Here is a 69,751-nt window from a genome sequence, read left to right on the forward strand (position 1 = left end):
TGTTAGTGGCATTTTCGAGCCTGAAACCTGAAAAACAGGCTCAAGGCTTAAGAGGTTAATGGAACCAGTTCAATACGCATTATTCTTATTCTTATCATTCTTTATGAGCGCAGAAATAGTCTTAAAATCAGACCTGTTTTTTAAATGAAATCTGACGGCAGGCAGGCAGCTCTGATCACCTAATGATAAATGCGCCACACCTAATCGCCGGCCATTCAGCCACAGCTCCCTCTATACCAGTGGTTCTCAAACTTTTTTCAATAATGTACCCCCTTTGAAAAAAAAATTCAGCCAAGTACCCCCTGATCAGCGCAAAAACTATTTGTTAGGGAAAAAATGCCTATATAAAGAGGTACAGTACAGCCTGAGCCTTGCACCATCAGTGTCTGATTTATTAAAACAACAACCTTGTAACTGAGAAACACTTAAATGCTACATTTCAAATGTTTACAATCCATCACTAAATTCATGGCAAACCAATTTCAACATCATGCAATAACACTAAGATGACATTAGTTGCATTGAACTGATCTTTTTAATAAGTTGTACTTACAATTTAGTGAGAAACATGGGCTTGTGCTTCACTGAGGATCTTTGTCATTCTGACAGGGAGGCAAACTGCAGTTATTACACTTCGCGTTTTGAAATATGTGTAACTCTGTTAATATAAAACCCACACTGCTCAAACTTCGTAACTTTTCCTAAAATTGGTATATTTATTTATTTTGGCGCGTGGGGAATGAAGAGAAAAAAAAATATGAGCATTTTATGAGCATGGGATTTTGACCCCTCATATAAACAAATGCATAATGCTGCACTATACTTTGCAGCCACATATTGTTTAGGTCCTTTGACACGCAGGCAGTCATATAATTAACTAGAACTAGCTAGATCTGATAGATTTGGACATAAACGCAAGTAAAGTATAACCGGACGCGAGAGAGATCAGAGATCAGATCAGCTGCTGCTGACGGAGAACACGCAGCTCTTCCCGATCACAGCTCCACCCGCTGTGACAGACCGTTTAGCGGAGCAAAATACACTAAGAGTTAGACCTAACACACTTAGCTAGTTTATCTACTCTGGAACTAGCTAAACTAGTTATACATATGTGTATTCTTTACTGTTGGGTCACTTATTACAGGTTCAGCGAGCTGCACGAGACTGACCGGCTGTCAGGAGACGAGAGAGAGGAAAAGAGAGCACCCCGTTTATTTTTCCCATTTTATTATCCAGAATTACAGTAAACTTTTGAATAAAGTAGTTAATCTACTATTAGTAGTTTGTTTAAATGCATTAATTATGTTTTTTTTTATACATTAACATAAAATAAATCTCACGTACCCCCTGCAGTACTCCAACGTACCCCTAGGGGTCCGCGTACCCCCATTTGAGAACCACTGCTCTATACAAATCAAACTGTAGACGGTGTGAAAGCACCTATTGTTTTATAGCACATGCTAAACTAAAATGTTCAATCAATAAAGTAACATCTTATCTTATCTTATCTTAATAATATCTTCATATTAATAATAATAATAAATCATGCAGTATGTGTCCGAAAGGGAGCAGGAGGAAGCAAACACAAAAATATACCAAAAATATACTGCATATTAAAGCAAACGATTGTAAAGGTAAAAGTATGAGCATAACAAATAAAGAAGTGTAATGTAAACATTTACATTATTATTATGATTATTTAATATATAAAGAATATATATTATTGAATTACAAGATTAGATATACTTTATTTGATCTAAAATATTGATGTGTTAAATTGCTCTTCAAGACACAATTGAAAGTCCATGAAAAGTTGTCTTTCTGTATTTGTGAATGAAGCGCCATCTCCTGGTTAAATCCTGAAATTGAAAATCTGGCAACGCCCTCTTGGAAAATAGTGGGAGGGCTTAACATTCCCAGACGCTGGTCTTAGGCAGGTCTTAGGCAGGAAGCTGTAAACTGGAGTCCTATCTGGTGTGCTACATCTGTAGTTTCCTTCATGTTCAAAAGGGGCAAGAAGAAGAAGCTTCTAAACCTTTCTGGTCTTTCCCCTCTAGCATACATTGTTCATGAAAATCAGAGTTCAGTTCATCGTCATCAGCATCCGTGATATTTCATACGTTGTTTAAAATAATAATCATCTCTTTGTACAAATCTAAAAAACAAAACAAATAATCTTTACAGCTCAGCCAAAACTTCAAAGACAAGAATAAGCAGGAAATCACCGCTCCTGATCATAACCATTAGTATATTGTTTTGAAAAGTTGTTTTAGTTTAGATAAAGCTGCTCAGTATCTCAGCTCATCATTACAGCTATTCCACAGATGAACACCTTTCTCTGTTATGCAGTGAAGTTTGGAATTTGTACGTATATGTGTTTTTTTGAATATGCAGTTTCCTCTCAGCATGTTGGTTTTCTCTGTGTGAACAGTCCCTGGATACTATGAGGCCGTTGTTGATTTGTGGCTTTGAACATCATTTGGAGAGTTTTATAGTCAACTAGGTCTTGTAGTTTTAGTATTTTTAGATTGATAAATAATCCATTTGTTGGCTCTCAGTTTTCTGAAGCTCCACGATGCTTTTACTGACTGAATAGTTCAAACTGAAGATGCTGTGATTTGATGACTCCACTATTCCTCAAATAAATATTCTGGATGTTTTTCTTCACATTTCTTCAAAATTCATCCTGAATTATTTGTGATCTTTGTAAACGTTGTGATCTTGAGTTGAATCAGTTCCTGTGGGTTTGATTGGTCTGGCTGCACATCATGAGTTTGTGTAGATGGAGCAGAGTTTCAGATGTGAAGTCACCTCTTTATTATTGAAGGAGAAGCACGTTGTCTTTAATATTAATGAGAGATCTTTTCACTTTTTGTCTCTTACAGTTTTTACCTGTTTGGAGTTTCCACTTTCTAACCTTCTTCAGCTCTGAACAGATTATTAAACCTGGAGTTATTTCAAACAGGAACATTGTTTTCTAATGTTACATCATGTTTTCTTTATTCAGACTGGAGGACTGCAGGTTGTCAAAGATCAGCTGTTCTGCTCTGGCCTCAGCTCTGAAGTCCAACATCCATCTGAGAGATCTGGACCTGAGTTACAACAATCTGCAGGATTCAGGAGTGGAGCTGCTGAGAGATCTTCTGGAGAGTCCAGACTGCAGACTGGAGACTCTCAGGTCAGTTCTCCATCTTTTACTTCTGTGCTGAGATGAAGAGAGTTGTGTTGACTCTGAGCTGCAGACATCAGGCTGATATCACTCTGATCCTCACTGAGTATCTTAAAGCTAACTATCCTACCCTGCATAATTCACTCATCTCAAACACCTGAGACTCATCTTATATTCTGCAGCATGCCTTAAATAAATTATATACAAAATACAACAAGAACATATTTCTATTAAAACTCCTAAACATCTAATATTTTTGTATTAGTCAACTTATTGAACATGTTAAAAGAAACAAAATAAAACAAACATAATTATTTTTAATAATAATAATAAAAAGAAGCAAAATAACAAAATACTTTTCAAGGTATAAAAATAAATACTCAAGTAGTTTCCTTCATGTTCAAAAGGGGCAAGAAGAAGAAGCTTCTAAACCTTTCTGGTCTTTCCCCTCTAGCATACATTGTTCATGAAAATCAGAGTTCAGTTCATCGTCATCAGCATCCGTGATATTTCAAACGTTGTTTTAAAAAAAAAAATAATAATAATCTCTTTGTACAAATCTAAAAAACAAAACAAATAATCTTTAAAGGTCAACCAAAACTTCAAAGACAAGAATAAGCAGGAAATCACCGCTCCTGATCATAACCATTAGTATATTGTTTTGAAAAGTTGTTTTAGTTTAGATAAAGCTGCTCAGTATCTCAGCTCATCATTACAGCTATTCCACAGATGAACACCTTTCTCTGTTATGCAGTGAAGTTTGGAATTTGTACGTATATGTGTTTTTTTGAATATGCAGTTTCCTCTCAGTATGTTGGTTTTCTCTGTGTGAACAGTCCCTGGATACTATGAGGCCGTTGTTGATTGGTGGCTTTGAACATCATTTGGAGAGTTTTATAGTCAACCAGGTCTTGTAGTTTTAGTATTTTTAGATTGATAAATAATCCATTTGTTGGTTCTCTGTTTTCTGAAGCTACACGATGCTTTTACTGACTGAATAGTTCAAACTGAAGATGCTGTGATTTGATGACTCCACTATTCCTCAAATAAATATTCTGGAGGTTTTTCTTCACATTTCTTCAAAACTCATCCTGAAATATTTGTGATCTTTGTAAACGTTGTGATCTTGAGTTGAATCAGTTTCTGTGGGTTTGATTGGTCTGGCTGCACATCATGAGTTTGTGTAGATGGAGCAGAGTTTCAGATGTGAAGTCACCTCTTTATTATTGAAGGAGAAGCACGTTGTCTTTAATATTAATGAGAGATCTTTTCACTTTTTGTCTCTTACAGTTTTTACCTGTTTGGAGTTTCCACTTTCTAACCTTCTTCAGCTCTGATCAGATTATTAAACCTGGAGTTATTTCAAACAGGAACATTGTTTTCTAAAGTTACATCATGTTTTCTTTATTCAGTCTGTGGAACTGCAGCTTGTCAGAGATCAGCTGTTCTGCTCTGGCCGCAGCTCTGAAGTCCAACATCCATCTGAGAGATCTGGACTTGAGTGACAACTATCTGCAGGATTCAGGAGTGAAGCTGCTGAGAGATCTTCTGAAGAGTCCAGACTGCAGACTGAAGACACTCAGGTCAGTTCTCCATCTTTTACTTCTGTGCTGAGATGAAGAGAGTTGTAATAGGATTGACGTGGGAAGGTTGCTTACGTATAGGACAAAGCAAATAAATACGCACAGACATTTTCCGATTCATAAAAGACTGCGTGCCGGCGCAGGACTTGCGTACGGCACATCCTACGCCTGTTTCCCTTTATAAATCACAATCGACTCGAAATGCGGCGCAGCTTTTGCGGGCTTCAGGTAACGCCCATACTGTATTTGCCTATAAATAGTCAAAGAAACGCCCATTCATTCATTCATGTTGACTGACTGCATGAAGAAGATCGCAGGAAATGAGGACAGAACAGCTAAAAAAGACATCTCACACCGTGTCAGATTTAGGTTATTTTGGGGAGGGCGAGATAGATAGATAGATAGATAGATAGATAGATAGATAGATAGATAGATAGATAGATAGATAGATAGATAGATAGATAGATAGATAGATAGATAGAGATAGATAGATAGATAGATAGATAGTACTTTATTGATCCCAAATTGGGAAATTGTTGTTGTTACAGCAGCATAAAAGGCATGTTACAATAAAACAAAACTACAAAATATACAAGAATAGAAAGAAAAATAAAATAAAATATACATGTCGAAATAGAAAATATACATGCAGATATTATATATATATACAAATATATATATATATTCAAAATATATGGAATATGGAGTATAAATATTGAACAGATTATAGAGTAAAATGTACAACGTGGTTTTATTCCAAGAGAAACTATGGAGCAGAGAGTTCTCTTCCAGCCAGAGGTGATTTATTGTACAGTATTATAGCAGTGGGCAGGAATGTTTTCCTGTATCTGTCCTTGTGACAGGGGAGCTGCAGCAGTCTGTTGGAGAAGGAGCTCCGTTGACTGTCCAGCTGCAGGTGGAGAGGATGTGTGGGGTTATCCATGATGGACAACAGCCTGTTCAGTGTCCTCCTCTCCATCACAGCTTCAAAGGGGTCCAGCTTGATGCCGATGACTGACCCAGCTTTCCTGATCAGTTTATTGATCCTGCTGGTGTCACCGGCTCTGATGCTGCCCCCCCAGCAGACCGCAGCAAAGAAGAGTGCACTAGCCACAACAGACTGATAGAAGATCTCCAGCATCTTACTGCATACGTTGAAGGATCTCAGCTTCCTCAGAAAATAGAGTCGGCTCATCCCCTTCTTGTGCACAGCGTCAGTGTTGATCCTCCAGTTCAGGCCATTGTCTAAGTGCACTCCCAGGTACTTGTAGACCTCCACAACTGCCACATCCTCTCCTATAACGCACAGGGGCAGAGGAGGAGATGTCCTCTTCCTCCTGAAATCAATGACCATCTCTCTGGTCTTGGCCACATTCAGAAGCAGATGATTTCTTCCAGTCCACTCAACAAAATCACCCACCAGCGCTCTGTACTCCTCCTCCCGTCCATCCCCTATACACCCTACCACTGCAGAGTCATCCAAAAACTTCTGCAGGTGGCATGACTCTGAGTTGTATTGAAAATCAGAGGTGTATAAGGTGAACAGGATGAATAAATCATATTGTTTGGTTAATGCAGTTTGAACCAGAGTAGCAGCATGGAGGTCGGATCGTCACCAAAATAAATAAATAAGTGGTCCGAAAAAAGTTAATGACAAAAAAAATACACATAACCTTCCTCAGGCAGTGTGTTTGTCCCGGGAACAGGAGACACCCCCTTGATGAGAAACTGTATGACATGATCGGGGAATCCCTCCGGAGTGGAGTCATGACGACTGGATCTGAATTATTTTGTTGTATTTGGTGGTTTGTGTTCCAGCTGTCGATCAGCAACTATATATCCATAATCCACCAGTTAAAGGAAATACAACTAATGTGTTGTGTTATATTAGCTGTACAATTTACCACATATGGTGTTCTTAGTTTCCATACCTCCTGTGTTTTACGAGCGACTTATCAAGTAGGCTATTGGCGAACGGCATAAAATACAATTAAACATGATAGTATATAAAACCATGCTCGTATCTACAACCTATAGAAATGCAAAACGGCGTCAGTTTAGACGTAATTCTGTCCTCCTGCTTACCGCATCATTTATGAGAAAACATTTCTTAACAAGAGAACATCATCGAGGGGTGATCAATAACATTTCCGTATATATTTATTTCTCCAAGTTGTGTTTTTGTGTGCACTGAGAGTCTCAAACAGGCGTTTGTTTAATCATTTTAAGATTGGCTTTAATCAATGTTTGAAAATGAATTCTTCATATTTGATAAATGAGAGGTAACATTTTATTTATGGTATTATTTCCACATATTTCTCTCCATTCTTCTGCCAACGGTGTCGCAGTCGCAGTCGTCTCTCCCGTTTTTGTGCTTAGTGCGTACGCATGGGTTAGAGTTTGCGTGGAGGACCGCACATTTTCCCGACAAGTTTGTTTTTTATAAATCGCAAACATTGCGTAGAAAATGGCGTACGCCATCTTTTGAGCGTACGCACCGTTTATAAATGAGGCTCCTGATCAGATTATTAAACCTGGAGTTTTTTCAAACAGGAACATTGTTTTCTAAAGTTACATCATGTTTTCTTTATTCAGACTGGATAGCTGCAGGTTGTCAAAGATCAGCTGTTCTGCTCTGGCCTCAGCTCTGAAGTCTAACATCCATCTGAGAGATCTGGACCTGGGTCAGAACGATCTGAAGGATTCAGGAGTGGAGCTGCTGAGAGATCTTCTGGAGAGTCCAAACTGCAGACTGGAGACTCTCAGGTCAGTTCTCCATATTTTACTTCTGTGCTTAAAACTCCTAAACATCAAATGTTTTATTATTATTATTATTATTATTTTATTAGTCAATTTATTGAACATGTTTAAAAAAACTAAATAAAACAAACAGAATTGTTTTATTTATTAAAAAGAAGCAAAATAACAAAATACTTTTCAAGGCACACAAATAAATACTTAAGTAGTTTCCTTCATGTTCAAAAGGGGCAAGAAGAAGAAGCTTCTAAACGTTTCTGGTCCTTCCCCTCAAGCATACATTGTTCATGAAAATAAAAGTTCAGTTCTGTACGAGGACTCAATAGCCGCGTTCACACCGAAGTACTTTTCAGCGTACTTGTCGCGTTTAGTTTCGTTAGTACCCTTTATGTCACGTTCACACCAAAAAGAGCACTTAAACATTCCCAGATGCTGGTCTTAGGCAGGTCTTAGGCAGGAAGCTGTAAACTGAAGTCCTATCTGGAGTGCTACTGGAGTGTTATTTTCGGTCCTGTATTTGTTTTTCCAGGTATAACATTTCATTGAAGTTATAATTATAATCCTAACAATAATAATAATTGATGGATTCATTTCATTATGGTATTTGAGCTTGTTTCAGATCAACTTTTGTATTGGATATTGTTATTTAATTTGTCCAACAGAAGAGACACAAATCACTAAAAGATGAGTTAGTTATGCTACCCGTATTTTTAAATATCTTAAATATTTGACGTGCTGTGGGTCTACCACACATGCATCAAAAACCACAAGTAAGAACTGTAAGTTGTTATTTCAAAACATTATTATTGAATTTGTAAGTATATTTCACACACTTTAATGTTTTTATAGAGTATGATCTCCTCATTCGTTTAAGAGATTTATATATTTTATTCATATTGAAGCACTTTAAACATTTAATGCCTCTGATCCTCCTTTAACGGTAAGATCAGCTGCAGTGAGCCGAGGCTGTGCAGCTGGGGGCGGAGCTTTGATGCGCGAGGAGTGAAAACACTTCCGCGTAGTCTACTCTCGTGTATCCTCGCTCTCGTCTCCTCTGGGAGCCTCCTCCCTCCCCCCTCCTCGACTCCTCCGTGTGCATTCAAGAGATTGGGACGTCCTTCAACATGGCCTGTCTTGATCGATTTCTGGGTCAAGTCCCGAGGAGGGGAGGAGAGAGGAGTCGAGGAGGGACATTGAAGGCTTCTCAACTTTCTAATTTCCCTCCTCGACTCCTCGACTCCTCGGTCCTCCGGAAGTGACCCAGAAATGGATTTCAGCCATTTTAGCCGTGATATAATGAGCGTATACCACGGGTAGAATTGTAGTTACTTTTCACAACAAGTCAGTATCCCTCCGCATCTGAGAAAAGCTACAACCATTACAACTGTTACATTACGCCCGTTTTGAAACTAACTAACTAACAAAGCTCAAAGGTCTTCTTTGTTATTTATTGAGCTTTAAAACAAATGAATAACGACTCTATATAATAATAAAATATACGGAGCCTCTCTTTTTCCTCCCTCTCTTCTGACAGTGTCAGTGTCTGTCTCATGCAGCAGCTGATCCAGTAATGAGTGACCCGACAGTAAAAATAAACATATTTATAACTAGTTTAGGTAGTTTGAGAGGTAATTAAAATAGCTAAGGGTGATAATCTGACTTGAAGTGTGTGTTTTGCTCCCGCTGCATCACAGCGGGAGGAGCTGCGTGTCTCCGTCCTGTCAGATTAGACTTCACACGCGTTTATGTCCATATTGAGATAAAGATAAATAATCTGAATTCAGTGTGCAGTGTACTTTGACGCCGAGGTGAGCAGCAGAGGTGGGGGGAGGCGGGGCTATTGCGTCATCATTATCACAAAATTATCGTATAGGTCCTACACACGGAGCCGTTGGACCCCCCAGAGCGCTCCGTTCCCAGATCTATCCACCTTTGGACCCGTTATCGTTTGCAGGGTCCGTTTTTATCATTTAGTTACGGCCTCGTGTGGCAAAAAGGGCTATACGCAAGAGAAATATGCGGATACAACCCGTTTTCGTCCTCGTGGGGCACCAGCCTTAGATGAACCTTAAATACACAGGGGAGGGATGAACGGGGCACAGGTGAGGCTAATTAGGGATGGTAAGCAGGTGGAGTTCAATCAAGGTCAGGGAATGCTGACACTGAAATGAGAGAAGAGAAACAAAATAAAACAGGAATAATAACAAAACATCAACTTGCTGGCTAGGACCTTACAAGTTCATCGTCATCAGCATCCGTGATATTTAATACGTTTTTTCTTCCAAATTCCTCCTGAAATATTTGTGATCTTTGTAAACGTTGTGATCTTGAGTTGAATCAGTTCCTGTGGGTTTGATTGGTCTGGCTGCACATCATGAGTTTGTGTAGATGGAGCAGAGTTTCAGATGTGAAGTCACCTCTTTATTATTGAAGGAGAAGCACGTTGTCTTTAATATTAATGAGAGATCTTTTCACTTTTTGTCTCTTACAGTTTTTACCTGTTTGGAGTTTCCACTTTCTAACCTTCTTCAGCTCTGAACAGATTATTAAACCTGGAGTTATTTCAAACAGGAACATTGTTTTCTAAAGTTACATCATGTTTTCTTTATTCAGTCTGAGGAGCTGCAGTTTGTCAGAGATCAGCTGTTCTGCTCTGGCCTCAGCTCTGAAATCCAACATCCATCTGAGAGATCTGGACCTGAGTGAGAACGATCTGCAGGATTCAAGAGAGAAGCTGCTGAGAGATCTTCTGGAGAAGCCAGACTGCAGACTGGAGACTCTCCGGTCAGTAAGGGGTCTCTGCTGGTTCAGCAGTATTGTATTAAACACAGGGAGGTGTTTCTCTCACTGGGGAATCACAACAGATCAGTGATGTTACCCACTGACTGCAGGCTCTTTCATTCTTCCATCAACTATAGAAGGCCCGCTGAACCTGCAAAGCCAAACTTTAATAATCAACTTTCTAACAGACATATGGGATTTTACAGAAGAGTGGAAAAGGTAGTCAGTTTTTTATGGGATGTTTCTAGTTTCTAATGACTGGTTACTTCCTGTAATGCAGCTGAGAGCTGTGGCAGTCAGTCGTAGTGTTTGCAGAGAAGATATGGTGGGATGTAAAGCATGAGATCAGGACTCTGAAGCTGACTCAAAGAAAAAACACTTATTTTAAACTGGATCTTAAACTATTGGATTTTGTTCATCCCTACAGGATCAGAAATAATGAGACGTTCAGAGCCAAGATCCAGAAGACTTGTGAGTACTGAAACCATATCCTCCATTCGTCAAGATATTGTACATTAAATCTGATCTTAAAAGGTCTTTAAAGTACAACGACAATATATTTTAATTCCATTTTGTTACAGCTCTATTCAATCATTTTGGCTGCTAATATTTTTCTTTGTTCAACTTTAATTATTATTTCTCTGTCTCCTCTTCTCTCCATCAGGTGACTCCGATGTGAAACAGGAAGTGAAGACAGACAGAAAGGTGAGAGAGGAGCAGTTGAACAGAGTGAAGTGTATATATTTCACCACTGAATTAAAATATAATTGTTTGGGCTGTCGAGTTAAACGCTATAATGCTCGCAATTGATCTAAATGATTCAGGTATTCGATTATGAGTTAAGAATATTTCTATTTAATTAGTGTTTGTTTCTTTTTTTTAATGGGAGGTGTGCCTAAGAGGGTTACATATCACCAAGTTGATGCAATAAATGTATATGACGATGCCATTTAAAATATCTGGATCCCCGACAAAATGGGAAATATTCCTACTGGCTGGTAGTTCTGTTCTGTGATTGGCTGGTAATACTGTGCTGTGATTTGCCAGTAATACTGTTCTGTGATTGGCTGGTAATACTGTGCTGTGATTGGCTGGTAATACTGTGCTGTGATTGGCTGGTAATACTGTGCTGTGATTGGCTGGTAATACTGTGCTGTGATTGGCTGGTAATACTGTGCTGTGATTGGCTGGTACTTCTGTTCTGTGATTGCCTGGTAATACTGTTCTGTGATTGGCTGATAATACCGTTCTGTGATTGTCTGATAATACCAATCTGTGATTGGCTGGTAATACTGTACTGTGATTGGCTGGTAATAATGTGCTGTGATTGGCTGGTAATACTGTGCTGTGATTGGCTGGTAATACTGTGCTGTGATTGGCTGGTAATACTGTGCTGTGATTGGCTGGTAATACTGAGCTGTGATGGCTGGTAATACTGTGCTGTGATTGGCTGGTAATACTGTGCTGTGATTTGCCAGTAATACTGTTCTGTGATTGGCTGGTAATACTGTACTGTGATTGGCTGGTACTACTGTGCTGTGATTGGCTAGTAATATTGTGCTGTGATTTGCCAGTAATACTGCTCTGTGATTGGCTGGTAATACTGTTCTCTGATTGGCTGGTAATACTATTCTGGGATTTGCTGGTAATACTGTGCTGTTATTGGCTGGTAATACTGTGTTTCGATTGGCTGGTAATACTGTGTTTTGACCGTTTGAAATTGACAATGAACTCAGATGATCCAAACTAATTTGCATTTTTCAAATAATAAATAAATAACTTTGTTTGTTCCAGGCTGCTGAATCCTTCTCACCTGAACACACAACTGGATCTTCATACAGGTAATGCTATAACATGACCAAACATTATTTAAACACATTCAAAATATATATTTATTTTATTGTGTTTAATTTCATCTCTTTCACCATGACGTATTGCATCCAATCTCTTCCTAACAGACATAAATAAATGTGTATAGGATTGTTTACTTGTATCTAGATTCTCGCTGGATAGATATTTAGTTAATTTAATGAAAGTTTGTGTACACACACATTCTGATGCATGTGGGCACATCTTCAGTGATGTTCCTGTAATCATCAGGTGTTTCAGATCTTTCAACAAACCCTCTTCCAGGTCAGACTCCAGCTGGATGAACACCTGTCAGTCAGAACACAGGCCAGTGAAGGCTTGTTGTAGTAACCTGTCCCCTGTGTGTCTACAGGTTCAGGTGTCCTGGTCCAGGTGTGTTCCAGTGTGCTTCGACTGGCCTGGTGTTCGTCATGGCTCAGGAGGCGGAGCTTCTGTACAGGACGGTCCCTTGGGAGGAGAGCCGCCTCCAATCAGCTGGCAAGCAGCCAGCAGGGCCGCTGTTCGACGTGAAGAGTTCTGATGAAGCTGCAGTCTGCCAGCTCCACCTGCCACACAGTGAGACAGAAGATGGTAAAGACATCTAGTGTTAACAAATATACACTTGTATAATGTTTCTGTGGCAACTTTTAATATCCACTACCGCTCAAAGGTTATGAAGCAGCTTTATTAAACTAGTTTAACAAAGATAAAAACTGTATAATTCAGACACCAAATGTATTCTTTACATTCAAATAGTTCTGTCCCCAAAAGAAGAAAATTAGATTATAAAACGTTAATTTAGTCGATGTGTTGCATGACATTATGGATAATTATTGAAGCAGACGATGCAATGCAGCTTTAAATACTGAGTTGGATTGTCTTTGGGCCCTCTGCAGTCTCCTCACTGTAATATTAAAGAGATTTAAACTGTGATTGGTCAGTCCACAGCATGCTCAGCTGCTAACAGTGCTAACTCAACGCTAACTCTCTGTTACTGTTGTGATGCTAAGCTAGCAGTTTGATTAATTCTTACTTTGTTATCCATCTGTTGCTCTTTCTGCTCTTTACATTGTCAGTCTGGCTGAACCATGAACAAAACAAAACAACAGACAACAACATTTATAAGTTAGACTTTCTACGCCCTGAAAGCTTTAGAAAACTCTTCACACATCTAGAGAATCACTCAGACGTGAGACCGGCCACAGTCAAGCTGTTCTGACAAACAATTCAGCGTTCTTATAAATAAATAAATAATGAATAAAGTTTATGCATAACAGTAAATGCTCCCATCCAGAAAGATCACAGGGGGACAGAACAATAATGAAACATTACAATAAAAGGTGAAGGATATAAACTGGTACATCCCAGTGAGGCTCCAAAGTGAATGACATTAGATGAACATTACCTCTGAACTAAAGTGGTGGGACATTGAATATGATGAAGCTGTTTCAGCAGCAATGCAACAGATGACCAGCTCTTTGCTCCACAGCGCTGCTCCTGGACGGCCTGTTGTCTGTCGTCCACATCACTGATGAAGGCCAGAGCATCCTGGAGCCGCTGGAGGTCACACCCACTCACGTGGTGGTGAAGGTGCCTCACCTCTCTCTCTTTGGCCTGGTCTGGGATATCGTTAAAAGGGTTCTGTGTCTGCTGATAAAGGGCCAAGTTCTGGTGTTCCTTCAACCCCCGTTCGGAGAGGAGCAAATACTGGATGTATTTCTGCTGCCGAACAACGTCCCTGTGGAGGAGGTAAAGTCAGCTGCATACATGCTCACCATCAGACTAAACACTGGTTTCAAAGCTGTTTCCACACACACTGCTCTTCTTCTCAAACCTTCTCGTGCTGGGAGAAGATTAAGATCTATCAGGGGCCTCGTTTATAACGCCTTGCGTAGGATTGACGTGGGAAGGTTGCTTACGTAGTACAAAGCAAACAAATAGGTACAGAGATGTTCCGACATTTTCCGATTTACAAAACATTGCGTACCGGTGAGGGAAGTGCGCACCGGCACTTCCTACGCCTGTTTCCCTTTATAAATCACAATCGACTCGTAACGCCCATATTTGCCTATAAATAGTCAAAGAAACGCCCATTCATTCATTCATGTTGAATGACTGCATGAAGAAGATCGCAGGAAATGACGACAGAACAGCTAAAAAAGACATCTCACACCGTGTCAGATTTAGGTTATTTTGGGAAGGTCGAAATAAATCATATTGTTTGGTGGATGCAGTTTGAACCAGAGTAGCAGCATGGAGGTCGGATCGTCACCAAAATAAATAAATAAGTGGTCCGAAAAAAGTTAATGACAAAAAAAATACACATAACCTTCCTCAGGCAGTGTGTTTGTACCGGGGACAGGAGACACCCCCCCATCTAAGAAATGATCGGGGAATCCCTCCGGAGTGGAGTCATGACGACTGGATCTGAATTTACTTTTTTGTATTTGGTGGTTTGTGTTCCAGCTGTCGATCAGCAACTATATATCCATAATCCACCAGTTAAAGGAAATACAACTAATGGGTTGTGTTATATTAGCTGTACAATTTACCACATATGGTGACTGGCAGCATGACGGCCTGGTACGGCAGCTGCACCGACCTCGATCGTAAGGCTTTACAGAGGGTGGTGAAAACTGCACAGCACATCACCAGGACGGAGCTGCCATCCATGGAGGACCTTTACTCCCAGCGGCTCAGGAAGAAATCACTACGGATTATCAAAGACCCCCATCACCCCAGCCACAAACTGTTCTTTCTGTTGCCGTCTGGCAGATGTTACCGCAGCATCCTGGCAAGGACAAGAAGATTCGGAGACAGTTTCTTCCCGCGGGCAGTGAGACTGTTAAACAATTGAACTGTTGAAACAACATCAAACATTCAACTGCTACTCAGTAGTATGTATCTAATACCTAATATATATATATCATTCCAATAACTTGTATATAGACTCATACTGCACTATTCCACATCATAACTTTATTTCATTTGTATAACTATTATTCTTTTTGTATTGCTCTTGCTCTTATTGTTATTATGTTATTATGTTGCATTGTTGGAGAAGCCTGTGACATAAGATTTTCAACTACATAATTACTCTGTAGTTATGTCAGATTGACAATAAAGAACCTTGCTTGCCTTGCTTAGTTTCCATACCTCCTGTGTTTTACGAGCGATTTATCAAGTCTTGGCAAACGGCATAAAACACGATTAAACGTGATAGTATATAAAACCATGCTCGACCTATAGAAATGCAAAACGGCGTCAGTTTAGACGTAATTCTGTCCTGCTTACCGCATCATTTATGAGAAAACATTTCATAACATTAACACAACATATTCGAAGTGGTTTTAAATAATATATCCGTATTTATTTATTTCTCCAAGTTGTTTTTGTGTGCACTGAGGAGTCTCAAACAGGCGTTTGTTTAATCATTTTAAGATTGGCTTTAATCAATGTTTGAAAATGAATTCTTCATATTTGATAAATGAGAGGTAACATTTTATTTATGGTATTATTTCCACATATTTCTCTCCATTCTTCCTTCTGCCAACGGTGTTGCAGTTTCTCGTCTCTCCCGTTTGTGTGCTTAGTGCGTACGCATGGGTTAGAGTTTGCGTGGAGGACCGCACATTTTCCCGTCAAGTTAGAATTTTATAAATCGCAAACATTGCGTAGAAACTGGCGTACGCAATTTTTTGAGCGTATATCCCTTTATAAATGAGGCCCCTGAACAGTAAATCTTCAGATCGATCTTTGTGGTTTTGTATGATTCTCTCTCAGCATGTCTTTCTGTCTGCGGAAACTGATGGCATGATTGGTAAACACATCACACAGAACCGAAAGACCTGCTGAGATGAATCACTGCCAAGACCATGTGATCTCATCCCTACCAGCCACATTTTACAGCTTGGGCAGCAGCCTTTTGTGTTGTATAACAACACAGTCTCACGGCATTTCGTGTTATAGTCAAGAAATTAATCTATTGATTCGTGTTCACCAACACGATTTCGCCATTTTTTTCGTGTCACACAGAACGATTTTAAAAGCAATGTAAATAATAACAAATTAGAAGGAAAAAGCAATGTATTTATATTGGTAGTATGTTTCGTGCCTGCACCAAATAATAACAAATTAGAAGGAAAAAAAAATGACATAAAATACAGATTTCAGTATTCTGAGGCTCTGAGCCCCATTTCTTTTCCTCACTGACGGCAAAAAAACTCAGACATTATACAATTTAAAATAAAAGGGATAATGTTAGGCTTAGGGTAAGATATTGAGTAAGAACATGTTTTTATGAACCACACAGCTTCTGGTCTTCCAAGACCCGACCGGACAAAAAGACGTGTTGCAGGCACGAAACATACTACCAATAGAAATACATTGCATTTAAAATCGTTCTGTGTGACACGAAAAAAAGGTGAAAATCGTGTTGGTGAACACGAATCAATAGATTAAATTAATTTCGTGACTAATAACACGAAATGGCGTGAGACTGGGTTGTGTATAACTGACACATACAGTTTGTGATTGGTTAACGTTGTGACACGATACTCAGAGACACTCTGTCCTGTTACAGCTCAGGATCAGGTTTAGGTAACAAAACTACTTGTGCAGGCATACAAAAAAAGATCATGGTTTGGATTAATGTGACATTGTGAATACAAATAACTCAGCTTTTCTTTAAAGGGGACCTATCATGCAAAATGCACTTTTGTACGTCTTTTATACATGAATATGTGTCCCCGATGTTCCAGGGAACTCACCAAGTGTCAGAAAACACAACCCTCTCTATTTTCCTCCATACCCAAATCTCTAAAAAAGGGGCTGCAACGGATCTGATAAAAACTGATCCAGATTTGAACACTGTCCTGACGTCAGGACAGTGGCGCTACGGCTATTGGGCCAACTCCACCAATCAGGAGGAGACAGCCACGGCCATTGCCGTTCGAAAGCGCTGGAGACGCTGTAGTACATATACCAGGCCTGTAGGTGGTGCTGTTCTCACAGAATCAGCCATTGCAAAAACAGAGCTAAAACATTTCAAAATGAGCGAAATGAGGCATGGCTAAAATGCATGATCTGTTTGGTATTTTGAAGGAAAAAAAAGTATAAATATGCCTTATATAGGTATGGTCCTACACTATATTATTCAAATATAGCATGATAGGTCCACTTTAAATAAAGTAGCCTTGACTATCTGAGAATAACTAAAGTTAACCTGTTACTGAAGGTTGCTGATAAACACAGCTGTGCTGTGAACATCACAAACTCCTCCGACTGTGAGCTGGACATTCATCACAGTTACAGTGTGCACTGTGAACCCGAGGGCTTCTACATTCAGCCTGAGGTGAGTCACTGATACTCCTCTGATGAAACACAATGATCATTAACACACATTTATCTGCATGTGGATTCACAATCAGGAAAGAAACAGATAAACGTTTAACTTCTGCTTCTGGTTTTCAGAGTAAAACATTTGATTCCAGGTTTGGACCAAACTACCATCCGACATTTCAAGTTACCCTGATGACGAGCACAAAGAGAGTGGTTTTGAGGGTCAAGGACCAAGGTGGAAATGAAGTCTGGTATTGTCGCGTGTCACTGGAAGGTAAAGACTCCATCTGATGTCATGTTACATATTATAACTTTAATCTTTTTGTGAACGAATATCCACCCCTGGAAATGTCGAGTTACTTTAATTTTTAATGTGATTGTTGGTTATTCAACAAAAGTATTTTCCCTGTTTATCTACCAGGTCCAAGGCATGCATTGTCCCAGGGAAATGTCCCAGCAGAGAGCAGCGTCCCAGCAGAGAGCAGAGTCCCAGCAGAGAGCAGCGTCCCAGCAGAGAGCAGCGTCCCAGCAGAGAGCAGAGTCCCAGCAAAGAGAAGAGTCCCAGCAGAGAGCAGAGTCCCAGCTGAGAGCAGATACCCAGCAGAGAGCAGCGTCCCAGCAGAGAGCAGCGTCCCAGCAGAGAGCAGAGTCCCAGCAGAGAGCAGAGTCCCAGCAGAGAGCAGAGTCCCAGCAGAGAGCAGCGTCCCAGCAGACCAGTGGCTGTTCTCAGTTCGGACAGAGTTCATCAAAAGAGTGTCTCAAACTGTGCTGAACGTCCTTCTGGATAAACTCTTTGCGTCTGGAGTGATCAGTGAATCTGAAATGAAGTCAGCCAGAAACAAACCCCAAGATGACGGAGCACGAGAGGTGGTGGACGTGGTGCGAAATAAAGGAGCTGCAGCCAGCAGGGTTCTGATCAATTCTCTCCGAGAGGAAGACCTGTTTCTTTACAGAGAGCTCAACTTAAGCTGAGGCAAAACCTTGTGGACTGCGTGTGACAGTTGAAGTCTATTCCTGTGTTTTGTTGCCTGTAACTATTTCCCCTTGTCCTTGAAGGTAACACAGATTCTGAGTGAAGGCTACTTTCTTTCTCTCGTTTCTCCTGGACTCCCTCCTGAGAGCAGCTAACCGGGCTTGTTCTTGTTTTACCAATTGGTTCTGACTTCTGGGTTAGATTTGGGATTTTGGGACCTTTGGTACCTCGGCGTGTGATTGGGAGTTCTGTTTGTTTTGTGTGATCAAACTGCAAAGACCTGTACCTGTTGGGGACTGGACGTATAATATTCTTAGATGGTGAATTAAACCTACGTGGTAATAGTGAACAACCTTTTTTCCCAAAGTATAACGAAAACAAGTCCATGCTTTGGATGTCTTTTAACCTGACTGTTCTTTCACCTACACTATTTCTATTCAAATCTATCGTGCTCTGTTTCATTGCACTATTTTTATTGTTGTGTTATTTCTGTATTTGTTGTCTTATGTCCTTTATATAATATGTTGCATTGTTGGAGGAGCTCGGGACCTAAGATTTTTATTGCCATAACTACACTGTAGATGCTGTGCACATGATAATATATAACAAGGGGTGCACATAACTGGTACGCAGGTACGCATGCGCGGCAACAATCTGAAATGCGTACCGTAACTTGTGTCACAAAGCGCATTTGCGTACCGACGTACTTGTGAAGCTTTTCCAGAAGGCGGTTAGATCACCGGACGACAGAGTCAGTCTCCGTGTGCACAGACAGGGCTGCTGTTAATGTCGGTCTGTACAGCAGACTGCGCTAAAACAGCTGATCACAACGTTCACACGCTCCGCGGTCACGAAGCGCTGATATTTTAGTGCTAACAGTGACAGGTGCAGGAATGTCGTATTTCTGTGTTGGTCCCTGAAGGCAGCATCTCCCTGCTCCAACGTTGACATAAACATCTTTCTCAGCTCATGAATCCATGAATTGGTAAAATACATCTTTGTCTTATAAACGTCCCAGGTCCCCTACAATCTGCACTGCTTCTTCCAATGTAATAATAAATCTAAAAACTTCATGTAATTGTATTATTTTATTTTTATTTTATTTAAACAGAACAAGATGTATATTTAAATCCTCTAAGCTCTTCATGATTACCATTAAAACCTAAAACTCATCAAACATCTTAAAGAACTGAAACTAATAACTGAAGCAGGAAAAGCATTTAGAGTTTAGAGTGAAGTATAGAGACAGCAGCTGCTCACACACACAGCCTGGATAAACACTGGGGCTGCAGTCCAATAGTCCAAAAATCAGCTCCTATCGTCTATTCCTATCGTCTATTCCTTGACCTCTGAGTGAAACGTCACAGTGTTAAGGAATAGTGGATAGGAGAATTCAAAAGGATTTAGGAGAAGAGACTGCGGTGCTTTGAGAATCCTGGGGTGCTTCTCAATGTCAAGGAAGGATCCTTCAGAGCCTCTATTTCAAGGATGCTACGTCATCGAATCCCGCCGAAGGACTGTTCCAATGTCCAGGATCCTTGGAATTCTACCGAGGACTGGGTCCTTCATTGCAGGAATTTTCGAGGCTGCTCATGTGTATCCTCGGCGGTCTTAAATTACCCACAATTCTTTGCACACAGACCAATTTCCAAAATCTTTGGTGGAAAATGGCTGAATCCAGACAGTACACATTTAAATGTAAGTATGTTCAGTGGCGTAGTAAATGTGCACATGGCTTGTGTTTAAAGTTTATAGTCCGTTTGAGTTTTGCCCGTGTGAACGCAAACCGAACCTTCTGAAAAATGAAACGATGGAACAAACTGTCGTCTGGTGCGCACAAGAGAAGTGACTATTAGGATTGAATGAGACCTTAGAGCGGTTTGCACATAAATAAAATGAACCTTGTTTTGACTTTGCCTCTTCTGTTGATATTTGTGGTTTATGCTACAATGTGCAACAATATGTGTAAAAAAGGTTTGCAGACATCAAGTATGATATATGAATAGAAATGTTATTATTGATTGGTGATGGTGATTTTATGATTTTCTTATGGCTGCTTTTCCTCCAGGACTTTTTCAAGGCTGCAAACAGAAGGAGAAAGTGTTATGTTAGTTTAGTGGTTCTGTCCTGGAGAGATGATCATTTCACAAAATACAGTTACTCAAGTACATCTTCGATCTCCGCAAATCAGTTATGAGTCTTCAAACAAATCACGCTCAATAAGGCAGGGCCTCTCATATGACGCACACCTGCACACCTGCTAGCCTGTTCCATTCTTCGTTCTCCGATGCTTGGAAGGATTCTTGCCTAGCCTCTGAAGGACCTGACTCTGAAGACATGTCCTACCAAGCGTCCTCGACTTTGAGAAACGGCTCGACTTTGAGAAACGGCTCGACTGCACTTTCACTATCGACGTATTTATGATGTGCAAGCGGACGTCATGAATGTGCGTCTGCTGTGGGGAAACGACAGTTTTCTATACAGCGGACAACATGGATGTTTAATAAGAACGACGGACTACTGTAAACTCATCTAGAGACTCTGCACCGTGCTCTGATGCTGTTGTTTTATGCTTTATGAACGTGGACAACAGAGAAAAATGTATTCTTCATGAACGAGGTTGTAATTGAAATAAAAAAGGAAAGTGAAACCCATGCTCGTCACCCTCTCCCTCCGGTCCACATTAATACAAATGATCCCAATACGTGATGATTGTATGAACTATGAAAATATCTTAAAATAAATACAAATGTATTTATTATAAACGTGTTAGTCCTTAACATCTATCACTGTGTATATCACCATTCAAACATATTTTAAACGTTTAACAAACCCCACACAGCTCAGTAAAGACTGTGAAATTATTACTTTATTTGATCATTTCAGTAAAAACTAACGTTCATATTTCTCTTTTTGATTATTATAGTGTTGAACGTTCAAACGAACGTTCAGACGTCGTGTAGTGTGTAGTAGTGTCTCTACTTTAAAGAGTCCTCTCCTGCTGATGTTCAGGTGTATATCAGTATGTAGTGTCTCTACTTTAAAGAGTCCTCTCCTGCTGATGTGCAGGTGTATATCAGTATGTAGTGTCTCTACTTTAAAGAGTCCTCTCCTGCTGATGTTCAGGTGTATATCAGTATGTAGTGTCTCTACTTTAAAGAGTCCTCTCCTGCTGATGTTCAGGTGTATATCAGTATGTAGTGTCTCTACTTTAAAGAGTCCTCTCCTGCTGATGTTCAGGTGTATATCAGTATGTAGTGTCTCTACTTTAAAGAGTCCTCTCCTGCTGATGTTCAGGTGTATATCAGTATGTAGTGTCTCTACTTTAAAGAGTCCTCTCCTGCTGATGTTCAGGTGTATATCAGTATGTAGTGTCTCTACTTTAAAGAGTCCTCTCCTGCTGATGTTCAGGTGTATATCAGTATTTAATGTCTCTACTTTAAAGAGTCCTCTCCAGCTGATGTTCAGGTATATATCAGTATGTAGTGTCTCTACTTTAAAGAGTCCTCTCCTGCTGATGTTCAGGTGTATATCAGTATGTAGTGTCTCTACTTTAAAGAGTCCTCTCCTGCTGATGTTCAGGTGTATATCAGTATGTAGTGTCTCTACTTTAAAGAGTCCTCTCCTGCTGATGTTCAGGTGTATATCAGTATGTCTCTACTTTAAAGAGTCCTCTGCTGCTGATGTTCAGGTGTATATCGGTATGTAGTGTCTATACTTTAAATAGTCCTCTCCTGCTGATTTTCAGGTGTATATCAGTATTTAGTGTCTCTACTTTAAAGAGTCCTCTTCAGCTGATGTTCAGGTATATATCAGTATTTAGTGTCTCTACTTTAAAGAGTCCTCTCCTGCTGATGTTCAGGTGTATATCAGTATGTAGTGTCTCTACTTTAAAGAGTCCTCTCCTGCTGATGTTCAGGTGTATATCAGTATGTAGTGTATCTACTTTAAAGAGTGCTCTCCTGCTGATGTTCAGGTGTATATCAGTATGTAGTGTCTCCACTTTAAAGAGTCCTCTCCTGCTGATGTTCAGGTGTATATCAGTATGTAATGTTCGAACCTTCACAGTCACTAGAGCTCAGTGGCGAGCCGTGAGCTTTATACCTAGGCCCTCTGACCCCCACCCCTTCCCTCGAAAAAAAGAAAAAAAAAGAGTTATTACGTCACAGCGTATACTTCAGCGGAATATCAAAACAACGGCCCAGGGTGCAAAACGCATCAATGACAGCGACCCTCTACCACACAAAACAACACCTGTGAACCCAATTTGTGTTCTTTGACATTGAAAATGATATTGCATTGTGTTTGTTACTTTCGTTGCAGTTGTATGTCTTAAGTGTAATTTGGCATGCTTTTATTTTGAAGACGAGTTCACGCTGTTGACAGGAAGTTGTTGTTGCTATGGAAACAAGACAAGTTTCACAGCGGGCGGAACTTGTCATCTAGTCCGCGATAATAAAACCCACCCATTTAGAGGGAAGATATGATTGGTCATATGAATTCTGGAGAGCATTTCCTCAGATCTCCAGAATAAACATGACCAAATAATGAATTAATCAAGACTTTACAAACACAATAAAAAGCTGTAGTGAGTTATATTTCTACAGGGGGAAGGAGGGGGGGTTAATGAAAACAGTAAATACATTTTGAGTTTTCCTAATAAAAGTTAAATGTGTAATTGCTGCAGCAAGAGAGATCAGGGAAGCTGGAAACATTACTTTAGTTTAGTTTAACGTTATAGAATCATAGAAGTATTGAGATTATTCTGTTGAGCTATTAGTTGTTATTCGGCTCACTGTATCCGCCTTGTCAGGAAGATATGTGCAAAACATGCGATTGGTTTATAAAGGATGAAAAGTTTGTAGAAATGCCAGAAAAATATGTGGAAAAATATTCAAAAAACGATGTTAAAAATGTCAGAAAATATTAGGGAAATGATCCCTAAAATCAGGATAAGAATATGAGAAAAATATCCTAAACATATGTGAAAAAGTACTGGGGACTATTTTCAGTGGTGGATGAATCCCACCTTTTTAGAGAGTGACCCCTCAGTAACAGGTGTTGATAAATCGTGATCTTCTCGCTCCCAGGAAAGAAACTTAAAATAATGAGACTAATGGAGTCTCTGAAAAGGTTCAAATGGGTACTTTAATTAAGTAACGTGGTTAAAGAACAAGCATAGGTAAGGAAGAGACAAAGCCGGTGTTGTCTCTCGGGAGGCTGCAGCGAAGAAAAGAGAGCGGGTTGTCCTCTCTCATCTCTTTTTATCCTCTTCTCCTTCTCTCCCGCTGTGCAGATAGTGGGACCTCCCTTCTCATCTGCTGGTTCGACATCGCGAGAGAACAGATGATTTCGACATTTTGTATTCCCTGCCTACTTCCTTAAGCCTTTTCTCCTCCTTATCTCTGTCATGACTTTCTATTTAATACCTTATAAACAGCTGTAATAGTTAGTTTAGAAGTCCTAGAAACACCGCTACGGCACAGTTCTCATTTACGGAAACTCCCTCTGACGTCATAGCTTCTCACGTATGTGTAAACACTACGATCAACTGTACCTTCATTTAATATTCAGCAGTAATAATATCTCGACGTCTATAGATGTAGTGTTAAAGTCCGTACGTTTTGGTGTGTAACACTCCAAGTCATTTTCACTTTACATTCAGAAAACACATTATGAGCCACATGCTAACTGCTAACCGGATATGAAGGATTTTCAGAATAAAAGCTTGGCATTGAGATTTCCTGAGAACTTCTGGGTTTTTCCACAATAAAACAGCTTTTAAACTGACGATATGTTTTAGACTGAATTATGCTATTTAAACATTGATTTTAATTTCTAACACAGGAAGCTGCAGAACAGGAAGTGAAAGTGCTGCAGAACTACAGTTGGCACACATCTGCTGACACTCCTGTTGCAACAGCAGTGTGTGTGTGTGTGTGTGTGTGTGTGTGTGTGTGTGTGTGTGTGTGTGTGTGTGTGTGTGTGTGTGTGTGTGTGTGTGTGTGTGTGTGTGTGTGTGTGTGTGTGTGTGTGTGTGTGTGGTTCTGAGTGTCGACAGAAAGAGGATGTTGTGGGGAGGCGGAGGAAAAAAATATTGGTCGACAAACTTCATCTGTGGTCAAAGTTCAGCAGCTCTCTGAGGAGGAGTAATCAGATTACTGCGGAAGGAGTAATCTGATGCTAGGACAAGTCCTGACACGTCTTTTTTAGCATTTCCTGTAAAATGTGTGAAAAATATCATTACAAATTTGAAAATTATTTCAAAAGATGTTAGAAACATCTACTTTCCAACCTACCTCTTCTCCTTTCCTTCTCTACCTTTCCCTCGTTACCTCATCGTTCCCATCTTCACCTCCCCCTTTCCTTCTACACCTCCTTCCTTCCATTCCTCACTCCCTGAAGGCTTCTCAATTCTCTCATTTCCCCTCCTTGACTCCCCTCCTCGACTCCTATCCTCGTGTCTTAGTCCCGCCCACAGGAGATGCGAGTGGAGGAGTCGAGGAGGGGAACCGAGGAGAGAGGAGGGGAAGCAGCAGGCGGTTAGAGAAATGAGAACTCCTCTCCTCTGAGCGGTCATTTTAAAGAGACGTCCATTAATGATGACAGGAGGCACAGCAGCCCTCTGTCTGATGGACAGATGTGTTCATGACCACTTATATATTTACTTTGACTTCATTGACAGTGCGGTATAATGAGACAATAACAGGCTACAGATGCGGACATAAACACACACACACACACACACACACACACACACACACACACACACACACACACACACACACACACACACCACACACACCATATATAGGTATATATATTTATATAAATATATACAACTTCAGAATCAAACAAGTATGAGAGCACTCTCATAATAACGTAACACTATCAGAGACTGGATATACCCCCCCCCCCCTCTCTGGTCGCTAGAATGAGGAAAATAAATTACGGGCCAAAAGTTTTATTTACAAGTATTAAAAGTAAGCATAGGACACCAAACCAACTGAGACCTGTCTGTCTGCCGCATCTACACACACACACACACACACACACACACACACACACACACACACACACACACACACACACACACACACACACTGTACCACACGCACCTACACACTGTACAACACACACACCTACACACTGTACCACACGCACCTACACACTGTACCACACGCACCTACACACTGTACCACACACACCTACACACTGTACCACACGCACCTACACACTGTACCACACGCACCTACACACTGTACCACACGCACCTACACACTGTACCACACACACACACATACACACTGTACCACACGCACCTACACACTGTACAACACACACCTACAGCTCCTAAAGCATATCATATCAGGCTACAGCCGTTGTGTACCGCGGTGAAGTTAGTTTTAGGTTGGATATTCGACGGACATTCGCGGACCCGCCAGCAGCGTCAGTTTCCCGGACCCGCCAGCAGCGTCAGTTTATTATGGAAAGCCCAATGTGCCATAATACGCATACATAGTTTTGCGTGAATCCGAGGTCCGTATGTTCGCGCGAACCTATGTGCGAACATACGGACCTCCCCGTATATTCGCACAAAACTACGCGCGAACTTTTGCGCGGTTTTTAATATGATAATGAGCCCCTCCTTCTGATTTCCTTAGCCAATGAGTTCAAAGTGTCTTCAACCAATCAGTGAAGGGTAAAGCCAGACCAAAGCAATCTGTAGATGAAAAGTTCCTGACATTGTGAGGCTGTGCTGTAAATTGTACATTATTCCAGATTCAGGGGACTAAGTATTAATTTGCCTATGAATATAATAAATATTTCACCTTCATTGTCTTTTAAAATAAAATCACATTACCCTTTTCCTTAACCCTCTGGAGTGTGAAGTGAAGGGTATTTTCTCAATTTTTAGATGTCTCCTTAAATCAACTTTTAAATGTACTTCTTATAACATGGCATGGTGTTACATGTCAAAATGTTCAGTACAGTCTCTGGTCTTGCTAGAAATGCAAAGTCACTCACCTTAGAGCGCTGTCTTATGAGATACTAAGCTTAGAAATCCGATTTTTGGAAAACTTCAAAACTGTTGTGACACAATGACTCATGTCATCCTTTTTTTTTGGTGTTTCAGATTTGGTTCACCAAAGTCTTTGGTTCACAAAAGTAGTGAAATATATGAATTACACTATAGGCCTATATACATGTGTTATTCATGTCTAAAATGAAAATGTGTAAATTAGAATTTGGAGTAAGTAAAATAGTTAGAAAGGCAGCAACGTTCCCTCTGCTTCATTCATATCTCCTGTTCAACAGGTTAGTAGTGTGTACAAAGATGATGTCATATTTCGATCTAAGAAGTGTGTTTGAAACTGTTCTTTATGTGTAGTTTAATGTCATTCTGTGAGCTAGTTCGGCTCCACTACAGTGGCTAATGGCGTCCGCTAGCTTCTTTACCACAGGCTATCGCTCCCTGAATAATGTAGGGCTAAAACCACTATGTTACTAGGTGTATGACTCCCGTGCACTAGTTTGGCTTACATTTCAAGTGTATTCTGCTTGTATAAATATGTGAAATGCTGGTCTGAGTTCATAGATGTTCATAGTATTGAAATGCTAATAGCGCTAATGCTATGCTAATATTGTGCCTATCAGTGTACAACAGAGCCAGGTTAAAGGGAGTACAGTCAACTGGGTTGTGTGTGTTATCACTGTATTATATACTGTAAATTAAGAAGGCTTTAATCCTCCATAAAAGTCATAATATGGCATGTGAATTTATTTCCATTTTTTATTAGAGACAAATACGTCATACAGTTATTTCGATTTGCTAAATGTAAAGGTATGTTTTTTTTCAGATTTCACAGCTGCCTGGGCAGTGGCCCACAGGCGACGTTTATCCAGCAGCCAGAACCTTCATCTGTGCCGGCCCCCAGGTCAAGATCTACCGTGGCTCAAAGACCTCCACCACAGCCATCACCACCAAGGACCAGAGGACCAGCATCACTACAGCAGCCTCCACCTCCATCTGTGCCTGCCACAAGATTAAGATACACCTCGGTACAAAAGCCTCCACCACAGCCATCACGATCAACCCAGCCAGCAAAGAAGTCTCGCCTAGCACACGTACCTCCCACACAGCCACCAGCATCAACCCGGGACAATCCCACCTACCTCCCTCCAACACAGCCACCAGCAGCCCATGCACCATCACCCCCACCTACACAGCAGCCAGCCCCACTGTCTTGGAAGACGGACAAAGACCATTACACTGCTCCCCTTGTCTTTACATGTATAATGAATAGTTGGTTGAGAAAGTTTTGATATTGTAAATATTGAAATTTTACAGTTTCTTATGTTAACATAAATAGTTGGTTGAAAAAAAAAGTTGTAATGCTCAATTTGTATTTGTACACATCACATGAACCTCAGTATGGAATATGAAGTCATGAATCAGTCCTGATGTAACTTTTCTGTGGTGAAAGTAGAGTGATAGAACTATTTTACTTACTCCAAATTCTAATTTACACATTTTCATTTTAGACATGAATAACACATTTATATAGGCCTATAGTGTAATTCATATATTTCACTACTTTTGTGAACCAAAGACTTTGGTGAACCAAATCTGAAACACCAAAAAAAAAGGATGACATGAGTCATTGTTTCACAACAGTTTTGAAGTTTTCCAAAAATCGGATTTCTAAGCTTAGTATCTCATAAGACAGTGCTCTAAGGTGAGTGACTTTGCATTTCTAGCAAGACCAGAGACTGTACTGAACATTTTGACAAGGTGATATGTGACAAGGTGTAAGGTGATATATTTATTATATTCAAAGGCAAATTAATACTTAGTCCCCTGATTCTGGAATAATGTACAATTTACAGCACAGCCTCACAATGTCAGGAACTTTTCATCTACAGATTGCTTTGGTCTGACTTTACCCCTCACTGATTGGTTGAAGACACTTTGAACTCATTGGCTAAGGAAATCAGAAGGAGGGGCTCATTATCATATTAAAAACCGCGCGAAAATACGCGCGAAAGTTTGCGCGTAGTTTCGCGCGAATATACGGACCTCCCCGTATATTCGCGCGAAACTATGTATGCGTATTATGGCACATTTGGCTTTCCAAAAGTAACTGACGCTGCTGGCTGGTCCGCGAATGTCCGTCGAATATCCAACCTAAAACTAACTTCACCGCGGTCCGTTGTGTATTTTATTTTGTGAAGCACTAAATGGTTTTAGAAAAATATCGACTCTTTGTTTGTAGATATCTACTAAACTAAAGCAAATAAAGAGAGTAGGCCTGTTATACTGAGTGATATATATGATACACACTGCTCTGCTTTCTGCACGGACCTCACAGCTGTTCTCACTGTAAACATTGCGTCGCGATGAAAGCAGTTAATAAAATAATATCCAGGGGATGCATGCAGAGCTGTCATTGGCTGAGATCAGTCCGGCCGGCCACTCTTTGAAACATCACTGTTGCCGGAAATACATCCGTGGAGCCCCCAGGAAGTGCGCCGGACTCTGATGAAAATATTCGTGCTGGCCAAACGGCGGTACTACACTTCCTTTTGGTTGCCAGGCCCGGAAACACTTTTTCCCATTGACTTAAATGGGGAAAGAGTGGTCTGTAACTCGTTGGATAATTTTTTTTAAACTAAATAAACTACCCAGTATGAACACTTGTATAGCCCTTATTAAAAACATTCGTTCCTCAAGTTGTAAAAATGTGCTAATAACGTTATTCTGAGAGTTATTTCCGTCTGTATTATGAACGCGCATCTAACCCACGGGACCGCGCCGCCCGGCACGTTCATGTGTGTGCGTTTATCTTTACCCATGGATATAAGAACGGACCCATATCGCCTTACTGCCAGCCCACGGAGCTGTAATAATGGATATATTGCACATGTTTGCTGTAATTCATCATTTGTAAAATATTATACTACATGGGCTGTATTATGTAAATCTTGTATTAAATAAAGTTAATATTACCGACGTAGATTAACGTCCCTGTAGCTTCTTATTGCACTTGCAATATACCATTAAAGGAGTTGAACGTTGCTGTTTGCTATTACTATAATACCACGCAGGGATAAACCAGAGTTTACAACCTTTGCATGTGGGCACAACACGTTTTGACCCAGATTAATTAGCTATACCATGATATCGCCCGAGGAAGTCGTCATACTTATACATATATAAATAAAGATATATGTGTCAAAGCTCTAATCAAATTAACAGTTGTATTAATTATACTTGTATATGTATATATATATATATATATATATATGTATATAGCCTGTGTTTTATATTTATACACACAAATGAACAACCTTGTGTGTGTCAAATAACAAGTTGTATTGTAGTGTTTATTTTAGTGTTGTGTTATGCTTATCCACATTTTGATTTCAGAGCACAGGAGAATGCTGGGCACAACATAAAGCTCAAAAGTGAAGCTGGCAATGCTGAACAAAACCATCTAGTTATAATATTTATTCAGCTGAAAAAGTCAAAGCTCTACGAAAATGTAATTAAAAATACATAAGCATTTTCAGGTAGAAAATCAGCATTTTATATAGAAATTCACAAAAATAAGAAATGTATACCTCTTATGGCTGGCATTGTAGAACTAGGTGGAAAAAATAGTGACAACAAATGTAAATACAATTTATATAGATTAAAAGGTAATATATATAATATTGATTGCAATTATTAGATTAAAAGATCCACCAATTATGATCAACAGGAAAGCCCTCTGAAGGCATGTTGTGGTTTGAAAAAAAGTTGAGGATGGGGTCCAGACAGTTAAATCAGGAGAGACTTCATTTTGTTTAAAGAACATTTATTGACACATGTCATATGATAAATGTTAAGTCTTTGGCGATTAGACCCCGATCCTGAAATCTTATATCTAAAGGGGGAAATGCAGCCGTGAGCATATAGGGAACCTCCCCGGGGTCTAGACACTGGTGATGATGATGAAGATCTGGATTTGATGAGGAGATGGGATGAAGAGGAGGTGTGATGAGGTCTTTGGATTAGCTCTCCTGGCTCTGGATATGATGAACGGAGGTGGGTGGAGAAGAGGTGGATGGGGAGGAGGTGGATGGGGAGGAGGCGGGCGGCAGCATGAACACCTGAAATCACAGCTGACTGCAGGAGAGAGGAGAACCATTTTAAAGTTTGGCTGCAGCTCGGTGATTGGCTGCTGGAGAATGAGGTGAATGTAATAGGTTAAAAAGAACGCCTGTGATGAGCTGATTATAAGCAGCTGCGGAGTGAATGTATACATACCCAGTCTTACTCTTGAGTTACCCACTCTTACTCTTGAGTTGTTTTACTCATCTTCCCCAGCCTCACCAGCCTCACCCAGCTGTGGTGTCTGTTCTCTTTCTTCTCAATTTTGGATGTGGCCCAGGAGGAAGCGCAGCCACTTCAAGACACTGGTACGGGCCTACGTGCTGATGACATGACCGTCATCGGCCAGATCACAGACGGCAACGAGACGGCGTACAGAGAGGAGGTCGAAAACCTGACATCTTGGTGCCAGGATAACAACCTCCATCTCAACGTCAGCAAAACCAAGGAGCTGATTGTGGATTACAGGAAGCAGCAGGGAGAGGGACACGCCCCCATCGCCATCAATGGGACTACGGTGGAGAGAGTCAGCAGCTTCAGGTTCCTCTGTGTCCATCACGGACACGGCTGCATCACGGCCTCGTACGGCAGCTGCACCGCCCTTAATCGTAAGGCTTTACAGAGGGTGGTGAAAACTGCACAGAACATCACCAGGACGGAGCTGCCATCCATGGAGGAGCTTTACTCCCAGCGGCTCAGGAAGAAAGCCCTCAGTTTATGTTAATGTTAGAAATGTTTTGGCACATTTGTTCCTATTCTGCTAATGGTATATTGCAGGATATTTAAGTTTCCCATGTACTTTTTAAATTAATAATAGTATGTTCATCTTGATGTTTAACTTGTAATATTGTAATCATCTTAGTTAGAAATGCTGTTTCCACCCCAACCTCTGCTGCTGAATGATTTTATATATTGTTACTGAATGCGCTTGTCTTTGATATTATAATGATTACACCAGAAAGTCACTCTTTGTGAGATTTATTTTTTCACATTTTTCCCAGCCACAAGATGATTTCATTCATTGGAGGCCTCAAAGCTGGGTGAAGGTATTGATGCACGGATCAATGCAATCCTTTACAACAGCATTCCACTATGGTTGGGGATGTCTGTAAAAAAAAAGACAAGAAATAATCTTAAACAAAACAAGTGTCGCAATATAGGGAAACAAACTGTGACAAAAACATATAAATTAGTTCAGAATCAGAATACATTTACATTATTACAGCAGAAAAGAGCCAAAGACAGCCTAATGTTACTTAAAGTATGCATACAAAAAGTATTAAAGATTAAAAACAAGAAATTATAATAAAAACAGTTACACATTTTACAAAATACACATCCTGTAACAGTTTGGAGGATTTAGCAGCCAGGTATATTACACAGTTTTAGCGGCATATATATATATATACACATGGTTGGTATTTAACAACAAGGGGTGTTGTACTGTGTGATATTGGTATTTATGGAAACATTTTACACCTTTCCTTTAAGTATTATACGTTTTAGTTACTTGTTGGGTACTTAACATGAATAATCACAGTTACTATCCTTTTACTCCATCACATTTCAAAGAGAAATAGGCTATTGTTATTTTAACTCCACCACAGTAATCCATCATCAGCTTTACTTTTTAGATAAAGATTTAAATCACAATTGATCATAACTCAACATACATATATTTTTATATATTACCAAGTGGTTTCATGTAGGCTACAACCCACACAAGTTTCATGCTAAATTAAGCTCTGTTGCTTGGATATCACTAGATCCTGTTACATCAGCGTAATATAAAAGTACATAACGACTGAGTAAATTAGTAACTGAGTAACGAATGTGTAAATTAGCATAATTACTAGCTAGCCGCTAGCTGCTAACTGCCGCCTCGTCGTTAATATCAAATCCATCATAACAATCCATTACCATGCTGTCATGAACGCGCGGTGCTGTTACGTGTACGCAAATTGACGTGCTTGATGTGAACGAGCATTTTGGGGGGCATGTTTAAAGTTGCGCATGTGCTATGGGCGCACATACGGGTACTTCTCAGGCATGCCGGGTAATCTGTGACGTTTCGCTCTCTCAAAAGTTGGGCCATTTTGTCATCATGCGCGAATGAGCAACTCTCATAGGAATGAATGAGGCCCCGCCTCCCACGCTGTATCCAGTTCTTATTATACATCCATGGTATCCTCGGTTATAGCTCCTCCAGAGAGCCTCCTCGACGCTCAACCCTCGGTCCTCGATGTGCATTTAGAGAAATGAGATGTCCTTCAACATGGCGCGCTGAAATCCATTTCCGGGTCACTACCGGAGGACAGAGGATTCGAGGAGTCGAGGAGGGGAAATTAGTTAAATGAGAAAGGGCCACTGTCATTCAGAATAAATATACTTTTTCTGGCAATATTATATCATTTCTTTTTTGTTTTTGAATCCATGAATTTATACAGAATATACACTTTCATGCATTTACACCAGGGCTGCACAATATGGGGGAAAAAAACCAATTGCAATTATTTTGACTGAATTGATTCTAGATATTCGAGAAAGGACTTGTATTACAATTGAACAATATAGACCAGCGGTTCCCAACCTGTGGGAAGGCATTGCAAGTGGGCCGCCACATTTCTTTGTTTTGTACAGGCTAAAGACAAAAACATGGACATAACAATAACATATAGATGACATTCCCATCTCTGACAACAGAAGAAATAAAGATGCAGTCAGTAGGATCACTTCAACATTTCACAAACACAAATAGGTTGACAACCACCAAAAACACAACATGGCATATTTATTGTTCCTTTAATCCCACATTTAGTTAGAGCTCATTATTTCCCATTTCATGGCGTGTTGAGCCTTTGATTTTTTGAGGCAATAATTTTTTTCAAAATAAATTGTATTTTTTATCTACATTACATTACTTGTTACTTGTTAGGCGCTTTTATCCAAAGCGACTTACATACTCAATACTGTGGACAAGCCCCACAGGAGCAATTTGGGGTGAAGTGTCTCAGGGACACAACGACACCCAAGATGAGATGCCAAGTCTCTGGCTTGAGCTAGCATCACAGAGCAGCACACTGAGTTTCAATGGATGTTTCCTTCTGCACTTTTTCTCTCACGACAACAGGGCATGTTTGGTTTTTTCTTTGAGGGAAATAGTTTTGTTGAAGCTGTTGTTGGCCTGTGGAGAAATGTAAGCATAAGAAATGACTCCGGAAAATCTGCAGATAGAGCCATAAGAAATGATAAGAAACTGATTATTTAATGTTTCATGTTGTTTTTATAGGCAATCATTTAAGCTTTGTTAGTTCAAGGTTTAATATGTGCAATAAGTTCATTTCAATAAGTTCTGCAATAAACATTGAACCAGTCCGACCCTCGACTAGTACCTATTTTTTTATTTTGGCCCACTGTGTATTTGAGTTTGACACCCCTGATTTAAAGAATATAAAGAAAGGAGCGTCTGTCTGCTCCAATCAGGAAGTACATTCTTTGGTTGGTTTTCTGTTCAGTTTCAAAGTGCACTACAGGGATCAAATCAACAATATTTCCCAATATTACAAAGCAGCAGGACCCTAAATGTGTCGCAGGAGTTTCCCTTATGGGTCAGAAATCGTGGACATGAAAAATCCTCAGGAATCTAAAATATCAGTCAATAGTAAGACCTGCCCACATATAAAGCATCAGGAAATATAATGTGTGTAAGTATTGTAGACTTTCTTATCAGAGCACACTGAAACATGAGGTAAAAAGTATTTATTCAGCTGCAGATCAGACAGTTTCACACGTGTTTTTCGTCAGAGAAAGAGAAATATTCCACACCTTTATTCTGATGTTTAGGAGATAAAATAACAATGGTACAAAAAGTGTTTTCTGGTCATTTTAAATCACAAAGAGTTGGCCGGGGAAGATACCGGAGAACACAAAGCATGGTCGTTAATAGAGTTCAGTTTATGAGCCGCCTCCTAAAAGCAAACCATCGCTAACATCTGATTTCTTACGTACATTAAATTCTCCTTAAAACAACAATTCTAAATGAAATGAGAGCAGTGCTTACAGAAGAGAAGCTGATCTAGCTGAACACCTAGACGACAGCTACCTCTAAAGAGCGGTGCAGGGATGTCTGATTTTTGTAGTCCGACCCTGAAGGCAGCATCTTCCCGGTTCCCTCCACAAAAAGCCAATGGGAGTTTTTCATTGGATTTTGGAAAAAACGTTATGATACTTACACATTTTGATTTCTGAAGTAAAACGCTAACATTAGGAGTTAACCACAGACTTTATTTCTGGCTTACAACCAAAACACTTTCGGAAAACCATTGACTTACAGAGCAGGAAGCGCTACAATGCTAACTCATTCCTGCACAACTCTATATCCACACAGAAAACCCCTCCCTATGACCCCCCCCCCCCCTCCCCCCTGAGTCTCAGAGCAGCCCCTCCATCTCCCTCATGAACGCCTCGTACATCTGGTCCTTACTCTTCATGTTGGACTGCGCCACCGCCCCCATCTGGTTTGGGTTCACGTATCCCATGGAGGCCGCGGTCGCCTGCTGTTTCAGCCCCAAGCCTTCATCTTTCCGCCTCCCGACCCCCGACTTCTCGTGAGCGCCGGCCATCGTCATCCCTCCCCCCACCTTGTCCCTCCTCACCCTCAGAGCCGTGGGGACGAAGCGAGTGACCTCCGCCTTCATGTTGATGATCTGAGGTTTGGCTGAGATCGTGGCTCCGACACCGACCCCCGACGCCAACAGACCTCCTCCAGAAGAAGCAGAAACAGACGTGATGTTTGCTCGCTTCTCGATGGTGGCGGCGGCGTGGTGGGGGTTTCCACCTGGGGGGTTGTTGCTGGAGGGGTTGGATGTCCCTGGTGGGGGGGGGGGCATCTGCATGACCCCCCCTTGGCGCATGGACATGGGCATCGGAGGGGGCGGCGGCATGTTGTTTTGAGGACCTTCCTGGTTGGATCCGGAGCCTTTTTGCCGCTGCACGATGTTGGGAGGAGCGCTGAGCACGTTGGAGTTGAGAGGGGGAGGGAACAGGGAGAGGGGGGGGGCGAGGGGCCGGGGGGGGTCCTCCTGCTCTCGGGGGAGGAGGTGGGATACCTGTGGAAAAATAAATAAAAGCATTTATTATGTGAAGAAGAGTTACAGTTATATATCTGTTGTCAGGTACGTGAATATGTTCCTCTGAAACTAAAGTAACCAGCCTGTTTGGAAAATGTAAGAAGTAGAAAGTAAGAAGTCGTCAGAAAAATAAGTAGTGGAGTAAAGTACTGATACCAGAAACATGTCATTAAGTACAGTAACAAAGTATTTGTACTCCACTACTTCCCACCTCTGCATATCGGACATCAGTGCCTCAATTATCGGACATTAATAATACATGTTGCTGACTCGGGTCTCATCCTTCAACAAAAGAAACACAACGCAGACACCGGTTACATTTATCCACTGCACACACACATGTGCCTACCTGGTGGTGCAGGGGGTGGTAGTCTGGGAGGGGGTCCCCTGGGTGGGGGGCCAGGTGGGAGGCCAGGAGGAGGACCAGGGGGGGGGGCCTGGGGGCCGGCCGGGAGGAGGACCAGGAGGCAGGAGGCGAGGCATCGGACCCCTCATTCCTCCAGGGATACCGGGAGGCCTCAGGAAGGGAGGAGCACCTGGAGAGCACGGAACATATCAGGTGTCAATGACTCGTATTGTATAAACAGCACATACCTATCAAATATTTAAAAAAAACAAGGAGACAGACATTTGATAACACACTGCAGTCAGTAAAGACAGCATGTTCAAGAGTAGACCCTCCAACGGACATTTAATCAGGGATTACCGGGATTTAATTCAGTATAAATGTATTGTCGTGGGACCCTGTGTGTCCAAGTTCCTTAACATATATAACACCACTGTAATTATTTAACGAATTAAAAAGTCCTAAAACAAGTCAGCATTTTATCACCTCCTGTCCATTCTTCAAGATTTTACTTTTTGTTCATAAAATACCTCAGTAAAGTGTCTAAATGAGACGACTAAACGTCATCACAAAGTCATGTGACCGTGCTGTAGTTCCTTTATAGCCCAACATTAGCCACCTTTAGCTTAGCGGTGGTGACGTGAAGTCATGTGACCGTGCTGTAGTTCCTTTATAGCCCAACATTAGCTTTTTACTTCAGTGGTGTTAATATGTGGAGACTTTCCTGCTGAGCTAAACGTGTAAATATCATAAACATTGAGATTATTTTCTGCTATAATCCAAAATAACATGGAGAAATCCCGTTGGCCTTTTGTGGAGGGAACCAAGGAGATGATGCCTTCAGGGTCGAACACACAGAAATACATTATCCCTGCCCCAGAGTTGAAACTCACCTGGTGGTGGTCCTGGTGGGGGGCCAGACGGGGGACCAGGGGGCCTCATGGGAGGGTTTGGGGGAGGACCCATGGGTGGGGGCCCGCTCATCGGAGGCCCCTGCAGGTGTGGAGGTCCCTGCTGTCCCACAGCTGGAGGGGGGAGTCGAGGATTAGCCATCAGGTGAGGCTGGCTCTCCCCAGGGGGTCCTCGGTCCTCGATGTCCGAACTGTCAGATTCATCCGTGTATTCTTCCTCTACCTCCTCCTCTTCCTCGTCCTCAGGAATTGACTGACCTGGAGACAGCAAAAATGTATCGCATGTCATCAGAAAATTGTTTCTTTAAAGGTCACCTATCATGCTATTTTTAGGCAATAGCATAGGTCTCAGATATATACAAATATATAAAAAACATGTCTATGAAGTGTTTTGCTCAAAATACCAAACAGATCATTCTAGCCATGCCTCATATCCCTCTATTTCACTTCCTGTTACTAAAGTGATGATTCTGGGTCAGTAGCTATAAAAAGAAAAGAGGGGGCGGAGCTTATGCCTGCGCAGAATTCTCACAGCAGAAACTCAGCTAAATGCTGCCGTGATGAAACGCCATATCATGTTCCAAACCACATCAAGGATTCTCTCTGAAACAGTATGGAGCTTAAACTCTTTTTCTCTCTCAGGTTTACCACAAGGTGAGTTCCTTTTTATTTCCTGCTTCTTCACTCACATGCTCTCCAGTACATGTTAGCTCTGAGTGTTAGCGATGCTAATGTAAACAAAGACCATATTACTTCCAAAACACGTCTCATTTTTTCTGATAGCAACGTTTCTGATAGGGCCGTGGGTGTAAAGCCAGCCCACATTTTAGATATTACGTCATATCGGACGCAAATCTGGATCAGCTCCGTTGTAGCCCCGTTTTTAGAGATTTGGGTACGGAGGAAAAGAGAGAGGGGTATTTTTTCTGGCGCTGCGTGAGTTCCCTGACACACCGGGGACACATAATTATGTATACAAGACGTCAAAAAGTGCATTATTCATGATAGGAGACCTTGAAAGTGTGCTCGGTTAGTATGTACCGAGGGGAAAATGGTGAAATACAGTACCTGCCATCCTCAACATCATGGCCTGCAGAGGGGTGATGGCCTTCGTCTTCTTCACCAACCTCTTCTTCTTCTTCTTTCCGTCGCGGGGAGCCTCTGGAGGCAAATCAGCGAAACGTACACTGCGACCTGAAGTAACGAGACGTCAAGATTCATTAGAAGCAGACAGTATATTAGTGCAAGAAACCGAGAGTACGAACACGACCACTTTCTCGTTAAAACTGCCATTTTTTATCCTGAAAATTGCAGAAATGGCTATAAATATAAATTCAAAGGTTTTATTGTCATATGCTCATATGCTGACCCGAGCTCCTTCAACAATGCAACTAATAAAATACAAATAAAAAATAATGCAAGAAGTCTATATACATGTCAATACAATATGATATATAAAAGGATAAAGCCATTCATTTTAATTAACGTCACTTATGCTAATTGTGCGAATTGCCCTAACATATGCAGATAAGCATCGGGCAGTTTCTATGAGCTGGGGACATTTCCAAGTTCACTATGCAGACAACTAAGTGAAAATACAAAGGAAAAAGAAGGACAGACCATCTATTTCTATTTTAATAGTACGGGGCAGTAGTAGATGTATTAATAGTTGTATGAGTAGTAGTGGTGTTAGTATAAGTTGGAGTAATAGTAGTAGTAGTAGTAATAGTTGTACTAGTAGTAGTAGTAGTATAAGTAGTATTATAAAACGGACAAGTCAAATCAAGCAATCTGATTGGTTCTTAGCCGTGATATAATGAGCGTATATCACGGGTAGAATTGTAGTTACTTTTCACGAGTCAGTATCCGCGTCTGAGAAAAGCTACAAAACCGTTACAGCTGTTGCATTACGTCCGTTACGAAACTAACTAACAAAGCTTAAGATGGAAACATTTAAGGTTAACTTCGACCTCCGGGGTGGCCTCACTATGGAGGAGTGGATTGAGCAGTGCCTATCTCCAGAAAGCACCTAAAGGACGACATGCAGAGCTACGTGAAGAGCAGGTAGACCAACTGGAAAAGTACCACCATTCAAAAGCTTTCTGATGCGGGTCTTGAAACAAAGCAGAGAAATGATGACCGTTAGTGGCCACAGGTGCGAAAGCTCTCTCCAGAGCTACTGGAAGCCCAATCTCGGGGACCGGAGAAAGTGGAGCAATATTCTCGCCACGCCAAGCAACAGCCTAGAACAACCTCAGCCTATACAAGTAACCACGTAAGCCATACTACTGATGCTGGACAGTTTTTCAGTGGGTGCACAATAAACGGCAACATACACATTAATGTAAATAAATAGCCAAATAATGGATCAACGCTCTCTGTCTAATATGTTCGCTAGCTGTTAGTGTTGTTGCATAGCAACCACCTCGCACTATGTTTCGTGCAGAAGGCAACGGAGGGACTATTTTAGTTTGAACATCATTATTTACTAATAAAAATTATTTAAATTAGAGTGTGTATTTTTCTTTCATATTGCCACACTTGGTAACCGTTTTATAAAAGCAATAGCTCACTTCAGGCCGTGGTATATGCTCATTATATCACAGCTAAGGGGGTTGTCGACCCTCGTGAGCTATTGCTTAAGTATAAGTAGTAGTTGTATTAGTAGTAGTTGTATTAGTGGTAGTAGTATAAGTATTAGTAGTAGTATAAGTATTAGTAGTAGTATAAGTAGTAGTTGTATTAGTAGTTGTAGTAGTAGTAGTAGTAGTAGTAGTAGTAGTAGTAGTAGTAGTTGTGTAAGTAGTAGTAGTAGTTGTGGTAGTATTAGTAGTATAAGTAATTGTAGTAGTAGCATGTGAAGGACACTGTTCAGGAACTAGTTGATGCTCTGTATGTGATGAGTAACTTCCATTCTTGAGAGGATATAAATACATGCATCCTGATGTTGAAGCTCAAGCCGGGGACCAGTGATATCTTTCTAACAGCCCCCTCACCAGCATGCCTCTCGGTCCTGTCTCTGTCCTCGTCTCGCTCCCTCTCCTCTTCCGGTCGGTCCACGCTCATCCTCATCTCTCCGTCCCTCTCCTCCTCTCGCTCTTCCTCGCTGTCTTCCTCAGAGTCGCTGTCCTCTTCGTCCACGTCGTCTCGGTCTCTGTCGCTGCCGCTGTCGCTGTCTCGATCTCTGCCCAGCTCCATCGCCGAGTCCTTCTCCAAACCCGGAATAGAAGGCTCTGTTTCAATGAGAGGAAACAGAAATCAGAAACCACTAACATGAACAAATATTATTTAAATAAAATAAATAAAATAAATAAAATAAATAAAATAAATAAAATAAATAAAATAAATAAAATAAATAAAATAAATAAAATAAATAATAACAATAAAAGAATAACAACAATAAAGAATAATCAATAAACTGTTTTATTTCAATGTATAAACAAGGGTTTTTGCGTTACCTGTGTCTGTGTCGTAAGCCATAATATAAAATTAAAATAAATACATAATAAATATAAAATAATGCAATTATAAATAATAAAAATATATATTAATAAATAATTATTATAAATAAAAAATAATGAATAGATACAAATAAAATTAAAATAATAATAAAAATAATAAGGGTTTTTGTGTAACTTTTGTGTTTCTTTTGCTACTTTTTAAAATGTAAACAAATGAAATAATAATAAATACAAAAAAACATCATGTTTTTTTGCCACTTTTTGAAAATGTATAAATAAATAGATAAAAAGTGTTTTTGTGTTACCTGTGTCTGTGCCGTAAGCTCTTCGAGAGGGGATGCCGTACAGGGCCAGCACCTGGGGGGGCGGGGGTCCTGGGGGGGGGCCGGGGGGCTTCTTCCCCGGAGGTAACCGAGGAACACCTGGTACCGTCGACAAAATGGGTCCAGCTGACAGAGCTCCTTTTCTGAGAGGTGGTAAGAAACAGAATTCCCTTAAAACCACGATGAACATTACCTGAGGGTCTAGTGGTTCCCTTGAGCTGGTCTCCATTCTATAAGAACCCCCTCACTCATCTGTGACGATTTGCCTAAATGTTTTCTTGTAATAAACCCTTTGTAATAATTTTCTACCCAACTGCTCCTTAAATGAAAATCACTTGCATAACTCACCCTTAATGCAAATGTATTTGAACTTTAAATGTATACTACTGTAATATTAAGACTCACAAGAATTGTATTGACAGCGGCCCTTAAGTGCATCACCATTAAATGGTTGAAACCAGAACCTCCCTCCTATCACTGCTGGATTCAGAGAGTGGGATATCCACCACATGGAGCAAATAACATATTTATTACGCCTACAGAAAAATACATTTATCAAGCGATGGGCCCCTGTAATGCATCTACTAATACAGTAAGAATTGTTAACACCTTTGTATGTCACTTGTATTCTCTTTCCATCATTATTATTTGTTTATTTACTATTATTTGTTATTTTCTTTTTTTTCTTTTTCTAAAGGTAAGCCATCTTTATTAAAAACATTAAAAACATTTTAGCCCTTGAGTGGTACTCTGATAAAAAAATTAAGTTCTCACCGAAAAACCCACGATGAACTCAGTGCACGACTCTTGAAATCTAATTACCCCCAGAATCATGAGTTCAGTATTAATTGAAATAATTGTATTGACTTAAAAATGATCGTATTTCTTCCGCTAAGAAAAAACTCCGTTCCACGGCGCACCAACGGCTGGAACTGCGACAACAACAACTTTACGGCAGCACTGTCCAACTCTGTTCACAGTTTCTGATCCACTAATGCGGCTTTCATACCAGCGCTTTTCCCTTTCTAGCTCCGAGCGAGAGCTTTTCTGGTTCAGCTCCGGTTTCCCTTTTCTGCTCCCGCTCTGTTCACACCGCCCAGCTGCCGCTGCTGCGTCATGACGTCACAGTTTACATCGCTGATTTTCTCCCCAACGGCACTCACAACAACAACAACAACAACAACAACGGGCCGGGGACTGCGTCGGGTCGATGATCGTGTTGCTTTTAATCATACGAAGCCAGATTAAATTAAATAACGACTTCTCCAACCTTATACTTTTCTCCAGAGTGCCGTGGTTCATTGTTTATTAATGTGTTTCAGCGGCATTTACCGACCGCTGCAGTGCTGGCTGCTCTTCCACGGGAGTGTATTCTCCCGTTAGCTCCGGGTTAGCTCACACGGCTCTAAAGTATTAACTGTCTGACTGTCACACAAGCAGCTGATACATATCCCCAGTTCCCCTTAAGTGAATGTGTGTCAGTCTGAATTGATGCTGTTTGGCATCACAACGCTGTTATGAAAGTTTCTCTGGTATAACATGGGTGATGTTAGCATAGCAACCGAAGCTAAACTGACTATTTGCTAAGCCGTTTTCTCCAGGCACATTTTACCGGCGTATTTTTCATTATCATTCTACTTGTGATAGTCGGACATGACAACCTGTGCAGCCCATGTATTGATTCCATCCGATAGCTGCTATAATAACAAACAAAACGTCTGCCTGCTCTCCACAATGATCAATAACAGCGAACGGATGGTCAAAGTAAGGTACAAATAAACAGAATCACACGAAGCCTGGTTAGTGTTGCCTGACTTTATAAAGTGTGTTTTTTTTATAAGTGTGTGGTTGCGTTCTAGTCACTTTGCTCAGCACTACTGCTTGTAGGCAGGCATGACGAGACTCTTCAGTCGACCCATGTTCAGGGGAGGTGGGTTTAGTTTCCTGCACGCCTCGACGTAAGAGAGACGTAAGCGCCGCCGCCTCTAGCTCCGAAGCTCTTGCTTCTAGGCCGACAATTTTTTGGAGCTGGAAACTAACTGGCTTCCGGAGCTAAGAGGCAGCGCGGCTGCGGTGTGAACAGGAAAAAACGGTACTTTTCAGGGTCTAGCTCCGAGCCGGCGCTGAAAACGCGTTGGTGTGAAAGGGGCATCACAAGTCCTTAAACTCTACAGAGCTCATACCGTGTTCCTGTTACGGGCCGTCTCCACGGCAGCGTTAAAAAATCTTGAAACGCTTCTGCCCATTCACTTTGAATGGGGTGACGTCACTTTTTTTCGCTTTCGCCGAAATGCATTGTGGGCAGGCGAGCGGAGATTCTCAGGATTTTCAAGATTCAAAGTTGAACAATGTTCAACTTTTGAAGCTGAGGAGGAAGCGTCAGCCAATCAAATCCCGTGTACGCAAATCTGACAGTTCAAGCTCTAGCCAATCAAACGGCGTGTATGCTGGGAGAGCCAGACCGCAGGTCATTTCCTCATATTCCAAAAAATGGAGGAGAAATTAGCGGTAGGGAATCAATCACCCGGTGCTTTATGACCAGACCTACCGGGATATAAACCGGAGGAGCCAGGCATGGAGGGAGGTGGCAGAGACAGTGGTATGTTTTCGCCTGTTTTGGGGAGTTTATATCCAGTTTACTTCGGGCTTTTTGGCTTCGTATGTCGCGGGCGGGAGATTCATGTGATTGGTTGATCGCAAAAAAATCCCCAAGCCTCAGATACGCCCACCTCCAAGATTTTTTTAACGCTGCTGTGGAGACGGTCCGTTAGTGTTTACTTCCTCTCTGCCTTATTCTGGTGATTTATCTGACGTCCAGCGCTCCGTCTTTTACCCTCTTTTACTTTCTCTTTCTTGATGCTCCTTAGCAACGGTCATTATAGTCCTTGACAGCGGTCTGTGCTACTGTATTAACAACGTGTCACGTGTTCTGAATTGACCAATCAGAATTGAGTATTCAACTAAGCCGTGTAATAATAAATGTTGAAGGCCTACCCGAAAGGGGCGTTCTTCTTGAGGATGGAGGGCGGCTGGGCTCCGGGGAGGGGGATGTCCTGGATGTGGATGTTGGAGGGAGCGTGAGGCATGTCTGGCAGAGGGATGCTGTCCACCTCCACTGACTCTGCATTCTGGGAAACACCACAAAGCATTCGTGCATTTTGGTTAAAAGTGACATTTTTACTTTCTTAACTTATTCTAATGTTCTGTTAATTGTGTATATAGGATATACAGATTTTATACATATCTGTATACATATCTGTATATTGTATATTTGTATTCGGGATTGTTGGAAGCGTCATTTCGATCTCTCTGTCTGTACACACAAACTGAAACATTGACATTAAAGTCGACTTGACAAATGTCCCAACACATGCAGGTTAGCATCCTGCAGTTTCTATGTGCTGGGGACCGTACTATTCATTTCTATCATAAAACTTTGGGGTATTCAACATGTCTGGGTTCCCAATAGGCTGCATGAGCTGCAAACAGACTATACTCCTTCTAACCTATAAATAACTTCAATCAAATCCAATGGGTCAACATTGATCAAAATGTATATCAGCTTATTTCACTGATTAACTGTCACCAGTAATTTAAGTATTTCTGATCGCAGTCCAACCATTCACTTCAAACCCTTGACTTGTAATGAGGCGAACAGAAAACAGATCCAGAAACACACCTTGACGGAGTCGAAGTAGAGCGCCAGCTGCCCTCGTTTTGTCTCGTAATCCAGCTCCACTTTCCGCAGCTCCTTGTACGTTTCGGGGTTTTCTCTCTCGTACAGACGGACGATGCGTTCAAATGTCTCGCGGAGTTTCTTCCTCTTGTCCCGCAGAACTTTCTCATTCAGCAACGGCTGCTGGACCGGGTTGAACTCTGTTGGAGGTGTAACGAGAAACGGCCTTTTTAATAATAATAATAATAATAATAATAATAAAACATGACACTTATATAGCGCTTTTCTAAAAACTCAAAGACGCTTTGACAGAGACAAACAAAAACAGAAAATAGGGGGGTGGGCATATAAATCAGTGTTTCCTCTACCATTGTCTCGTCCAGAAATTCAAGGTGTTTAAAAAAAAAAAAGAATTCTAATAATTTTTTTTTTATTATATATATATATATATAGCACCAAATTGCAACTAATCTATATCTACTGTCACTTTTCACATGTGCTCTTTTATTAAATAAACCAAACACTTTCAATTTAAGTTGTGAGTTTAGTGTTTTTGACCCAAAGAAACACTGATGCATTAATCAATAACAATAATTCACAGCTCCTCTCTCTGCTCCAGAGGATTCAAAAATATATATATCCCAATGCCGCCACCCAACACCTATCTAAATGCTATCTAAATAAAGTATTTAATTCAAATGTACAGCATTAAATCCTAGAATGTATTTAAAAAGCTATTTATTTATAAAGCACTTTCAGTAGGGCTGGGGTCAGGTTTGCCTTGAACATCAAATGTCATGGTATTTTTACTTGACTTCATTTCATTTAACATCCCATCCACGGTGATGCCCTCATCTTAGGCATTCACAAGTGAAAGTACTTTTATAAGCATGCTTTACTGTGTTCATGTTGCAGATGGAAAAGGTGGATTCAACTTGACTGACAGGAAAGGCGTCCCTTTTGCTTCTAATTTGACAGTGAAATCACTTTTGATAGTTGTTAGTGAATGTACTCTTCCAGTATCAGAGTAACATGATAACAAAGGTATCCCAACTGTAGCTGTGTTCATGACAGGATGTATGATTACCTAGAAGAGCATCAGGACTGTTTGAGGCATATGATAGCTATGTGATTAACATGATGATTCAGCCTCTATGGAGATAGACATATGACAAGCATGCTCATTTCTGACGTGGAGCTAATCTGAAGTAAACATTGAATACTGCTTTCTATTCCTCCATCTTGTGACTGTGTAACTCCCTCTCTTGGATATCAGCATGTGAAGGACACTGTTCAGGAACTAGTTGATGCTCTGTATGTGATGACTACTTCCATTCTGGAGAGGATCAGAGATACATGGATCCTGAGATTGAAGCTCAAGCCAGTGATATCTTTCTAACAATAGTAAACATGTATACAGCAAGTTATAACAGCACTTCCTCAGCAATATAAAAGTCTCTCCCCCTCACCCATCTCATCCAGCTTCTCCATGTCTTTGATGATTTGTCGGGGGTCTTTCATCTTCAGCACCGCCGCTCTCACCATCATCCTCTGCTTCTTGTTCTAGAAGGAGTAATTGAAAATGTATTTTCTTTAGTTATTTTATTTAAGAAAGGACAATGCACATTAGTTAACATGAGCACTTGAGTCCGTCGTGGAAATGTTCCAGACTTAACAAACATACAAGAGCTCATATAGCGGAGTCAAAATCAATCAAATGAGCACAACTAAAACACACAGGCAGCACATCAACACACACATATGGACAATTAACGCGCATTGTAAAATAACAAAGACCATGGCATGTGTGAGTGTGTGTGTGAGCGAGTGAGTGTCAGTGAGTGTGTGTGTGTGTGTCTGTGTGAGTGCGTGAGTGAGTGAGTGTGTGTGTGTGTGAGTGTGTGAGCTTCCCTAGAGCAAGTGGTGCTGCTCTGCATGAATGGGTGAATGACTCGTAGTTTGTAAAGCTTTTTGAGGGGTCAAAGAGACCTGATAAAGAGATGTATAAGTACAGTCCACGTATATGCAATATGTTCTGCTAATGTATTATTACTACCGGCTGCTCCTCCTAGTCTGTCCATCTGTTACTGTAACAGGAATTGTTTTGAAACTATGTGCAATAATGTTATATACACACCACACTTCATTCTACACTGATTTTATTGTATAAATACTGCTGCTTCTTACTCTCTACTTGAATGTGGACTTCTGTACATTATAATATATTTTTTATTTTAAGTACTATGTGCATGTCTTTTTGAATAACAGTGTTCTGTATTCTTCATCTCTCTCTCTCTATACTTTGCTGTAACAACGTACATTTCCCCTTTGTGGGACGAATAGAGGAATTCTGATTATTACTAACCCATAAGCAGTGAAAAAAACTAGGATGCCGAGACAATTCGGATATTAAGGTTATAATCAATGTAATCATCGAGGAACGTTAGTGTTGTGTTTAAGATGAACGAGTAGGTAAGGGTGTCTGATGTTTACCTTTTTTAACTCCCGTTTCCTGGCCTCCTTTCCTGTAAAGAGGGGGTAGAAAACAAGCAGTTATCATTTTGACAACAATAGATATTGACTTTTTATTTTATTATATATGTTGCATTGTTGGAGGAGCTCAGGTCAGAAGAGTTTCAGTGCCATTTCTACTCTGTAGCTTTGAGCATATGACAATAAAACCTTTGAAATTGAATTTGTCTTCAGTTCTTGCTTGTGGGTCGGTACTTACTGGCCTGGTCGGTGGGATTCATGAACTTCCCACTCTTGGTGGAGGAGGTCGAGCGTCGCCCCATTGTGTCGCTGCGTCTCCTTCACCTGCAGAGAGAAAGCCCCAACGATGGTGAACGGAGAAGAAAAAAACAGAAACGCTATGCACATTCTACATAGACTCTTCTTGCACTATTTCCATTCTATTGTATCTGTTTTGTGGTTTGAAGGCCAAAGATTCATGAGGGAAGTCTGAAAACAGGTTGCATCTCACACGTGTATTTATACTACAATAAGCAGTATTTATTTGACAGTACAGTGTTTAATTTTACATTATGTTCTTGTTTTATCTAATTATATTTGCATGTATATAGACTCCTGCATTAACTTGGTCACCTGCAACCTTCTCTGCAACATTTAGCTTATTGTATTTACATTTTCTGACATGTATTATAGTTTACTTCATTTGCATTACTTGCACATTGGTCTTGCAAGATAATCTGCACTATTGCATGTCTACTGAGTTATATATTTGTATGTCTTATATGTATTTATGTTGCATTGTTGGAGGAGCCTGGGACTTAAGATGCTCCTTCCCATCACTTCACTGTAGCTGTGCATATGACAATAAAGCTTTTGAATCTTGAATCTGAAAGTAATGGTTAGCATCTGTTAGCTAGCAAGTTGACAGTAAACGTATGGCGAACACACAAGCTAAGTCCCTCTCATTTATATCATTATCTTACATACAATATAGTAAAATACAGCAGGTGTTTAAAACCAGCTTCCAGACATTATGAAGTCAGAATAATTATATAATATCTAACTCTTTGCGGGTTCTGCAGCATTAGGAGCTACATGCTAACTGTTAGCTTTGGGCCGCGTTGGCATCGATAGCAGAAATAAATACTTTACCTTTTAATAAAGAAAAAAATCCCTTAAGAGCACAAAGCCCCGCACGCGCTGCTCAGCGTATCAGAAGTAAATAAAGACACGTGTTGATTCTGAAAGAGGTATCCAAAGTCTTCTATATGCAGCCGTTAGCCATCCGCCATGTTTACTGAGCGAGAGAGAGACCGGAAGTGGGTCATTTCACGTCATCAAAACTCGTCGCTATGGTAGCGAGTTTTTATCGCTTTTTAATATTACAATATTTCTTACAGGGAATATAGAAAGTATACATTCCTATTTTAAAAAAAATATGTATTGTAACATTAATTAAATAATAAAATGAATTAAAAGGAGGTTTCCTGAGAAGATTTCCCGATAGCAACGGTGGATATTAGCAGAGGTGTAAAGTAACTTTACTCAAGTACACGTTTGAGGTACTTGTACTTTACTTGAGTATTTCAATTGTATGCTACTGTGTACTTTTCCTCCACTACATGTATTTAATACCATTAGTTACTTCACAGATCTGGATGAATGATGTGAAATATAATCAAGTGTTAAATAAGACTTTAGTTCCACCTGGAGTAAATTCACAAGCTACCCTGCATTATACAAAGTCATTCAAACTAGCTGCACCTTTACCAGCTTTGAGAACACTTTCATGATCAATCATTATAAAACATATCATATATATTATTCTGAAATGGACCAATCTGCACAATGACTACTTTTACTGTCGCTACTTTCACTATATTTTGATGATCATACTTTTATACTTTTACTTGAGGAACATTTTGAATGCAGGACTTTGACTGTAACAGAGTATTCCTACACTCTGGTACTTCTACTTTTACTCAAGTACAAGATCTGAGTACTTCTACTTTTACTAAAGTACAAGATCTGAGTACTTCTTCTTTTACTAAAGTACAAGATCTGAGTACTTTTATTCAGTAATACAGTATATTGCCATGACACTCCGATACAGCAGGAGGCGGTATGCACCTTACAACTTGGTTTGCTTCCCGCCAGAATAAACAAAGAAGAAGATGAAAAACCAGGGAACTTCCGCATTGGCTTCACTTTTCAGACCCGGAGCAGATCTTCTTCTTCTTATTGTCTGGAATTTATTTCGGTTACAAAATGAGTTGTTCATCCGTGGGATGTAATAATAGATCCTCTAAGCGTTCGGGTGTTAGTTTTTTCCGGTAAGATTCTTTATTTTGTTTCAGCTGGCTTTCGATGGCATGAAAAATGAGGCCGAGCTAACCAAGCTAGCTAGCTGATGACGTCAGAGTTTGTAATTAACATTATTTTTTTATTTTAATGACATTTTCTGCAAACTATATGCATCAAAGCTGTATTGCTGCCCTTCAGTGATGGGATATAAGGAAGTATATGTGCTCAATTTCTGTAATCAACTCTTCATTGGTTTCTCTATTCATATTAATCAGTCAGAGGTGGAAGAACTGAAGAAGTACTCAGATCTGTACTTGAGTAAAAGTAGAAGTACTCAGATCTGTACTTGAGTAAAAGTAGAAGTACTCAGGTCTTGTACTTGAGTGAAAGTAGAAGTACTCAGATCTTGTACTTGAGTAAAAGTAGAAGTACCAGAGTGTAGGAATACTCTGTTTCAGTAAAAGTCCTGCATTCAAAATGTTCCTCAAGTAAAAGTAGAAAGTATTATCATCAAAATATAGTGAAAGTAGTGACAGTAAAAGTAGTGATTGTGCAGATTGGTCCATTTCAGAATAATATATATGATATGTTTTATAATGATTGATCATTAAAGTGTTCTCAAAGCTGGTAAAGGTGCAGCTAGTTTGAATGACTGTGTATACTGCAGGGTAGCTTGTGAATTTGAATATTGATTATTTTATCAGCCTTTCCCTGATAAATAGTGCTAATTTATTTCACTTGAGTGTCTTATTGGTTTAATTTGTTTATATAAGTGTCATTCTATAAAGTAAAGTCTGTTTGATTCTCTCTCTTTTTGTCCTGATCCATTTCTATAAAACCTGTCTGAAAATGAGCTGATCAGATTTTGGCCACTTTATGATGTCATAACGATGTTTTGGCTTGTGTAACCATTAGCCAATCAGCAACCAAGGTAACCACCCCCCCCCCCCACACCTTATCACCTGAATCCCCTCTGATGCCCCTTTCACACCAACGCGGTTCCCGTTCTAGCTCCGAGCTTTTCTGGTTCGGAACCGGTTTTTCTTTTCAGCCCTCGTTTTGTTCACACCGCCCAGCGCCCGACTGGTGCTGCTGCTGCTACGTCATGACGTCACCGTTTACGTCGCTGATTTTCTCCCCAACGGCGTCGGGTCGATGATCGTGTTGCTTTTAATAATACGAAGCCAGATTAAATTAAATAACTACTTCTCAACCCTTGTACTTTTCTCCAGAGTGCCGTGGTTCATTGTTTATTAATGTGTTTCAGCGTCATTTACCGACCGCTGCAGTGCTGCCCGCTGTTTGGCATCACAACGCTGTTATGAAAGTTTCTCTGGTATAAAATGGGTGATGTTGGCATAGCAACCTAACCTAAACTGACTATCTTGACTACTTGTTGCTATCCTATTGTGGCATAAGCCGGCACATTTTACCGGCATATTTTTCATTATGATTCTACTTGTGATAGTCGGACATGACAACCTGTGCAGCCCATGTATTGATTCCATCCGATAGCTGCTATAATAACAAACAAAACGTCTGCCTTCTCTCCACAATGATCAATAACAGCGAACGGATGGTCAAAGTAAGGTACAAATAAACAGAATCACACGAAGCCTGGTTAGTGTTGCCTGACTTTATAAAGTGTGTTTTTTTTAATAAGTGTGTGGTTGCCTTCTAGTCACTTCGCTCAGCGCTACTGCTTGTTACAACTTTCATTTGCCATGCTCGCCATAAACTGTTATTATGGCTCAGGTTGATCCCGCCTCCGCCTCCGACGTAAGCGTGACGTATGCGGTTCTTGCTTCTAGACCGACCATTTTTTCAGAGACAGGTTCTGTATATATCTGAGACCTGTAATATATTGATGAAAGACAGTATAATAGGGGACCTTTAATGTAAAGAACACATACATCATAAATTGTCAAATAAAAACAAAATCCTGTGATAAAAATTTGAATACTTTATTCATCCCTTTATTTGAGTTTCGTGACAGTTAAGAATAAAATAAAATAAATTGTTCGTAAATAAAAAACATGTATTTTACAATATATACGATAGTGTATATAAGTACATAATTAATGATACCGACTTGCTCTGTGTTTTCCGGCAGGGCAACAGGAGGCTGAAGCCCACCGCGGTGCCGACCATTTTCACCTTTGAAGGCGAGAAGAAAAGAAAGGAAGTGAAGCCGAGGTCTCTTCGTCTGAGCGAGGATGCACCTCACCGTCCTGCTGCTTCACCTTCAACACAAAACAGAGTCAAGGAGCCAGTCGCTGTGGTCAAGGACGCATCTGAGGATTTGATCGAGGGAACGACAAGCAGAGGGTCCCAAACATCTCCTCCTCGCACCCCCAAAATACAGGAGCAAATGTCAGTGTGGAGAGATCACTGCTACTTCATCTCAGAGTCCCCCAAAACTCTGAAGCGCAGAGCAGAGGCGGCGCAGCAACAGCTCGCTGTGGCTCACAAGAAGATGAAGATAAAGGGTCAGCAGACGAGGAGAATGAGGTCCAGCCTCCTGGCGCTGAAGACGAAGGACACGGCGCTCAGGACCAGGTTGAAGGAAGTGGAAAAAGCCCTCGCTGCATTCAGGAAGTAGAGGAGGTTCTGTGTTGAAAAGTTCAGTTGGGTTAGGGTTAACTGATTAAAATGAGCCAAATCTGAATCGGATTTATTGGCAAGTACGTTTGACACTTACAAGGAATTTGTTTTGGTGCATAAATTAAGACGATAATTTTCTCAGGATTCGAAAATGTTCAGGATTTTTTTCAATTTTATTCTGACTTTTTCCAGAGAAATTTGGAAATGTGACAAGATTTTGAGATCTGACCAAAAGTAGTTATTTTATTATTTCTAAACAAAAATTCTGAGAATAAAATTAAATCAATTTTTTTCTCAGGATTCTGAGATTTTCAGAAATACTTTTCAGAACAAAAAAAATAGCAACTTTTGGTCAGATCTCAAAATATTTTCTAATTTATAAATTGTATTCTGACCAAAAGTTTAAAAAAAAGAAAAATAATTGAGTTCTGAGATGAAAGTCAGAAATCTGAGAAAAAAAAAACTTTTTCAGAAATAAATAAATTAGTTTTTCTTCTAAGAAGTGTTGAAACATGTTGAAGTATTAAAGTTAAGGTATTCAAACCCTTACTCACCCAAAAAAAGTCCAGAGTTAAGGATGGTTAACTGATTAAAATGAGCCAAATCTGAATCAGATTTATTGGCAAGTTTTACAAATAAAAATAACTTTTCAGAACTAAAAAAACAGCAACTTTGAGTCAGATCGCAAAATCTCGTGTCCTGAATCCTCCTCCGTAACATAACAAGAATGAAGACACACACGCACACACACGCACACACACCTACTGGCTGTGCAATTATTTTCCAAAGTAGAAGAAAGACTAACAAAGTAGCTGTTATCAAAACCCACTGTAACTACACAAAAAACAACCATTTTTAAAACTTTTTTTTTTTAAAACGACAACAATTTTTTTTCTAAATTGTTTTAAAAGTTAGTTTTCTGTAGTCTTTTGTTAAAAAATATATATATTAAAAAAGATTATAAATATTTGTAAAACTATAACACTACAAAATAAAGTCAAATAGATAAATCATATTGATATAAAAAAAAATGAATACAGTAAAATATGAAAAAAATATTAATAAAATCACAATAATAATAATTCCCCAAAAATGTAAATTCTCTACATTTGAAGGATCTCCAGCGCTTCCTTTCTCTTCTCCCTCAGCAACCTTTACAAAAGAAAGGAGAACATGTTTTTTTCACTAACATCCACTGCAGAAGTTCAATGGTTCTCTATAAGAAGTCCTTTTTAGGATGTGTTGATGGTTTTAGACGGTTATCAGTTCATGAATTGTTCAGCATTGAGTTTGTCACTGTACCCATTTTCTGTTACAAATAAAGTTATTTAAAAATGACATCATGTGCAGAGGGCTTTTCTTAGCACTGCAGTTCAATCAGGAGAGACGGTGTTGATGTAAGAACACATATTTATTGCCAGGAATACACAAATGAATGTCATGGAGTTTTGGCGATTAGGCCCCGTTGTGAAGGAGTATCATTCGGGAGGGGAGAACCGATCCGATGAAACCCCCCGGGGTCTAGACCCTGGTGGTGGTGAATGGATAGTTGGGGTCGGTCTGAAGGGGAGGGGGCTTAGCTTGACCCTGGTGGTGGTGAATGGATAGTTGGGGTCGGTCTGAAGGGGAGGGGCTTAGCTTGACCCTGGTGGTGGTGAATGGATAGTTGGGTTGCGTTCGAATACTCCAAAAAAACAGCTCCTAAGTTCTAACCCTATCGTCTATTCCTTGACCTCGGAGTGAAACGTCACAGGGTTAAGGGATAGTGGATAGGAGAATTCAAAAGGATTTAGGAGAAGAGACTGCGGCACTTTAGAGAATCCGACTGCACTTTCACTATCCGACGTGTTTATGATGCGCCAGCAGAGGTCATAAATGTGCGCCTGCTGCTGTGGGGAAACTATGGAAACTACAGTTTTCTATACAGCGGACTACAACATGGATGTTTAATAAGAACGAGGGACTACTGTAAACTCATCTAGAGACTCTGCACCGTGCTCTGATGCTGTTGTTTTATGCTTTATGAACAGGGACAACAGAGAAACATATTCTTCATGACCAAAGTTGAAATTGAAATAAAAAAGGAAAGTGAAACTTATGCTCGTCACCCTCTCCCTCCGGTCCACATTAATACAAATGATCCCAATACGTATGATTGTATGAAAAGATCTTAAAATCAATACAAATGTATTTATTATAACGGTTAGTCCTTAACATCTATCACTGTGTATATCACCATTCAAACATCTTTTAAAAGTTGAACAAACCCCACACAGCTCAGTAAAGACTGTGAAATGTTGACTTTATTTGATCATTTCAGTAAAAACTAACGTTCATATTTCTCTTTTTGATTATAATACTGATGAACGTTCAAAACAAAGCACTTTGGCAACTTACCACATACGTTTTAAAATGCTTAATAAGCACCGTAACTTTCATGATATCATTTCTCGTTCATAATCGGTTGTTTCCGTGAACGGCCGACTGTTGTGTGACGGCAAATGCTGCGGCCGCAAGGCATTGTGGGGCAGCATTTTCTCCTCTCCTTTCGGTTAGGGAGGTCCAGTGGTTCCTAGGCTAAAGGAGGTTATAAAGGAAGTTTGAAACCTCCTTTCCTTTTAATTTAGAGAATTCGAACGGCACTTATCATGGCTGCCACTGAGGGACTTCCGGGTCATTTCACTCCGTTAGGAAGGTTCCTAAGCTAAATGGACTATTCGAATGCAACCTTGGGGTCGGTCTGAAGGGGAGTGGCTTAGCTTGACCCTGGTGGTGGTGAATGGATAGTTGGGGTCGGTCTGAAGGGGAGGGGCTTAGCTTGACCCTGGTGGTGGTGAATGGATAGTTGGGGTCGGTCTGAAGGGGAGTGGCTTAGCTTGACCCTGGTGGTGGTGAATGGATAGTTGAGGTCGGTCTGAAGGGGAGGGGCTTAGCTTGACCCTGGTGGTGGTGAATGGATAGTTGAGGTCGGTCTGAAGGGGAGGGGCTTAGCTTGACCCTGGTGGTGGTGAATGGATAGTTGAGGTCGGTCTGAAGGGGAGGGGCTTAGCTTGACCCTGGTGGTGGTGAATGGATAGTTGGGGTCGGTCTGAAGGGGAGGGGCTTAGCTTGACCCTGGTGGTGGTGAATGGATAGTTGAGGTCGGTCTGAAGGGGAGGGGCTTAGCTTGACCCTGGTTGTGGTGAATGGATAGCTGGGGTCGGTCTGAAGGGGAGGGGCTTAGCTTGACCCTGGATTCAGAGGGACAGGAGGTGAAAAGGGGGGGAGGAGGGTTGTGTCGAGTCACCTGAAATGACAGCTGTCAGAGGGGAGAGCAGATTTAAAAAGGGTTAGCAGAGCGCTATGATAGGCTTGTGAGAATAGAGCGAAGTGATTGGTTAAGCTGGGGAGTGACGCCCCCGATCACTTATTGAGAGGAGAGAGAGTAGTAACATGGAAATAGTAAATGAATGAGTAAAGAAGGTCTTCCTGGTTGAACTTGCGCTGAGCTTCATTTGTCTGTTTCTCAGTCCTTGTGAATTCTTCTTCACATTTTCTTATTACGTTTTCTATCCAAAGTGGCGTCGGATTCGAGGAGCCATTTTTTATTTGATTTGTAGTAAGTAAAACAATTAAAGAAAGTGTCTGAAAAGAAAGGAAAGTTCATCAAATGAACGTTAAAAACGAGACTTAAAAAGACTTTCATTCAATTGTTGTTTCTTTAATTGTAATGTGTTACGTTCCCTCCTGGACTAGGGGTACAAAGGGAAGTAGCAAAATATAAAATAGAGACAATCAGGGGGAGAGAGACACACACACACACACACACACACACACACACACACACACACACACACACACACACACACACACACACACACACACACACACACACGCACACACACACACACACGCACGCACACACACACACACACACGCACCCACACACACACATACACAATATTTGTGATTTATACAGGGAGGCGTGTGGTGCAGTGGGTTGTCCGTTGGTGTTCGGATGAGGGGGTCACAGGTTCAAACCCCACTGCAGTCAGCATGTCGTTGTGTCCCTGAGACACTTCACCCCAAATTGCTCCTGTGGGGATTGTCCACAGTATTGAGTATGTAAGTCGCTTTGGATAAAAGCGTCTAACAAGTAACATGTAATGTAATACAGAATGTCAATCCTCTGTGTTAGATTTCATTATAATCCATCAACAGTTATTTCAATCAGGAGAGACTTAGTTCGTAGTTGATAACATATTTATTGCCATATGATCAATAATGTTTTGGAGATTAGACCCCATCATACTGTGATGAATTAAGGGGGAGGGGAAGCCGACTAGAAAAGAGAAACCCCCCAGGGTCTAGACACTGGTGGTGGTGAAGTACTGAAGGGAAATACACATCCGGAGTGATGAGGGTTCTTCTGGGCTAGCCTGCCTTGGATCTGATGAGACTGGAGGTGGAGGAGGTGGAGGAGGTGGAGGAGGGTTGCATCGATTCTCCTGAACGATGCTGGCAGGGGAGAGAAAGAGCAGATTTAAACGTCTGCCGGGTGTGCTGTGATTGGCTGTGGGGATGAGACGCAACCGATTGGTTTAGCTGGGTGTTTGTTGCGCCCTTGCTTATTGAGAGAAAGGGCGAGTGAGTGAGAGAGAATTGTGAATGAGAGCGTGGGAACCTGAACTTGCGCTGAGCTTCATTTGGTTCTCGACAGACTTTGGGAAATGTATAATCTATTCTTTGAGCTGCAGCTATGAGTCAGGTTTCAGAATAATTAAAGTGAGAGAGGATACTTGAGAAACAGTTAAAGATATGGTACAGTTTGTGCCGCTGTGACGTCTTTCGGGGGAAGGTGAGAGGAAATGGAGATGAAGACACGTCATGTCCTCAAACACAGATCACTGAGATACAGAGGTGGGAAGCAGTGGTGTTCAAATACTTCATTACTGTACTTAAGTAGATTTTTAAAGTAATGTTTTTAGCCTCGATTTAAAAGAACTCAGCGTTGGTGAAGACCTCAGGTTTTTGGGAAAGTTAGTTCAATTTTTGGGGTGCATAAAAACTAAAAGCAGCTTCAGAGTGTTTGGTTCTGAGCTGGGGAACAATGAGTCCCCGATCACATATATTGGGGTCCCAAACCATGTAGTGCTTTATAAGTAAGCAATAACATTTTAAAATCGATTCTGTAAGCTCCTGGTAGCCAGTGCAGAGATCTGAGAGCTGGGGTGATGTGCTCTGCAGTTCCCCCCCCCCCCCCCTCTGTAGGGTCTTATGGTTCAGAGCAGGGCAACTGGCAGGATGCTCTTTTACTCTAAATACCTGCACTTTCTATGCATTAAACTTTAATAACAGCCACGTTACTTTACTCTTTTTGAGGCTATTTCAACCTAATGTCATACAGAAAACACAATCGATGCATCCATTATTTCCAATGAGCTCCAGGCCTTTCCCATCATCCTTGGAGCTGCCTTGTCTCAAATCACACCAGTAATCTAGGCAAGGTAATGCAAGTTTATTTATAGAGCACCTTTCAGCACACGGCAATTCGAAGTGCTTTACAAATACAAATAAAAGACATTTAAAGGTGGGGTAGGTAATTTTGGAGAAACCGGCTCGAGTGCGCTAGAATTTGAAAATACACAGCCGGAACAAATCTGCCACTTCCTTATAGAGCCCCTCCTCCAACACACACGAACGCACACATGACCAATGAGGGCACGAGATAAGTTTGTGCACAGATGGAAGGCTGACAGGCAGGTAGGCCATCCAATCATTTTAGCCGGGCCGGCTCAGATGATTGGTCGTGCTTTTTACAGTACTACGGCTTCCACAGATGACATTTTTTATGGATTTTTTGTCAAAGCACTTCAGATATTCATTGCTATCGGGATGTTAAGAGCATTCCATGGAATATAACAAAAAGTGTATCTCGAGCCGGTTTCTCAAACTTACCTACCCCACCTTTATGAATAAATACAGCAGAAACACATCATAAAATGGCGTTTAAAAATAGGCGTTAAAAAGCAAAGATAATAAAATAAACACAACAGATATAGAATACATGAATACAAACCATACTGCAGTGTAGATATAAACAGCTCACTCAAATGCAGAGACAAAAAGATACGTTTTTTTGTCTGGATTTTAAAGTGTTAAGAGTTGCAGCGAAGCTAGATCAATGGGAAGAGACATGAGGTTAGCGGTGTCTACTCCACTGAGAACAGAAACATTCAGGTCCTTCCTTCCTGCAGCGGTCAGACTGGATTGAGGGAAACGGTATTTCCAAAGTAAAAGTCAACTTAATTGTCAATCTCAAAATATGTTTGTACACACAGAAAGATCGAAATACTGTTTCCCACAATCCCGAGGTATAAAACAACTCACACATTAAAATGCAAGAACACTCAATAATTTACAAAAAAAACACAAAATAACCGTTTACTTCAAATGTCGATCTCTACAAGTACACACTACACTGTAAAAAAAAAAACGTTGTTTTTACGGTAAAAACCTGGCAGCTTTGTTGCCAGAATAATGATGTAAAAAATACGGTAAACTGTAAACAACTTTACAGAACAACGTGTATATTTTACAGTTTAAAACTGTTGTAATTTACATTTTAAATCTGTCATTTCAACAGCCCTTTTCTGCTGAATTAGCATGATCACGTTGCTATTAAACTGATTATTTCAGTAAGATTTACATGCAGTTGTTGTCTATTGTACATTGAATCCCATTCAATTTTACAGAAAAATACCAAACAAATAACACTGTTTAACTGTAAAAGCATCAGTGTAATGCTGTAATTTAACTGAATTTTCCCGCAAATTGTAATCAAAAGTTGTGTATAATTTAGTGTATTTTGCCGTAGTAATGACGAGTTTTACAGTGAAAGCAACATCTAAATACTGCAATTTAAATTTTCTGTAAAATGTATTTATTACAATTGAAATGCAGAAAAAACTGTTCTATGAATAGCAATCTCAAATATATATATATATATATATATATATATATATATATATATATATATATATATATATATATATATATAGTATAAAACCGCCTGTAAGGATTATTGATATATAAAAATGTTTTTCCTATACATTAGTCAGATTGAAAGATTTCATTTAAACTACACTGCCTTCGTATATATATATATGTTTGACTATTACCAGAAATGTGAAGAATGTAATCCAGGGTACACAGATTAAGCACTTAAAATTTAAAATGCAAAGCTAGATAAACCTCAAGAGCCACTGTATTAAAAGTTGAAAAAATTCCAACAAGAACTTGCCTTTCCAAGAATTTATTATATATATATAATAGCAGTGATCAAAAACATCTGTCATTTCTCAACATACATATTGGTAAAACATACAAACTAAGGCTGCACAATAAACAAACAGCTCACATTGTCCAGGAAATTCAAGCTGAACAAAGTTGAGAGGTTACTTGCATCACATCAAATGATTTATGGGAAATAATGTTTTTAAATATTTTAGTACTTTATATGTCTCATCTCTTATAGTGGGCACCTGTATAATATAATACTCGACTGTCACAGCCACAGACTGAGCTGTAACTTAGCCAAAATAAGGGATTGTCTTAGTTGAATACATGTTCATTGCTAAAGGAAGTGTGTACGTGATGAAGCTACAGTTGCAAAACACATGTGTGTGTGTGTGTGTCTAAGTGAGATAGGTGAAGAGGTAGGGTCAGCAGAGACCCTTCACTTCAGAAGCAAAAACCCAAGTGGAAAACAAAACAAAACCACCCAGTGGAGTGTAACACATCAACATTTTTACACTCAACAGTGATGTCCTGGGGCCTCATTTATAACGCCTTGCGTAGGATTGACGTAGGAAGGTTGCTTACGTAGTACAAAGCACAAAAATAGGTACATACATTTTTCGCCATTTTCCGATTCACAAAACGTTGCGTACCGGCGAGGGAAGTGCGTACGGCACTCCCTACGCCTGTTTCCCTTTATAAATCACAATCGACTCGTAACGCCCATATTTGCCTATAAATAGTCAAAGAAACGCCCATTCATTCATTCATTTTGACTGACTGCATGAAGAAGATCGCAGGAAATTACGATAGAACAGCTAAAAAAGACATCTCACACCGTGTCAGATTTTGGTTATTGTGGGGAGGTGGAGATAAATCATATTGTTTGGTGGATGCAGTTTGAACCAGAGTAGCAGCATGGAGGTCGGATCGTCACCAAAATAAATAAATAAGTGGTCCGAAAAAAGTTAATGACAAAACAAATACACATAACCTTCCTCAGGCAGTGTGTTTGTCCCGGGGACAGGAGACACCCCCTTGATGAGAAACTGTAAGAAATGATCGGGGAATCCCTCCGGAGTGGAGTCATGACGACTGGATCTGAATTATTGTGTTGTATTTGGTGGTTTGTGTTCCAGCTGTCGATCAGCAACTATATATCCATAATCCACCAGTTAAAGGAAATACAACTAATGGATTGTGTTATATTAGCTGTACAATTTACCACATATGGTGTTCTTAGTTTCCATACCTCCTGTGTTTTACGAGCGACTTATCAAGTCTTGGCAAACGGCATAAAACACGATTAAACGTGATAGTATATAAAACCATGCTCGTATCTACAACCTATAGAAATGCAAAACGGCGTCAGTTTAGACGTAATTCTGTCCTCCTGCTTACCGCATCATTTATGAGAAAACATTTCATAACATTAACACAACATATTCGAGGTGGTTTTAAATAGCATATCCGTATTTATTTATTTCTCCAAGTTATGTTTTTGTGTGCACTGAGGAGTCTCAAACAGGCGTTTGTTTAATCATTTTAAGATTGGCTTTAATCAATGTTTGAAAATGAATTCTTCATATTTGATAAATGAGAGGTAACATTTTATTGATGGTATTATTTCCACATATTTCTCTCCATTCTTCCTTCTGCCAACGGTGTCGCAGTTTCTCGTCTCTCCCGTTTGTGTGCTTAGTGCGTACGCATGGTTCAGAGTTTGCGTGGAGGACCACACATTTTCCCGTCAAGTTAGTATTTTATAAATCGCAAACATTGCGTAGAAACTGGCGTACGCCATCTTTTGAGCGTATATCCCTTTATAAATGAGGCCCCTGAGCTTTTACAATGACCTTAAAAGAATAGTTTGACATTTTGAGAGTTACATATTGCATTTTTTTAAATTAGTTAAAAGAACATGGAAAAAAAAGGCACTTCAAATGTTAACTACGATTTAAACAATCAAACAAACTGTAACTTGGGCACATCGCTACATGCCATTGATCTTACTGTCCATATTCAGACATCACGCCACTCATGGTCCGAAAGTTCCTGTATCAAGGTGAGGACTCTCGGGTTCACCTGAAGACGGGATGCACGTGTCTTCTTCACTTTGGTGCCTTCTCTGGGTTGATGGAGAAAAAACACCTTAAAATAAAAATACAAACAAACAACAGAATTAATAATAAAATAGCTTGCCTAACAACAAAAAAACTTCACATCAATCTTATTATTTTGAAGCCAAAATGACAATTATCTTAGCCCCCAATTCACTGAAGCAGCTGCTTTAGATTTGTTGCAGTTTAATAAAATAAATTGTTGGATAAAGCCAATCCCAAAAAACACATACCTCTGGACAAACTCCAGGGTGGATGCCAGCTCTGACGGGTAGGCGATGTTGAAGCAATAATAGCTCCCAAACATCATGGACAGGGCAGAAACCAAGGAGGGGATGTTGTCCTGTACTATGTTTCGATCCACACTCAGCATGAATCGCCTTGAAGAATAGCATGATCGTCCTAAAAAAGAAGAAAAACACAATTCAAACTAAATTAAAACAAGACTTGTCTTCCTGAAATATTTCACAAAACAATTTTAGCACACATTTTAAGGTCTGTTAAAATTGCTCACCATCAATACAAAAATGTATGTATGTGTATTTGCAGGTTAAGGGGAGATAAATGTAATGTCAATTTGACTTGCTTTTAGGGGATAGTTCATATTGTTTGAAGGGGGGTTGTAGGAGCTACAGTTTGGAGAAACAGAGAGGAGAACCAGCAGACAGCTAAGCAATGCACTGCTGTGGACATAGTTAAGCCACCAAAAAAACTAAAACAATATTACTCTTAGTGTATGCTATATTAAAGAATATTTTCAAAGCTCTACCTTGCTGTCAGACAGCTATACAGTCTGTTTCTGATAGGGACTGAAGCAGCAGGGTACATTTGTGACAATATTATAAATATAGCGTACACGTAAACTGAATTTTTAGGTGGCTAAAATACGTTTCGCTGCTGCACCCATCCACAGCTTTACATACGTACCCGTACTCCTGCCTGTTCCTCCAAAGACATGCAAGTAATACACTGACTATGGATAAGTATCCATAAGCATCCAAACTAGCCCTTTACGAGCTTACAGTAACAAAAAACATTGTGCAACATAAACGTCTCAAATTAGACAGAAAAGAGAGAAAGAAGTGGCAGAAAGAACAGAAAAAAGTAGACTGCCAGTTAACTTTGAACCCCCTCAGATGTAGCTTCAAACCCCCCACTTCACAACAGCATGAATTAAACGAAAATAAAGAGTTCAGCTTTTAGCATGATACTTCAATAACGTTACCAGACTATTTAAATTAACTCCCGGTCAGTAGACGTTATAACTATGACTGCAAAATGCACTCAATCACAAACAGAAGCTAGTATTGTCCTGACAACACACCGTTGTTTGCTTGCAGTTCGCGCCAACACATTTGAAAAAACACTTATGCAATGCAGAACATAAACGTTTTGCTGCAAAATGCACTCAATCACAAACAGAAGTTAGTATTGTCCTGACAACACACCGTGTTATAATTGAAGTTTGAAGAAAATAAACGGTTAGCTTACCAGTGCTACAGATGTGATCCTGTGCTCATGTGCACACAGCTCCGTGGCAGGCAGACTTGAGACAGACTTGGCCGCGCCCTGAGCCGTAACCGTTAACCTGCAAAAACGGCAGGTAATCATTTTTAGCACGCTAACATGACTGCCCGTTAAATTTGAACCCCCTCAGATGTAGCTTCAAACCCCCCGCATCACAACAGCATGAATTAAACGAAAATAAAGAGTTCAGCTTTTAGCATGATACTTCAATAACGTTACCAGACTATTTAAATTAACTACCGGTCAGTAGAAGTTATAACTATGACTGCAAAATGCACTCAATCACAAACAGAAGCTAGCATTGTCCTGACAACACACCTGTTTGCTTGCAGTTCGCGCCAACACATTTGAAAAAACACTTATGCAATGCAGAACATAAACCCTCAACGTTTTGCTGCAAAATGCACTCAATCACAAACAGAAGTTAGTTTTGTCCTGACAACACACAGTGTTATAATTGAAGTTTGAAGAAAATAAAAGGTTAGCTTACCAGTGCTACAGATGTGATCCTCCGCTCATGTACATACAGCTCCGTGGTCCGTGGAAGGCAGACTTGAGAGACAGACTTGGCGCGCACTGAGCCGTAACCGTTAACCTGCAAAAAGTGGCAGCTCCCGCGATAATTAAATAGTCCAATGAAATAACAGAAACAAACTATACTGCTCAGTAGGCGTGTCTCAGTTCAGCGGCCGTTTCCTTCGGAGACGTTCGATTACTGTTTGGGCTGTCTGCCGTGGGCTGCATTCCACTCCAAATAGCCGGTCGGCCGCAGAATCCAAACGCCAGCTGTTTTATGGATTCTCATTTAATTTCCAAGAATATCTCAGTACTGGGTTATTTCCAATTTCAAAAATAAATATATGTATTAAACAAATAGAAATAAGAAGTAAGTATATTATAGTATATTCAAGAATGAAAAAATATAAAAAAACATGATTTTAACACTGTCATGTTGTAATTTTAACTGTATTGTATTGTTTTATGTATTACAGTTTTTCTGTGTTCAAACCACAGTAATCTGTAAATTATACAATGAAATATAATTATTTTAACATATTCTTAATGTGAATTTAACAGTTTTGTTTGGTTCAGTACTTTACGAAATATTACTGTAAATTAAACACGGCTTCATTGTTTCTCTATTTACAGTTTTTTGATGTTGTGATTTTACAGCTTTTCCCTGTTAATTTCACGGACTTTTTTTACAGTGTACTGAAAGATTGACAATAAAGTTGACTTTGACTTTGACTAAACATCATGGTCCCTGGTAGACCCCCATACAACATCACAAACTATACTACAACATACCCTTGTTGTGCAATAAAATGTATTGTCAGAAGAGCGTTGATGTTTAAAGGCCCAACAGACTGGAATACTCTACCTGTAATGGCGCGTTTCCACTACACGGCCTCGCTCGGCCTCGCTCGGTATGGCTAGGCCTCGTTAGGACTGGCTCACTTTATGGCGCATTTCCATTACAGTTTAGGAACTGGGGTAGTATCTATAGTAACGCAGTGTAGGCGGAGCCGTGACGTCATCTTCAATGAGAACCCCAGAAAAACAACACAGCCATTAGCTGTTAGCACTCAGAGCTCACAGCTCCTCATATATGTTCAGAAACTAGACAAAAGTTAAACAAGTACAAACCACAGACTGCCTGTGTCATGGTGAATACAGTCGCTGCTTTATTTATGTCTGTATAGGCCGTTGTTGTGAGTGTGGACGGTCGGAGCATATACTGCGTTAGCTTAGCCAATCTCCATTTAGAAAACACGCATTTTAAAAGGTTTTTCGCCTGCCGTCTGTCTGCAGACTTGACAAAGCATTAATTCATGGTTTTTACTAACCGGTATCAGTATGTTGTTACTTCGGCATCATTTTGAAACGTGTACTACAATTAAATCACGGTCAAATATGTCCATCTTGTTGTAGTTGTAGCCCCCTTGCCAGCGATTCTCTCTAGCATACTCAGCCCGACTCAGCCTCGTTGTCTCTGGCCCTAGACCCACGATTTTATGGGGCCAGAAAAACTGTGAATTAGGACCCGCCGGCCGGTACTAGGCCAAGTGGAAACGCAACCAAAGACGGGCCGCTGACGTCACAGCCCTCTTAAACCGTGCTCTGCGCTGTAGTGGAAACGCACCATTAGATCTCTGTCATCATTGGGTATGTTTCAGCATTATCATCTCACTTTCAGCTGCTCTTGTGATTGATGAAACTGATCCATTAGACACCACTGTCTATCAAACTGAATGATTGTATGTATTACTTCGGGACCCCCTTGAAAACGAGATGGTGCATCTCAAGGGGTTTATCCTAATAAATAAATGTCTATATAATTGTCTAACTGTTACAGGATGTGTAATTTGTAATTGATTCCTAATCACCCACGGCCCAATATGAGGGAGATTTGTCTATAAAATAGTTGGTAGTTATGGGCTATACTTATTCACTTTTATTTGAGTCAAGAGGTTCATCAATTTTGTATTTCTAAACACTAGTATCTGTACTTCTACTTAAGTGAAGGATGTGTGTACTTTTGCCATCTCTGCTGAGATATGGAAGTACAGCGTCACAGAGCATTACCACTGGTGACAGCAAGAAAATGATGCATAGGCCAGCTGTCAGAAAAGTGATAACGAAGAATACTCTGTGTAACAGGGGGAAACTGGTATCTGAACGACCTCAACTGTAGCCATCAGATCAATCTCTCTCAAGAGGTCAACGTGTTCAGATAAAAAGATTAAACACCTACAGCGTGGTTTTGACGTAAGTCCTACAGACAAAGATTACCTGATAACCTTAACGCTTCAACATTTCTAATGAAGTTGAGATAAAGCAGTCATGTTTGTCCGACCACCAATGAGACGCTGATTCTGAGGGTTGGCACAGATCTTATTAAGTGAGCGGTGTCAGTGTTTGCACAACACTCACGAGGAAACCTCCGAGCAGAATGGCTGCAGTCTCAGAGCTCTCCGTGCTGCTGTTTGCTCTCATCAGCAACATTCACGCTGAAGGACTCATCTTCATCCAAAAGGAGAGCGACTCTTTCACCTTCGAGCTCCCAGAGGAGGCCGGCTCCTGCCTGATCTCCAGATCTGTTGGTGAGGAGAAGCTGGTCCTGTGGAACACCTCTGACCTCTGGAACCAGAACTCCTCAGTACCTGAAGACCTGAAACAACGACTCGTCAGCATGGCCAATACTTCTACTTTCAAGATCCAGAACCTGACCCATTCAGACTCCGGCCTGTACCAAGTGGAGTGCTGGACTGAGGGCCAAGTGACTCATGAGGTAAACTTCAGAATGACTGTTTGTAGTTCAATAGGTGAGATCAGATATGAATATATAACTAAAAAAACAAAAGTCCTGCCTTGTCGTGGAGCAGCTGACCACCTGGATGTCCAGTGGCTCAAACAGGATCAGCGATCTGAGCAAGGCATATGGACCAGAGTTTTTGAGGACAATACGGCATCAGTGATTGACAATGACAGAGGAAGATACCAAGTGGTGAAGAACACATCAGCTCTACGTATATCCAACATCTCAACCACGGTCTTACATTTGTACACCTGTCTGGTGATGAACCAACAGCAGTGTGTCAGCAGTCAGCCTGCACAGTTATGGCTGAAGACAGAGTGGATCTTTCGCTCAGTGGAAGAAACGGCTGTGTTGCAGTGCCCTGTCACTGATCTCAGTGAAGACAAGCCTCCATATTGGGAGACTAGGTCCCTGAACAGTGACCAAGGACAACCTATCTACTCTGGGTATTTAGTCGACCAAAACTACTCTCTGGCGTTTACATCAGTAACATTAAATCACTCAGGTGTGTACTCCTGTAATACCTTAACTACTGTGAAGTCATACATACTGGTGGTGTGCCCCAAATCCCCCCCCCCCTGCTGTAGAGCTCTTCTCAGAGGGAGAAGAAGTCACTCTCAGATGCAAAGATAGGGAAAAGGGTCAGTCCCCTCTTTGGTTCTTTAAGTCGAACCGAACCAAAGGAGATAGTTTTAATGTCAATTTTAGTCCGATCAGTAGCAATGTGCGCAGGTACCCTGATGGGACATTGGTCATTCCTAATGTTACACTGGGAGACACAGGAGAGTATTGGTGTGCAGTTTTTGACAGAAATTATCAGTGTTTGTTTTCCACCAAGACCCTCCTGCAGCACAGAGACCCCTTTGGGGTTCACTCCACCTTCTACGCAGTGAGATGCTCAGCGCTCAGTGTTCTGCTGCTGATGCTCTGTGTTGTTGTAGTCACTGTGAACCTGAGGACCAGAACACGGGACACTTCATCTGTTCATTTCACTTCACTCTGTCCTCGTCCTCTTTCATACAGGATGTAAACACTGGATGTTAGACATTCATGCAAACACAACATCTGAGTCTGATCACAAGAGAGAGAGACAGAGAGAGATTACAAAGACCAACGGCAACCTGTCATTTTATTATTGTTGTCATTTGGATTGATAAATTAGTTTTGTATGAAGATATTGTTTTATATTGTAAATATATGTTTCCTGTGTCTTGCTGTTCTTGTAGAGACATGTGATTATAGGATCACTGCTTTGGGCTGCACCGTGTTTTTATATATAAAGTTCAAATGTCACTTATCAACTTTTAAACATTGCTTTTTCAATGAATGTTTTTAATTCAATACTTTTTTATCTTGTGTTATTATACTCATGTTTTATTTCAAACCAAATGATTGTGATTTCATTACATGTAAAAATGTTTGATTATTATTAGATTTGATGCATTTATTTAGTTGTATCTTGCAGTGTTCTATAAAGTGTTCTCATGCCTTGGTATATATCTATCAGTCATCAAGTGTCTGTATAATAAAGCTCACAAATAACCAATACAACCTGGAAGACACTTCTTGTTGTTTTGTGATTTCTGATCATAATAATTATAATAATACAATGTTCTTATTTCAAAGAGAGCTTTTAATATTCAAACGTTTATAAAAACATTTGATTCCCAAAGTTAATGAATTGAAGAAATGTGTAATTTGGAGCAAAAGGAATGTAATCCTCAGTTGATGAAAGCTTTGAAAGGGTTAGTTCACTTTGGGGAGTTTCTGGTGGTTTCAGGACATGGAGCCAAAAGCACTGAGGCTGTCCTCAGACACAGATCACTGAGATATGGAAGCCTCACAGAGTTATAGCACTGGTGACTCTGATTCAGATCTATTGGTTACACACTCACTGTATACGATAAGACACTTTAAGCTCCACTGTTGCTATTGTTTTAATGATGCTTTAATTAAACACAGCAGGTTAATAATGCACAGGCCACCTGCCAGAAAGTCAGACCAGATCATAGTTATAGGTCATGGGGTAAAAACATGGACAATTTACCGCATTTCTATCACGCTTATCCAGTCTGTACCCTCTCAGAGCAGCATTAACACATTTACAGCCATTCATAGAGAGGCAGAAGCTGCTCAGAGAAACTAACATCCACACACATTGGTGCATGCTCAAAGTATTTAAAATGAAAGGAAATCACAATATAGAGAAGTACACATTCAGGGAAAGTAAGTAAGTAAGTTAGCAGTATTTAAAAAATCAAATAAGTGTAACATTGTAGAAAACTGTGTGATAGCTGGTTGATGGCCGTGGGAAATAAAAATAAAATTACATATTTACATAATCACATACAGATTAGTTTTGGAATGGACAAACTAAGAAGTAGCAGCCAGTAGTACAAATAATATTTGCATTAATTGATTGATTGATTGGTGTCATAATATACATCGACATGTTGACTGCAGGGGGAGGGATCAAACCCCCAACCCTTCTATTAGTAGACAGCGACTCTCCATCACAGCCCCAGTCGCCCAAGCTGCTATCTGGACAACCTCAACTCTAGACATTAGATCCATCTCTGTGCAGCAGACTCAAGATATCAAAAGTTCAGATCAGAAGTCAGGACACGAATAGCTCTGCTTTGAGGTAAGTCCGAAACCCAAAGATTAACCCTTTAGATTTTCCACTGAAGATGACATAAAGACGTCACGTGTGTCCGACCACCAATGAGACGCTGATTCTAAAGGGTTGATACAGATCTTATGAAGTGGTGTCAGTGATTGCACAACACTCACGAGGAAACCTCAGCCTCAGCATAATCTCCGGCCTCATCACAACATGCAGATATTTTTACATTGAATATTGAGAAGTGGTGATTCAAAAACATTCACACAAAACCCCACAGACTAATCTCCTTTCTCTGGTGATATGAGACTGCTATGTGTAGAACTGGGACCAGCAATGAGTCTTTCCCCCTGAACTCCAGGGCTATGGGGGAATATAGTATCTAGTGCAGTGTTTCTCAACAGGTCAGACCTCTGGACCCACTTTCTCCTTTGTCAATAAATCACGACCCGAAATTTTAAACCACTCAAAAATAGTTAACAAAAAAATATATATATAGCAATATATCCCTTATATCCCTTCACAGAACTAAAGTATGCTCTTAAAGAAAGTTTAATCAGACGATGGTCATCAAGTTTCTAGAATCAGAGCTGAACTGTATAACATAAAAAGGCACACTTGTCTTGTACTCAATAAAAAGGCAGACTTGGAGATTTTTAGAAATACTAACATACAAACCAGGGGTCTCCAACCTTTTTTAGGATGAGAGCTACTTTCAAAAAATAAAACAAGTCGTGGGCTACTTTTACTTACTTAAAAAGTGAAATGCATCAATCTGGTGCACTTTGAGCTTACAGCTCTCAACACTCTATGAAACAGAGCTGTATACTTTTCAATATGATCTCAAATAACAAATCATTTCAACTTGTTGTTTGATAAACTCCTCTCTCTTATCTTATGTTACCTAGTAAGCATTCTTTCTTTTTATTTATGTATATTTTACTAATCACTCCCCTTTCAAACTGTGGTTTTTATTTATTTTATGGTATTTAATATATTTATATTCCCTCTCTCTCTCCGCTCTCTACTGTCTCCTCTCTCTCTCTCTCT

At 40.3% G+C, this 69,751-nt stretch overlaps 2 protein-coding genes across 2 annotated transcripts; one reads left to right on the plus strand and one right to left on the minus strand.

Moving 5' to 3' along the window:
* Positions 1-9,627: 9,627 nt before the first annotated feature.
* LOC117492029 lies at positions 9,628-27,759 on the plus strand. Its single transcript, XM_034142166.1, has 11 exons — positions 9,628-9,638; positions 10,718-10,761; positions 10,955-10,995; positions 12,085-12,131; positions 12,512-12,729; positions 13,628-13,887; positions 17,375-17,491; positions 17,611-17,752; positions 17,900-18,001; positions 18,284-18,387; positions 27,313-27,759. Exons 1-11 carry the CDS (start codon positions 9,628-9,630, stop codon positions 27,757-27,759), a joined length of 1,533 nt encoding a protein of 510 aa, XP_033998057.1.
* Positions 27,760-34,352: 6,593 nt separating this feature from the next.
* Positions 34,353-48,265, minus strand: LOC117492144 (WW domain-binding protein 11-like). Its single transcript, XM_034142263.1, is given in 14 exon segments — positions 34,353-35,678; positions 35,680-35,716; positions 36,087-36,171; positions 36,173-36,273; positions 36,977-37,252; positions 38,063-38,188; positions 39,991-40,227; positions 40,761-40,921; positions 43,773-43,906; positions 44,458-44,654; positions 45,924-46,017; positions 46,948-46,979; positions 47,186-47,271; positions 48,079-48,265. Coding segments are annotated over 13 exon segments (2,184 nt in total). The 5' UTR covers positions 47,250-47,271; positions 48,079-48,265; the 3' UTR covers positions 34,353-35,038.
* Between the last annotated feature and the right edge of the window lie 21,486 nt (positions 48,266-69,751).

Source organism: Trematomus bernacchii, unplaced genomic scaffold (assembly GCF_902827165.1).
Source record: "Trematomus bernacchii unplaced genomic scaffold, fTreBer1.1, whole genome shotgun sequence".
Lineage (NCBI taxonomy): Eukaryota > Metazoa > Chordata > Actinopteri > Perciformes > Nototheniidae > Trematomus > Trematomus bernacchii.

Coding starts and splice junctions, on each gene's coding strand:
- LOC117492029 (XM_034142166.1), top strand. Junction 18,002..18,283: donor CGTCCCAGCAGAGAGCAGCG/TCCCAGCAGAGA, acceptor TTGCGTCTGGAG/TGATCAGTGAATCTGAAATG. Junction 18,388..27,312: donor AAGGAGCTGCAGCCAGCAGG/GTTCTGATCAAT, acceptor GTTTTTTTTCAG/ATTTCACAGCTGCCTGGGCA.